This window comes from Petaurus breviceps, unplaced genomic scaffold, assembly GCF_028583685.1.
Source record: "Petaurus breviceps papuanus isolate PSGF00001 unplaced genomic scaffold, PetGlider_PUasm1.0 38, whole genome shotgun sequence".
Lineage (NCBI taxonomy): Eukaryota > Metazoa > Chordata > Mammalia > Diprotodontia > Petauridae > Petaurus > Petaurus breviceps.
In genome coordinates, this window is record NW_027186304.1 from 92,694,467 (window position 1) to 92,766,555 (window position 72,089).

At 36.3% G+C, this 72,089-nt stretch overlaps 2 long non-coding RNA genes across 2 annotated transcripts in view; both read left to right on the plus strand.

Moving 5' to 3' along the window:
* LOC138170677 (uncharacterized) overlaps window positions 1-437 on the plus strand; it is a 105,795-nt gene extending 105,358 nt beyond the window's left edge. The window contains exon 4 of the long non-coding RNA XR_011170713.1: window positions 296-437. This is a non-coding gene — a long non-coding RNA (uncharacterized lncRNA). The remainder of the gene's footprint in view (window positions 1-295) is intronic.
* Window positions 438-36,906: 36,469 nt separating this feature from the next.
* Window positions 36,907-38,219, plus strand: LOC138170185 (uncharacterized). Its single transcript, XR_011170557.1, has 2 exons — window positions 36,907-37,840; window positions 37,948-38,219. It is a non-coding gene; the product is annotated as an uncharacterized lncRNA (long non-coding RNA).
* Window positions 38,220-72,089: the final 33,870 nt, after the last annotated feature.

Here is a 72,089-nt window from a genome sequence, read left to right on the forward strand (position 1 = left end):
CAAGGGCTGTGTCCTTTCTCATAAGAAAGAATAAAGACCTTTTCTAATCTCAGACTCAGACTCTGAACTTTTTCATCCCACATAATACTGATATTACTAAAGATGACTGAATAGTCAAACTCTCAATTTCTCTGAATTGTGTTGATCTTAGAAGTTTTTTCTTTTAATTTATGAAATGGTATGATAATAATTGCTGTCTATTTTTTCCTCATAAGGATGTAGGATTGAAGTTTAATATGGAAATACACAAATGATTCATTTTTACCAAGTGAATATATTTTTCCTTATTTAAAAGGAATATTTGAAGCAGATGTTCTTCTAAATCTACTTGAAGATGTCGCCCTTAGTGCTATTGCTGGATCCAGAGCAGCCACTTTTTAAAGTTTATGCAAGACTGAATAAACTCAATAAATAGTTTTGTTGTTTTTTTTTTACAAGGTGTTTTTCCTGACATGCTACTTGTAGATGAAGATTCTGTGGAGAATCTGAGTACCCGGATGTCAGAAGCCTTTTCTTACAGTTTCTAGTGTCTTGATCATGTGTCCTTTAAAAAAATGAAAACCTATATTTTTAAACCCAACACTTTTAAAATAGAAAATTGCAGGATTCTTTCTTTTTTTAATTCTGTTTAAAAATTTCTCCCAATATTTCCCTTCAAGTCCTAAGCTAAATTGGCCTCAAAATTCCATCTCCCAATTCCATGCCTTTGCTCTGGCTGTCCTCCTGTTCCTGAAATATGCTCCCTTTCCACCTCCACATTCTACAGTCTTTAGCTTCTTTCAAGACTTGACTCAGATGCCACCTGAGTCAGGCATCTTTCCCTTATCTTTCCTGATTGTTAGGATTCTTTTCCTTCTCAAATGATCATGAATTTATTCATCTGTGTACATGTTGTGTGCCCAGAGTAGAGTGTAATCTCCTGGAGACTGGTGGCTATTTGTCTGTGTCTTTGTATCTCTAGTACATAGCATAGAGGCTGGCACACAGTAGGCTCTTCATAAATGCTTGTTCTTGCCAAAGTTTAATATAAATGCCTCTGGATAAAAAAAGACATGGACATTCCTATTTGTACTTCTCTCCCATTTTGCTTCCCATTCCGATGGGAACACTAATGAGTGTTGTAGAGGGTACATGGCCACTCTTAATCCTGTCCCACTGGCTCCTGGTGGGTGGGTATCCCTCTGCTGTTGCTCTATGACTAAATCCATACTCTGAAGTAGAGAAGAATATGGAAAGTTCTTATTCTGACTTTGAGCCTACCACTCCTGAGGTTCTCAGGCTAAAGAAAACTTCTTTTTTTTTGGGGGGGGTTAACAAGCTTACCCCAATCAGTCAAATATGCATCATTTACCCAGTTCAGGGGAGAAAGGTCAGCACCCCAAACCTCAGAACACACAGACAGAATCATCAAGACAGAGAAACAGATCAAGTAGACAGCTTTCAAACTGTTCAACCATCACCCAATCAACATCTGGGTCTCAACTTCTGGGTTTTTCAAAGCCGAGGGGGGCTCTCAACAACAGCCTCCCAGAATCCAGATCAAATCACAGAACACCTCTCAAAGTGAGCCCCAAAACAAAGCCACACATCAGGGCCCACATAGCCCCCTCCTGGCCCAGAGAATGCAACAACCCCACTGACTCACCGGCCAATCAAGAAGCATCCACCGAAAAACAAGCTTCCCATCCCAGGCTCCAGGTGCACTCCAGCCTAAGGGCAGAGAAGATCCCAAAAATTCACATTCCCATTACATTTGGCCCCAAGATCTTTCATGCCCATAGCATAGACAATTTACTTTTAAATGAGCACTAAATATCTCTTAGGTCACATTTTCAAGATACAGAGCTAAAGTTACCAAAGTGGCCACTGGGCCTTAAACAAACACAAAGTACTTTGCATTATCACCTCAATTCAAAACAAGAGTCCAAATAAAGCTCTCTTGGGGGGGGGGGAGAGGGTGTCCTTCCCCTCACACAGCTCCAGCCCGTGCTTCCAAGTACTGAGAGGGGGCTGGGCAACAAAACCAACAAGGTGAGGTCCTTGGGGGTCCAAGGTACTTCATCCCACCCACCATAGTCACAAGTCCATCCTCCCCCTGGGCCCCAAACTGTGGGATGCAGCAAGGAAACACATTCAGTGCCCCTGCTTTGCTGCTCAGTTCTTACCTTTTCCTGTGGCTGAATTCCAAACTTCTGGGTTCCTTCTCCTCCCGCAGGCAGCAGCCGCTCCTGGCTTCTGCCCAGGTCCTGATGCAGGCAGCTCACCATTCCTGCTCTCAGCTCAGCGAAGTCAGCATGCAGGCCATTCTTCTCTCCTGGTCCATGGCTCCACAGAGTCACAGCTACCACAACCAATCAACATCTGGGTTTCAACTTCTGGGTTTTTCAAAGCCGAGGGGGGGCTCTCAACAACAGCTTCCCAGAATCCAGATCAAATCACAGAACACTTCTCAAAGTGAGCTCCCCTAAAGAAAACTTCTTAAGCCCCAGAGGAACAAAACATAATCATTTCTATTGTACTAATATTTCATGGACCTCCTAAGCATGTGGCTACTATTCTCATTGGATAATAAGATACTGCATCCCCTTCTCATAAAACAGAGGGTCAGATATTGTGGTATAAGGAAAGAGCCAGTACACCTGGATTTGTGTCCCAGACCTGCCACTTACACAGTGACCTTGAACAGCTCGTAGAACCCCTTTGCATCACAGTTTCCCCCAAGACAAAAACAATCTGAGGATTTGTTGATAGGTCCTGTTGTCAGTTATGCAATCAACAACTTAAAAATAGGCAAGAAGTAGTAGTCTATTACATTTAGAACAGACTTGCTTACATAAAAATAAGCAGGTCCTGAGCAGGAATTTTAAGCTACATGTTATAGATTTCAGTTACCTAGGTAGGGTGGGTACAGTGGAATTTTGCAGAAAATAAAAAAGGAAGGCAATGATTTACCCATCAAAGAACAGATAGCAGAAGAGAAAGATCTGTATTAGATCAAACAGGAAACTCATCATTAAACACTGGCCTATAGCTAATGTTTCAAACTGGAATTTACAAACTCTCCAATTAACACTGGGGCTATAGCTTGATGTCTCAGCTTTATTTTGTAGTTTTTAGCTAGTTATGTGACCTACTTAAGTAAATGACTATAATAAAATTGAGCCAGAAATTTTATTATCACAGTCCCTGCTGTTGGTCATAGATCACATAATATGCTCATTTTGACCATGTTCTCATACATGCTATTCATCTCTCTAGATTCCTTAATATACAAGGTTGGTTTTTTGTTGTTGTTGCTTTTTTTTACTAAGCATTTCTACAGGCAGGTACAAGTATGGGGAAGCATAATCAAAATCAAAATAAAACTAAATCAATACAGTAATAATTGTTCATGTTCTATACCACTGTTTTTCATTATTTCCATGATCTAGCCTGTTCTTGGCAACCAAGCCCAAATATTCCATTCAGATATCCCATTGTGTTTTATCTCCTCCAGACCCTTCCTTAACATCCAAATTCAATTCAAGTACTGGACAAACATAAATGTGCAGCGTTCAGTTAGTGTCTATTTAAACAACAGATTACCTATTCAGTCATTTTTGAATGTAGCTGTCTACTGTATGAAGTTGTCTGCTTCTGAGAAACACTTTCCCATGGAAATTCTTTGTCAAAAAAGATTGTTTTTGACTGCTGTTCACAAATTGTCTACTTTGGTTTTGGTTAATTCAAACTCTGAGACGTATCCCAGAATCAACATATCGCATGTGTGTATGTATGTATGTATGCATGCATTCATGCACACACATGCATATGCACATGTGTATATATATAAAAATATGGGTATGTGTATGTGTGTATATGTATATATGTATGCATGTATACACATTTATACATATCTCCAGGCACAGTGATTTAATTCATTTGTGAAAATGTTAAATAGCATTTATTTTCTATTTTCATTTTTTAAAATGGCAAACCACTCCAATATCTTTGCCAAATTAAAAAAAAAAGCCCAAATAGGGTCACAAAGAGTCAGACACTAGTGAAAACAACTGAACAACAACAATAACAACACAACTTTATCACATCATATCTTTATCCTATCCCCTCTTTGAGAATACATGTTATTCTCATATCATTCAGAAAATATGTTACACTCTATGGACCAAATCTTGTACTTGAATATTTAACTATTTAATCAATGAGCAAGGAGATAGCAACTCTAAGAATTGATTTTCCCCTAGTCACCCAGATTAGGAAGCTGAAACAAGTGATGGTCACAGATTCAGAGGAGTAAAATCAAAGAATAGTATCCTTTATACTTGTACCCCACTCTAATAATTCAAAGGTGTTTCCTGATTGTAACAAAGAGATCCATTAAAAATATTTGCAGTTCTATTGCTATGATCCAAGGAATTTTCAAAAAGAGGAGGCAGGGCGAGATTGTAATAAAATCAGGACTGTTCCCTAAAGCCAAAGTTAAAATGACCCGTTGGAGGTATACCAGGGGAAAATTTCCTTAGTACTTTTTGCTTTCAGGCAAAAGTCAGAGATACCTTTTAGAACAGTTAATCATGTAATAGAATTTCCCATTATTACACAGGGTAACTTAGCTTGGCTCAGAATTAACAAGATGGGAAGCATTCCTGTTCAGAAAGGAAATAACACAATGGAGAAGCTGAGTCAAGAGGATATTGACATTACTTTTGCTAGGCTGTCTTCTCGACCCTCCTAGTCATCTACATTCATCACCAGCATTTTCCAGAAGACATCAACTCTGAGTACTTCTTAGCATTTTGCTGAATGGTGGAACACTGGCTTAACAAAATTTAAATCATTGTTGTTTTAGTTGTTTTTCAGTTATGTTCAACTCTTTGTGACCTCTTTTGTTTTGTTTTGCTTTTTTTGCAAAGATATTGGAGTGGTTTGACATTTCCTTCACCAGCTCATTTTACAGCTGAGGAAACAGGATTAAATAACTTTTTCAGGGTAACATAGCTAGTAAGGGTGTGAGGGCAGATTTGAACTCAGGAAGATGAGTTTTTCTAATTCTAGGCCCAACTCTCTATCCACTGTGCCACCTACCTGCTCTACATAACTTAAACAGTTATACCTGAATTCAAAACTCAGAGCATATCAGATTGCATAGCAACTTGCTGCACATCATGAGTGCATATTACCCACATAAAGACAAAAATATACTCTTCTAGCGGTCTTTCAAGGACAGAATTTTCATGTTACACTTGAATAATCCCATGTTGCAAAGTTCTGCTGTTTACAACTTAGAGTGGGATAACAGTTTTCATGTCTCAATAATAGTTGGCTAACAATAAATGCCTATTAATAAAAAAGTTATCTTCAATACTTATTAAGTACATACAAAAATTTTCATCATTTTACTTATCTTGTGTAAGCATATCCTGATGCACTAAGAAAAATGTATTGTAAAAATAAATTCACATTACGGAGTTTTATACATAAAGTGAGCAAATGACATTCCTCTCAAAACTCACAACAACAACAAAAACATTGGCCACTGTCAGCCTAGATGTATTAAAATATTTAGGTCACTCCTAAAGTAAACAAACAAAAAATCCTTTTAAACTGGTGACTGGTGCCTATTGATACTAAGCTGGCTCAAACATGTAACTGTAGTACATGTTATGCCAAGTGCAATTTTATAATTTTCATAATCAGTAATCAGATAAGATAAGCAAACAAGTTATTCTGCAGTATAATTCTGAGATGGAGGAATTGCTTACTCTCTCTTTAGGATAATGTCCCAAATTACTACTAGTCTTTCCAGAAGTATTATAATTCACAGAGCTGATCAGGTTTTATGATCTTTAACAACTTAATGGATCTGGCAAATCTCTTACAGAGAAGGAGACTTCCCAGGTAAATAAACCAGAATACATCCTTTTAAACATTACAAAAAATCTTTAATGAGGACACTCTGCTGAACAGATAAATGGTTAACTGTTCAAAATGATAAAATCACTGTATCTAGATCCAAAGAGGAGCTAACCAACAAATATATTATATTCTAGGTATCATATCTCAAATTAACAGCATTTCTTATACAACAGTTTCCCAAAATCACAATAAATTAAGAATTAATTTTAAGGAATTAAAAATAATACTAACATAAACCAATATCATGAATTTAAAAAATAGATCCCAAACAAAACACTTCCTGGCAAATGACACTGATCCAATTGAATGGATTTCTGATTATCTTACAGGGGAAAAAACATCATTCATTTCCCATAGTAGGTATTCTATAGTAGTTGTATTCAGATACCAATATAGGGAAATTAAAATCCAGTTGCCCTTATAGTCACAGAAGGCACTCTTACAGCCTATAAACATTTATCTTTATGTCAAAATTTAAATGTCTTCTCCATCAAGGTTTGTTTTACTTATAGAGGATCAAGTATTCTGTGTTCTAATAAGAAAAAAAATTTACTTTTAATGAGACATATCACAATTTTGTTTAGGATGAAATCAAATAAAATCAAATCTGGATTTATAGTTACAAATGGCATCATCACAAAATCTGAATTTACTCAAAGATCATCCACTGCCAGCACTTTTTAGTAATGAAATTTTACATGTATATTCCCCATATAAAGATTAGAATATATACTTCATTTAGCCCTTCAAGAACAGAATTTTACTATGTTCCTCTCAAATAATGCCATGTTGCAAATTTATTTCTATGTTATCTAATTGGTAAATGTTATAGCTGAATAGTTACAATTTTAAATTGTGCAACATGATTCCTGCAATTTTTTATATAGGCAAGAATATTTAAATAACTGAAATAAAATTCAGAGATCATAAGATACTTTAAAATTTTTACTAACAACCATTTCTCCAAATAGTATTCATAAATTTACAGGCATAGAAATCTTTCCATTATCCTCTTATTTCATTGAGATTAAAAACTTTCTTTCCCTTTCTTTCCATGGATTTTGATTAAAAACTTACCACCTCTTCTTCCACATTTAATTTTGCTACTTTTTCAATCCTTCATATCATTATATTTCCCAATCACATCCCAAACCTATCCTTCATTCCACTGAATCTCCCTTTTGCAAATTAATACAATACCAATTAATTGTAAATCCTTTACTGTTATCAAAATGTAAGTTTCTGTGAGTTTGGAGACCTTAGAAATCAAATAAGCAGCTACAGGGTTGTTTAAATAGACTCTGCATCTTATTCAACAAAACTATAATGCTTACACCTTTTTAAGAGATTTCTTCCCTCACTTGGGTGTTTTGATGGGACTCATTAGAGATATTTTCTCCAGGTACCTCATCTTTACAACTCCAGACGCCTCAAAAAAATCCCTCCCCCCCTTATTTAGGTTCTTAAGAGTTTAAAGAAACCAAGGCTGTTCTAATTCATTTTAAGTGACTGATTCTAATTTACCTAGGCTTAGAACTTAAATAAGTTCTGTTAAATCATTCACAGAAGAAACACAGTAGTAAGGTAGAATTCTTCTCTTGTTGTATTCTCTTTATGATTTAAACAAGCCTGTTTCTTTCCAAAGTAGAGAGAAGAGATAATCTTAAGCACCAGATAAGGTTTTAACATTTCAAAAAAAAGTTTTTAATTTTTTTTCTTTAGAGAATCCTCTAAGAGAATTTCTCCTAATTTCTTTAGAGACTGGCTTCAGTTTTGTTTAAGAACAAAAAATTTTGTCACTTCCTAGGGAAGAGAGTGACAGAGGGGTATTTCATAGGGGAAAAAAAAGGTTCCTTTATCCCCCAAACCCATCAAAATATTTCAGTGTATATAGTAGCATTCAAACCACATTTTCATCAATATTTTGGAGAATGCATGGTAAATATATTTTCCTTCAGTTTGCAAATTTAGTCTCTAGTTTGGAAAGCTACAGGTTTCTGCAAAGAGGGAATATCTTTCCCCCTGATTTCATTTTCATCTTCTTTTGCATTCCTGACCTGGGCAGAATGAGGAACACAAAAATGAGATTATATCAATCAATAAATTGATCAACATTTGTTAAGCCACTATCATATGTCAGGTACTATTTGAAATCAGAAAATTACCTATGTCTTTTCTTTCAAATTACCAAATGTAACTTAACTACTTCGATCAATACAATGATCCAAGAAGGACTCATGATAAAAAAAATGCTATCTACCTTCAAAGAGAGAACTGATGAAATCAAAATGCAAATTCAAATATAATTTGTTCATGTTCTTTATTTTTCTTGCAACATGGTTAATATGCAAATATATTTTACATGTGTAATTGCTATCATTAGTCCTTGCCTTCTCAATGGGTAGGGAAGGGCTGGGAGAAGGGAGAGAATTTGGAATGCAAAATATCTTAAAAATTAATGTTAAAAATAAAATAAATAAAAAACTTCTCTCTCACTGGACATTTAATCAAGGAGTTAATGGAAGTCCCTGTTTTTCAGGAAGGTGAGTTTAGCATTAGAAATGCAACAATTATAGACACTCAGAACACTTGATCTGAATATAAAGCTTCAACATTTAACTTCAACTTAAGCAATGCTTCAATTTAGAAAGTTCTTCCTTGAAGTCAAAGATGTCTACTTCCGGAAGAAAAACGGATTCAGACATTTTTGTAGAGTCAAAACTAGATTTTCAATAGACTGGGATCTTTTGAAAGGGATTTCATTAGCCAGATAATCCCAAGGAGCATCCCCTAGGGTGGGAGTAGGTTTGACCAAAGGTAATTGAGCTTCCAAATCTATAGGCAGTTTGTTATAGAGTAGAATTCCCAGAAGCAGACCAGTTACCAGAAGCTGGGGGGTCCCCAATGATTACTGATAACTCAAGGTGGAATTGAGATTTGTCAGATTTATATTATTAGTGATAAGGATGCTTTTCTGAGCACTTGTTTTATGTCAGACCACACAATAATTTTGATGGGAAGAGTAACCAAAGTGGTACAATAATTGTAATTGACAGACAATCAAATAAACAAGTATTTTTGTTTATTTGCTTGTGGAAAATAAGGCAAAAGAGAACAGGATTTGGACAAAACCTAGTCCTAGGCAAAGGTATTCACTCAGAAGAAAGAAAGGAGAGGAGCTCCTCCCAATCAGACCCTTAAGTTTCTCAGCCCAGTCCTTGTTTTCAATCATAGTAATATGCTCCTCAGAAAAATTGGGGTAGCTACTAGACTGACCACTCTAGAATCTAATAGTTTATTTATATAACTATATCGTTATATAAAGCTATATGATAGTTTTATTCATGCACAAGAGGTAGTCAGACAATACAGATAAGGACATAGAACACTAACGTATCTCTGCTAGGTTCAAATGCTTTAATAAAGAGAAGAATATTGAGTGAGAAATGCTGTATTTTATTTATAAGTCTGTAGATAGATTTCAGAAAAAAATCATGGGACATCTCAGGGAAAGCATCTACTTTGAAGCTTTATCCAAAAATTTGTAGTATACTAAAACCAGATGGTGGCTGCATCAGGAACAGTATTCAAGGGCAAAACTTAGTCTCCTGAAACACCAGAATTTCCGGTGAAAGTCATGACCGCTAGTTTTGTCTTTGTCCTTAGTCTCCTGTATTTTGGCCTGTTCTTGGGATAAAGCACAGGTTTGACCATGTTACTTCCCTACTCAATAAACTCCAATGACTCCCAATTGCCTCCAGGATCAAATATAAAATGCTCAATTTGACATTCAAAGCCCTCCAAAACCTAGTCACCTGCTACCTTTTCAGTCTTCTTACACCTTACTCCTCAACATGTACTCTTCAGTGCAGTGACATTGGCCTTCTGGCTGTTCTGCAGATGAGACATGCCATCTCTTCATTCTGGGCATTTTCTCTGATCGTCCCCCATGCCTGGAATGCTCTCCCTCCTGTGGCTACTAGCTTCCCTGGCTTCCTTTAAGTACCGCCTAAAATCTCATCTTTTATAAGAAGGCCTTTCCTAACCCCTTCCCTCTCATTTCCTATTTACCCTGTATATAGCTTGCTTTGTACACATTTGTTTGCATTGTGTTTCCCCCATCAGATTGTAAGCAACTTGAAGGCAGGGGCTATCTTTGCCTCTTTTTGCATTCCTAGTTACTTAGCGCAGTGCCTGGTACAAAGTGGGCACTTAATAAATATTTATTAATTGATTGTTAATTTGGGGGGGTATTAATGAGCCTAATGACTTCTAAGAGGATTCTGCCTCACATGGTGGTCTGGTCCCTCCCACTGGAGGTTTTTAAGAAAGACAATCTGTGAACAGATCCAACCATTCTGGAGAGCAATTTGGAACTATGCCCAAAGGGCTAGAAAAATGTGCATGCCCTTTAACCCAGTAATACCACTTCTAGGTACTGTATCCCAAAGAGATCATACGAGTGGGAAAAGGACCCGTATGTACACAAATATTTATAGCAGCTCTTTTTGTGGTGGCAAAGAATTGGAAATCAAAGGGATGCCCATCAGTTAGGCTAAACAAGTTGTGGTATATGAATGTAATGGAATACTATTGTGCTATAAGAAATGAGGAGCAGATGGACTTCATAATAAGCTAGAGAGACATATAAACTGGTGCTGAGTGAGGAGAGCATAACCAGGAGAACATTGTACACAATTACAGACACAAAGTATCTGTGATGACTGACTTTGATAGACTGGACTCATTTCAGCAATGCAAGGTTGTAAGACAACTCCAAAGGACTCATGATGGAAAAGGCTATCCACATCCAGAGAAAGAATTAAGGAGTATGAATGCAGATTGAAGCAAACTACTTGCTCTCTCTCTTTTTTCTTTTGTTTTGTTTCTTCCTCCTCGTTATTCATTCCATTGGTTATAATTTTTCTTTACAGCTTGACTAATGTTTAATGTAAAGGTATATGTAGAACCAATAATGGATTGCATGCTGCCATGGGGGGAGAAGGGGGAAGAAAATTTGCAACTCAAAAGCTTGTGGAACTGAATGTTGTAAACTAATAATAAATAAATAAATAAAAATAAATTTTAAAAAAGCGAAAAAAAGGAAAAAAAAGAAACAACAATAGAGGGGATTCTTGTTCAAGTACAGGTTGGGTGAGATGGCCTCTCATACACCTCCCAACTTTTGAAGCTATGGCAGTTGCACAAGAAAAATCAAAGAGAAACCTGGCGAAATAAAGCTGGCTGTTGCTAATTTGGTTTTTTTGTGTTAAAAAGTCGGAAGGCAGGACTGTCATGGAAAGAATACTTATCTGTGCATGATTATCATCCTTGCTGCTCAGGAGGCTAAAACTGAAATATTTTGTTTGAGCTTGAGAATTCTGAGTTTCAGTAGATTTGATTTCCTTACTAAGTCATGTACCAAAATGTAGCCACTTGGAATGGTGGGCCACTTGAGTGCTTTAGATGGGGTGAAGTGGCCCACATCAGAAAAAAAAAAACAGATAAAGTTACCAGGTCAAGTATATTGGAATAGGCTGCTATATTTCAGCCTGGGTGAAATAGGGAGATACAGTCTCAAAAGAAAAAAAAAAGATGAGATTTGAAGTCAGTGGATAAGAATTCCATTGGGCCGAATCAGTAGGTATATAACCTCGGGCAAGTCACCTTCAACCTCTAAATCTATTCATCATATGTAATTGTGGATACATGAAAGTTCTAATTCCTACCTCATACGATTGTTATATGAGGATTGAATCATATAATGTATGCAAAGTGCTTTTCAAATTCCTGTGTCCATGGCAGCTATTATTATTATTTTTAGAAACATTGTAGCATATTCTTTCTTGATGAAAGCTGGTTGAATTGAATTGCTTGAATAACTGTTCTCTAAGCAAAATTCTCCAGTAACACCAGCAATGAAAATGTCAAGATTCAGTATTGTTAATAACATACAATATTAGCTGCTGACATGAAAATTGCATCCCATTAGTTCTGAGACAGCGATGTCCCTTCTAACACCCCTTTCTCTGCAGTCAACCACTATCTAACAAACTGGTTTTTGCCTTGAATAACCACAGTAGACATCTCAACTAAGAAGTTTTTGGATGAATGGTTTAAAGTACCTTGGAAAATATGCCTAACTATTCCCTGGATGTGACTCTGGGTTCTTTGAGTGGTTTAAGAGCTCTGGGAGGTTCTACCCAGCTTGATCAGCTTTGAATAGTAGAGGCTCTGTACTTGTCATATGAGAACCAGCCTAGTCAAGTTTAGAAGGCTGACTACCAGGATAAATGTTTCTGCCCCAGCAACTCATTAAGACTGCTTATTGAGGCATAGAAATGAAACAGTATGGTGTAGGGAGCCCCTACAATGAGGAAATTGTGGAATTAGAAGCTGTAGGGTAGAGAGATAAGAGTGCTGAACCTGGAGTAAGAAGGCTTGAATTCCAGCTCCCCCACTATCTGACTGCAAGACTTTGGCAAGTCATTTTCCAATTTTTGGACTAGTTCCTTTTTGCTGACTCTGTGTTCCAGCTCAATTGGCCTTCTTATTGTTCACCAAAATTGACAATCATTTGCCTACATGCCTTTGCCCAGTCTGTACCCTGTGACTGGAATGCTCTCCCTTTTCACCTTTATCCCTTAGAATCCACTTTTTCAAGGCTCTTCATTCATGTGTCATCTCTTATGAGCATCATTTTCTGATCTTCTAAGTTAGTAGGTTTCTCTCCCCCTTCATTAAATTATTAACCTAGGGATGAGTACTAGGCTTATCTCATAAAGAAATCAAAGGAAAGGACCTATCTGCAAAAAAATTTAAAAACTCTATAAAACCCCCCAAAGAACTATAACCAAAAGGATGCCCATTAGTTGTGGAATGACGAAACAATTTATGGTATATGAATGTAATAGAATATTATTGTGCTGAAAGAAATGATGAAAGGGACAGTTTCAGAGACACCTGCGAAGACATGTATGAACTGATGTAGGATGGAGTTATCGTCACCAGAACAATTTATACAAAAATATGGTAAAGCAAAACAACTTTAAAAGAACTCTTTTTAAGAACTCAGATCAGTGCAATGACTAGCCCTAATTCTGAAGAGCCAATGATGAAGCAGGCTACCAGCCTTGAAGAGAGAGGTGATAGATTCCAGGTGCAGAATGTGCCATACACATTTTTTTAATTGGCATATTTTAAATAAATAAATATGCATATATATATTAAATGATATATCTTAAATTTAAAAATTTATTGTAAATTTGTGGGTTTTTTCCTACATTGAAATTTTGAAGATGCAATGTTGTATCCTGTAACTGTATAGTATCATAATTGTAAAGAAATCATTACATGTATGTATTCTTGCCAATGCACACTGAAATTCTTGACTATGTACGACATGTTTGTCTGCCAATACTTACTTGCTGAGACCTGTTGGCAGGTCTGATTGGTTGTGACTTGCATTTTGTGTGTTTATTTGGAAATAATGTAATTACTATGACTTTAACTCTGTTACACAACAGATGAAATATGTATGAATGGTTTTTCAAAATTTTCTTTTCTTCTTTCTTTATGCTTCCACCACCTCCTTATTTTTATCTGATGCCTCCCAGTTGCATCCAAGACTACTACCACCCCCCTGGATTATTACAGCACCTGCTTGGGGACAGTATCACCTATTTTAGGAACCTAAGGAATAGACAAAGAGGAAATAAAACTATCACTCTTTGCAGATGATATAATCTTATGTATAGAAAATGCTAGAGAATCAACTAAAAATTACTTGAAACTATTAACAGCTTTAGCAAAGTTGCATAATATAAAATAAACAAACATAAATCATCAGCATTTCTATATGCTACCAGCAAAGTCCAGCAGCAGGAGCTAGAAAGAAAAAATTCCATTTAAAATAACTATAGACAATATAAAATACTTGGAACTCTACTTGCCAAGACAAACCCAAGAACTATATGAACGGAACTATAAAACACTTTTCACATAAATAAAGGCAGATCTAAACAACTGGAAAAATATGAATTGCTTGTGGTAGGCCAAGATAATATAATAATAATTATAATTCTACCTAAATTAATCTATTTATTCAGTGCTATACCAATTCAAATACCAAAAAATTATTTTATAGAGCTAAAAAATAACAAAATTCATCTGAAAGAACAAAAAACTCAGGAATATCAAGGGGATAAATGAAAAAAAAAGTGAAAGAAAGTGGTCTAGTTGGACCAGATCTCAAACTATATTATAAAGTGATAATTATCAAAACAATCTGGTACTTGCTAAGAAATAGAGTGGTGGATCAGCAGAATAGATTACATACAAATTACATTATAATAAATGACCATAGAAATCTAGTATATGATAAACCCAAAGATCTAAGCTTTTGGAACAAAAAACACATTATTTGGCAAACCTTCTGGGGAAAATGGATAATGATATGGCAGAAACTAGGTATAGATCAACATCTCATACCATATACTAAGATTAGGTCAAAATGAGTACATAATTTATACATAAAGGGTGATATCATAAGCAAATTGAGAAATCATGGAATAGTTTATCTATGAGATTTATGGATAAGGTAAGGATTTAGGACCAAAGAAGATATAGAAAGCACTGCAAAATGTAAAATAGATAATTTTGATTATATAAAATTTAGAACTTTTTGCACAAACAGAATCAATGCAACCAAAATTTGAAGGAAAACAGAAAATTGGGAGAAAATTTGCAGCAAGTATCTCTGATAAAGACCTCATTTTTCAAATATATAGAGAACAGAGTCAAATTTATACAAGTCATTTTTTAATTGATAAATGGTCAAGGGATATGAACTGGCAGTTTTCAGGCAGAGAAATCAAAGCTATCTATAGTCATGTAAAAATGCTCTAAATCACTATTGATTAGAGAAATATAAATTAAAACACTTCTGAAGTACCATCTCATATTTATCAGATTGGCTAATATAACAACAAAGTTAAATGTTGGATGTTCAAGGGAATGTGGGAAAACTGGGACACTAATGCACTGTTGGTGGACTTGTGAACTTACCCAATCATTCTGGAAAGAAATTTGGATGCCCAAATATGCTCAGAGGGCTATAAAACTGAGCATACCCTTTGAGCCAACAATACCATTGTTAGGTCTATATCCCAAAGACATACAAAAAAAGGGAAAAGGACCTATTTGTACAAAAATACTTATAGCAGCTCTTTTTGTGGTGGCTAAGAATTGAAAATTGAAAACATGTGCATCAATTAGGGAATAGCTAAACAAGCTCTGGTATGCCATTGTAATAGAATATTATTGTGCTATTAGAAATGACAAATGGTATAATTTTAGAAAAACCTGGGAAGACTGACATAAACTGATGCATAGTGTAGTGAACAGAATCAGGAGAATGTTGTACACAGTAACAGCAATACTGTTAGAAGAATTGTGAATGACTTAGTTATTCTCAGCAATACAGCAATTCAAAACAATCCCAAAGGTCTAATGATGAAGCATACTATTCATCTCCAGAGAAAGATCTGATATTGATTGAATACATACTGAAACATACTATTTTCACTTTCTTTCCTTTTTTCCTTTTTATTCAAGTCTTCTTGTACAAAATGACTAATAGGGAAATGTTTTACATAATTGTACATGTATAACCTATATCTGATTGCTTACCCTCTCAGGAGGATTAATGGGAGGGAGGTGATAGAATTTGGAGCTCAAAACTTTAAATAAAAATGTTAAAGAATTGAAAAAAGTTGATTTGATGACCTGTAATGTGCTACATTAGGGGCAGCGAGGTGGCACAGTGGAAAGGGTGATGGGCTTGGAGTCATCAGGGGGACTCATCTTTGTGAGTTCAAATATGGCCTCAGATATTTACTAACTGTGTGACACTCAGCAAGTCACCTAACCTAGTTTGCCTCAGTTTCCTCATCTATAAAATGACCTGGAGAAGGAAATGACCAACTACTCCAGTATCTTTGCCAGGAAAACCCTAAACTGGTTCACAAAGAGTTGGACATGACTGAAAAATGACTAAACAGTAACAACCATTGGCCCAGGACATGTCACAATAGTGAGCGCCAAAGATGTCCTTTGCACAATATAGCCTAAGACCCAAGTGATCGTATCAATCCCAGAGAATCTCATGACAGAACTTGAAGAGACCTGGCCTTTTCTTTTCTTTTTTTTAGTGTTTTTTTATCACTTAAAAAAATTATCATTTTAAAATTTATTTTTAGTTTTCAAAATTCATTTCCACAAGCCTTCTGAATACCCGTCCTACCAATCTTCTCTCTTTTATATCCTCCCCCATGTCCCCTCTAACTTTCTAGTAGGGCAAGATGGATTTCTATACCCTAGTGACTGTATATCAGTTGCATGTAAACATTTTTTTTAACATTTGTTTTTAAAATTTTGATTTCCAGATTCTTTCCCTCCTTCCCTCCTCACACACCCCACTGGGAAGACAAGCAATTCAATATAGATTGTACATGTGTAGTTACACAAAATGTTTCCATAGTAGTCATATTGTGAAATACTGTATTTCCCTCCATCTGATCATGCCTTCCACTTATTCTATTTTCTACTTTCACCCTGTCCCTTTCCAAAAGTGTGTGCTTCTAACTACCCTATCCCCCAATCTGTCCTCCCTTCTATCATTTCTCCCTCTTATCCCCTTCCTCTCTACTTTCCGGTAGGGTAAAATACCCACTTGTGTGTATATATTTTCCCTCCTTAAGCTAAATTCAATGAGAGTAAGGTCGACCCTTTCACCTTCATGCTCTTCCCCTCCATTATAACAGTTTTTTCTTGCCTCTTTTATATGAGGTAACTTACCCTATTCTATCTCTCCCTTTCTCCTTCTGTAATGGTAATATAATTTGAATTTGAAGACCCCTTTTTGTATTGGCAAGTAAGCAGGTACTTAGCACCTTGTTTCAAGTTAATCAAAGGTAGCAGGTACTTAGCACTTAGTAGTTGATCAAGCCTGGTTGGGGAAACAGAAGGTATGAACTCCTGTCTCCTCTTACTTAACAGGAAGGGGTTGGATGAAACAGGAAGTTAATGCTGTGTGTATATAAGGAAAAGCCCTAGAAAGGGACAGTGAGAATTTCTTGGGACCAACATAGGAAGGTGTGATAGTAATGGCATTTAAAGATTCCCCCTGTATTGGCTTGGTTTTCAAATTGATTGTGTTAAAACCCAGAGCTTGTTAATCCCACCTGTGGGATGGACTTGTTGATGTGAAAAGAGAGTCCTGAACTGGGAGGAGCTGGTGACGTAGATTTGGAGAGACAAGAGGGAGGCAGAAGAACTTTTTGGAAGCAGCACCCACGTGGAGGCAGAGAGAGAGACTGAGAAGGATTGCTGGGGCTACTTTGAATCGCCCTGGACTTTTGAGACCTGCCCCCTGAGCTGCCAAGGACTGAGGAGACATGGCTGTTTTGCTGGTACTTTGTCTGTCTGTTTTGATGTTGTTTTGCCAGATTTGTCCACTGGTGAAAGACAGTTCTGTTGTTGAAGAAGTCCTGGAACCTGGCTTTTGGCTAAGAAGCCCTGAGACTGTCCTGCAGACAGAGAGTGAATACTATCCACTGGTGAAGGATAGTGCTGTTGTTGCAGGGGTCTGGAGACTGTCCTGCAGACAGAATGAATACTGTCCACTGGTGAAGGACAGTGCTGTTGTTGCAGGGGTCTGGAGACTGTCCTGCAGACAGAGTGAATACTGTCCACTGGTGAAGGACAGTGCTGTTGTTGCAGGGGTCTGGAAACCTTTCTGTTGGTTCAGAATCCCTGAAGAAGGATTTTCTGGTTGTATGTTTACAGAAATCCTGGGAGAGGGTTTTGCTAATGTTTTCAGGGGTTCTAGGACTGTTCTACAGACAGAGGATGAATTGATGAAGGGACTGGCAATGTATCTTGTGGCCTTGCTGGGCCTTGTCTCCCCAGGAACTAAGATTGCTGAGAACTTGCCTCATGTCAAGATGAAGAAAAGACCTCCATTTGGGTATTAAGTGCTGTGTTTAAACTTGATGTAACTCTGGGGTAGATTCAATTGAGATCCAGGGGTGGGGAACTTTTGACCTTTTGGTGCTCTGTGATTGACAAATGAAGGTACTTTACTTATGTTTGGAAACTAATCTCCATTTGAGAAGAGGGGCTTTGTGGTGGACTAAATGAAGGTATAGCCTAGGGGTGGAGAAGTATTTAGACCAGGAACTTTGTAATTGATTGAATGATTGGAAGGTCCTGGGGTGGGGTAGTCCTTGGAGATTATTTAATCACATTTAGTAAATGCTGTATTTGGAATGATGTCATGTTTTGATCTTCTCTGTTCTTGGTTTGTCACTGAATAAAATGGAGAGCACCTATGCTGGTATTTTGAACCTGGGAAGTTGCCTTTCCTTGGCATTACATTACAGAAGGCACAGCAGCTACAGAAGAGAAATGAGAATCAAGAACTGAGTCAGAATTTCCTGAGAAGTTGTGGTGGCAGAACTTCTTCTGAAGAGGAGCCCAGGAGGCTGAAGAGGAGCCCAGGGGCATACCCCCTCTAGCACCTCCACCCCCACCCCATAAGGTGATTCTGATTTTTTGAATGAGCTGCAGAAGACTGAGGAAGCATGACTGGGATGCTAAGACTTTGTTTGTGGCTTGGTTGAGGCTTGGATTCCTGGGAACAGAAATTGTGAAGGATTTGAGATGGACTGGACACTGTGAACTTCAGTGTGGAGCAGGAATTACATGGAGAGCTGGACAAGGAACTGGGAGCTGTCTGCCTTTGAATCCAGATGACTGTTTGGTGGATTCGGGTAGGAGTTGCCTGCCTCAAGTCAAGATGTAAAGACCTCTCTGTGGGTACTGAGTAGTGATGAACTTGTAGTTTACTAGTGATCTAGGGGTGGAGGGTTTGTGTATTTTTTAATGATTGTACTTAGTGATTAATGATACTTAGTAATTGATTGCTGACTGATTGAGTTAACTTATTGTGCCCCGTGAGTGGAAGACTTTGACTATTGTACTTTAAGATGATTGTTTTTTGTTAAAAACTTTGTGCCCACTATGGTGGAAACTATATGGCCATTTTAATGATAAGCTGTTATGAATACTATATTGTTATTTTCTGTGATAAGTTGTAGTATTGTGAATGCTGTACCTTGATTTTCTGTGAATGTTTTGCTTTGATTTGTTACTGAATAGAGTGTTCACTATACTGTGTAATCAGAACCTTAAAAGCTGTTCACAGTAGCATTCTTCTGGAAAGCTGCTGGTGCATGGCATTACACCTTCTCTCATATTCCTCTCTCACCTCTTAATTTTATTTTTTAGATACCATCCCTTGCTATTCAACTGATCCTGTGCTCTCTGTCTGTGTATACATGTACACACATATACACATACTCACATATGTATTTATATGACATGTACCCTCCTATACATACATATACATGTATGTACACATACATGTATACATGCATATATACATACATATTCCCTTCAGCTATCACAAGAAAAGTCTCATGAGTTACAATGATCATTTTTCCATGTAAGAATGTAAATAGTTCAACTTTAAAATTTCTTATGATTTATTTTTCTTGTTTACCTTCTCATGCTTCTCTTGCTTCTTATATTTGAAAGTCAAAATTTTCTGTTCACCTCTGGTTGTTTCATCAAGAATACTTGAAAGTCCACTATTTCATTGAATAACCATATTTTACCCTGAAGCATTACATTCAGTTTTGCTAGATGGGTGATTCTTGGTTTTAATCCTAGCTCCTTTGAGCTCTGGAATATCATATTCCAAGCCCTTTGATCCCTAAATGTAGAAGCTGTTAGATCTTGTGTTATCCTGATTGTGTTTCCACAATACTCAAATTGTTTCTTCTTGACAGTTTGTAATATTTTCTCCTTGACCTGGGATCTCTGGAATTTGGGTATGATATTCCTAGGAGTTTTCTTTTTGGGATCTTTTTCAAGAGGTGATCAGTGAATTCTTTCAATTTCTATTTTGCCCTCTGGTTCTAGAATAGCAGGGCAATTTTCCTTGAGAATTTCTTGAAGGATGATTTCTAGGCTCTTTTTTGATCATGGCTTTCAGGTAGTCCAATAATTTTTAAATGATCTCTCCTGGATTTATTTTCCAGGTCAGTGGTTTTTCCAATAAGATATTTCAGAATGCCTTCCATTTTTCATTTATTTGGATCTGTTTTATATTATCTTGATTTCTCATAAAGTCATTCTAATTTTGAAGGAATTATTCTCTTCAGTGAGTTTTTGAAATTCCTTTTCCATCTGGCAAATTCAGCTTTTTAAGGCATTCTTTTCCTCATTGGCTTTTTGGGCCTCTTTTGCCATTTGAGTTAGTCTACTTTTTAAGGTGTTATTTTCTTCAGTATTTTTTTGGGTCTCCTTTAACAGGCTGTTGACTGGCTTTTCATGATTTTCTTGCATCATTCTCATTTCTCTTCCCATTTTTTCCTCCACTTCTCTTACTTGATTTTCAAAATCCTTCTTGAGCTCCTTCTTGGCCTGTAACCAATTCATATTTTTCTTAGAAGTTTTTGATTCAGGAGTTTTGACTTCATTGACTTCTTCTGATTCAATGTTTTGATCCTTTTTGTCTCCAAAAAAGGATTCTATGGTCTGATTGCATTTCCTCTGCTTGCTCATCTTGTTAGCCATTTACTTGACTTTTGAACTCTTTGCCATGGTAGAGCTCTGCTTCCAGAGTGGAGAGACCTGTGTCCCAAATCGCTGGTGTTTTTGCAGATGTTGTCAGAGCTACGAGGAGGACACCCTCTCTACAGATACCCCATGCTATGGCACACTGGCCACACACCCCAGGACCACCACCTAAGACCACGATCTAGATCTAACCAGGTCAAATCAAGAGCCATTACCCTCTGAATGAGACCTGGCCATTTCAAACTGTCAACTCATTGTTCCTGTTGGATAGGACCACAATTATTTTTTATTAGTATGATTTCCAAACTGAGATTAAAAAAAAAGTATTGCTTTTGTTGGATAAAGTCCCAGGAAATAGGGGAAATTATCTAAGTAAGGTCAGAGAATATCCCCAAGTCTCCTTCATGTCCTGGTCTCACTCCCATCCCACTTCCAAGAATAATGTGATCACACATCATATTTCCATTAAAATTCAGTCAGCAAAGCAGACAGAAGCTTCACATTTCAAATTTAGCTGTCATTGGGAATATGCTAAAAGCTTTTTCTCAGGCAAACTGTCATTTCTGCCAAAGTCAGGCTTACAGATATGCTATGCTCTACAAACTCCTTTTAATTTGGCTCATAATGAAGTACATGTCACTAGCTAAGGCCTGGAGCTGATGCCACCTCATTTCTGCTACAAATATAGCAGTTCTTGCTGGGTTTTTCCTTATTGTTTTCCCCCTTGCCCCTCCTCAATAGCCTCTCTTTTTTAGTCTCCTCTAATATAAAATGCTGTGTCATTTTATTCCTGTTTTCTTTCTGACAAAATGGAAAGAATTGTATGCATTTCATGTAATAAGAAGGTTGTTGATAGATGTATAATTGTAGGTTCCTCTCTAATCAGAGAAAGTAATGAAATTGCCTTTATGTTTCTATGCCAAATGGACATTAATATGATAATAAAAGTTGCATTTAAAAAGTTTGGAGAAAATCATCAGAATCTCTGAGATTCTGTGGAGACTCCATAGCTCAGTAGCTCTATTTGTCCCATGGAACACTGACTGCCAAGATGCAACCTCTTGTCCCTCTGGGGAAGTTATCAAAACAAAGGGCAGTATAAATCCTGATTTTTTAATTCAAGAGGCTTATGGATATCGGACCTAGTCATTAAGAAGATTCACATCAGGTTCATGTAGGAGACTTTTTCCAATCCCCTTTCCCCACACCATTCCCTGTCCCCCTCCCCAACTATAAGGATCTCTCCCCCTAAGATTTCCTTGTATTTATTTTCTATATGTCCCCCAAGACACCTATATAGCCTCTGTTCTAGGTTAGTTATTCAGCTTACACTCACATTTGCAGTTTAGTTCCTTAGCAGGTGACTACTGTCTTATGTTTTAAGGCAATAATGTCAAACTCAAATAGAAATGGAAACCACTGATCCATGCATAAGGTTGCCTGTGTGTCACATATGTCTTATCTTTAAAATATGATGTTATTTATGTTTTACTATATTTTTATTCATTTTGTTAAACATGTCCTAATTATATTTTAATGAGGTTTGGGCCTACTGAAGAACATTGTGGGTCACATGTGTTTGACACCTCTGTTCCAGGGTACACAAAGGGTTCAAGGTGGGAAGGGGAGCAGGGAGTGGTGTGGGGAAAGGGGACTGGAAAAAGCCTCCTACACGAACTTGGTATGTATCTTCTTACTGACTAGGTCTATACTTACTGACTATAGCTCATTAGCTCCCACCAGTGTGTTTCACATTAACAAACAGGTAGTACAAACGACTACCTCTTAACAAAAAACATTTATTAAGATAGTATAGGAAGAACAGTAGCTATAAAACTCCCTTTCTATAAACCTAAGGTACATTCTTCCACAAATCCATACTGCTTCTGTGGGAAAAAATGAGAATGAACTTAGAGCATAACAATAGTGAGACACACATTAGGAACATCTATGGCCAAGGCTATTTCTACAGTGTTAAAGAGTCTCCAAATCTTTTCCCACCTAGTAGAGTCCTCACAAAGCTCAACTTTCTGTTGCCAAGTCGAGTTTTCTTATGGGTCCACAACATGTCTCTTCTCTACTTAGCATTTAGTATGGTGCTTGGGACATAGTAGGTATTTGATAAATACTCGTTAACTTGACTTATTAACAGAAACCCCTCTCTTTGAAGGTGCTTCTGGTTTTGAGTGAATTCTTTCTGTGTCTGTGTCTGAAGTTTGCATGTCTGTTTTTTTAACTATAGCTCAGATTCTTTCAGCCTGCCTCTCTAACTGCTGGATGAGGTATCTCATTCTGGATAAATAACTCCATTGTTAGATACCATAGTGGATAGGCATGAGGGGAGAGCAAAACCTGTCCCCTCTCTGAAGAGGTGAAAAATTGGGTTTATCCCCAACTAGTAAATTCTTTCTCAACTGACTTTAACTGATTGAACTGTATGTCTTTAGGGTTACCCTGGAGTATACCATACATTATTTGCCCAATGACCTTTCTGATTCACTCAAGGGACTCATGAACACCTCATGAAGTGGCATGTTGGATTTTCACAATTAGCTAATAACTCATTACAGAACCCTTTCTATGATAATATCATAGACTTTCAAGCACCAACTCATATATATGTATATATACATGCAAGCATATTATAGATGGTATATTATATGTAAGCAGTATACATTTATGTATATGCATGTACATATACATTTATAAACATATATGTGTATATACATGCATATCTAATAGTGCTTCTCTGGCTTCTGCTCCCCCCAAGTGCCAGGTGGTTTGAAGGAGTTCCTCCATCACTGACTAGAGACCCCCAGATTGTGACCCTCCAGTTTTAATATTTAAAGGGCACCACTTCCATTTAACCACTTAACAGTCAGATTAGCTTTTATATAGGAATATTTACTCAAAATATATAGAAAGAGTAATTCCTCCCCCTCCCCAATACTTGAATGCAATTCCCTCTATACCAATTCAGTCTCTGGAGAGGAGAGGGGGATTTTAGATTCATGGTGTAGCTGAGTTCCTACATAACTTTCCAATTAATTTCCAAGTTCAAAGCCACAAGATTCTTCCCATACCTTTGCATCCCATCACCCTGACTTCTTAGGGAGTCCTTTCTGGACTGGTTGCAAGATCTTCCTTGGAATCCCAGTTCCAATGTCCCCATGGCTCAAACTCTACATACAGTCAGGAGAATATATTTCTCATACCTAAAACTGAAAAGGGCAAATGAAAGATACCCAAATCCTAAGCCTATTTCTTAGGAAAACAGTGTGTAAGGGGGGTGATGGTGGTGGTTCTCAGGTCCTTTTTCCTAATGTACTACACAGTGTGCCTGATGTGAACAAATGAGGCATTCATCCCTGGACACCATGGGAAAGAGGGAGACTGTCCTCAGGTAGATTTAAAAACAAAAATAGTTTTAGCTATGCAGTCAATGGAAAGAGGCAGCTCCCAGCCATGTGGCTGGCCAACAGAGAGTAGCTACACATGAACCAGTCCTCTTAGAAACAGGTTCTTGGAATCTTTTACACAAGTGCATCCATCTTAGGATATCTGGACATGCCCAAAACTCATCATATATATACTCACACACATACACACATGTATATGCACACATATGTATATACACATAGGAATGAAAAACATGTATTTGTATATACACAAATACATTCATATGTATATATATATATGTAGATGTATATATATTCATGTGTATGTGTATGTGTATGTGTGTATAAGAATTAATAGAACCCCAGCTAGGGCAAAGCTCTCCTGATTCCATGTTAGTGTACTTTCTGCAATGTTCTTCCCACTAGATCACATTGTCAAATGCTGACTGTTAGGCCATTGATTAGTGAGTTCAAGTTTAGGTTAAGTTATAATACTCCATTTTCCAATCAATATTTGTCAGGTGGTAGAGTGGGGGTGAGTGAGAAGGGGTAAAATATAAAAGTTGTAGCCATAAAGAGATAAGGCTAATTTTCTTAGCTTAGTTGTGCTACATGTATGCATGTATACACATACACATACATATGTATACATACAAACATACAAGTCTCAGAAGGAACTATTATAAAGGGCAATCAGGAAAAGCTTTTTGTAGAAGATAGTATTTCAGTAGAGATTTGAAAGAATCCAGGCAACCTAGAATATGGAGAGGAGATGGGAGAGCATTCCAGGTATGGGTGGTAGCCAGTAAAAATGTACAGAGTCAGGAGATGGATAGTCTTTTTTGAGAAAGAATAATATGAATAGTTTCTTTGGATTGTAGAATATGTGGAGGAGAGTAAAATTTAAGAAGACTAGAAAAATAGTAGCCAGGTAAAAGTTAGGATTTTATAGTTGATCCAGGAGGTAATTGAGAGCCCCTTGATCTTATTGAATAGGAGAGTGACATGGTTCAGACCTGTGCTTTAGAAACATCAATTTGACACCTGAATGGAGGATGGACTGGAGCAGGGAGACTCTTGCGGAAGAGTACCCAATTAGCAGACTGTTGCAATATTCCAGATGTGAGGTGAAGAGGGCCTGCACCTGCATGGTGGCAATGTCATAGGAGAGAAGGGGGCATATGAGAGATGTTACAATGGTAAAATCAACAGGAATCAGTAACCAATTGGATGTGGGGGAGGGAGATGAGAGAGTGAAGACTCAAATCTGACACCTATGTTGCCAGCCTCGGTGCTTGGGAGGGTTGTGGTACTCTTAACAGTCATTGCAAACTTAGGAAGAGGGAAGAGTTTGGGAAGAAAAATAATTAGCACAGTTTGGGGAGTTGAGTTTACGATGTCCAAGAGGCAAGCGGAATGTGAGACGGGAGTCAGAAGAAAGGATAGGGCTGGCTAAATAGATTAGACAATGATCAGAATAGAAATATATGTTCCTGCTGTACCACTCTCCAATATAATTTCCTTTTAGAAATTTTTAGGATACTCTGAACAGGATGGAATCATAAACATCATTCAAAAGAGTTAAATCAGCCACAAAACAAAAAAAAACCCTTTTAAGTAATTGTGGTTTACAATAATTCTGACCTTACTAAGTTATAAATGAAGAGTTCCTACTAAAAGGAATACTTTTAAGATGGTTTGATTACATTCTTTGTATAGTCAAGTGTTTTTTTTTTGTTTTGTTTTGTTTGTTTAATGACATATCCTTTGGAAACATGGAAACAAAATTTGGTAAACATTTTTTTTTATGAAAAACTGAAACGAACTAGTGGGACTTAAAAAACGTAAGTGACATAATGAGATTCAACAGTTCTAAGTGACTGAGATTATGAAATCCCTATGTGGTAATGTGCTGATCAAATCATACTTTAGAGTCACTACATTTCCACTTTCTGATTTTAGCATTTCATGTTAATTAAAACATTCATGAAGATTGTGTTAAAATGTTAAGATTCTGCATGCTGCTGTCATTCCTCAGCATTAAGTGAATGTGTATTGTCTTTCATGGCAACCATTCTGAGGTATATCAGTCACTTAAATGGTTAAATTCTGGTGTGCTTGTTAAAAGGCCAATTTCATCACATTATTATTGTACCTTCTAGGTTTTTGTTTTTTACAATTTTCTAGGAACCTACTCACCAATCTATACATAAGAACCATATAACTACAACTACAAAACACTTTATAGGAATAAAGATGGGTAAATAATTGGGGAAATATTAATTGCTCATAGGTAGGTCAAGCTAATGTGAAAAAATGACAATGCCACCTAAATTGATTTACCTTTCAGCATCATATCAATCATGTTACCAAAGGACAACCCAAAAGATCTAGAAAAAATAATCAAATTCATTCAAAGACCCCAAAGAATTTCAAAGAAAATAATGACAAACAAATGGGAAAATAGGGGGACTAAAAGGAACAGATTTCAAACTTGACTGCAAAGCAGTAGTTTTCAAAACAATTTTGTGACTGGGTAAAAAATAAACTGAGTAGAGGCAGAGTAAGGTAGACAACATACAGAAGCAAATTAATCTAGTAGCCAGGCATTAGATAAATACAAAGAACCCAGCAATTGGAGTGAGGATTATTTGATAAAAACTGCTGGAAAAATTGCACAGAAGTTTTGTAGACATTAGATTTAGACCAATACCTCATCCCATATACCAAGATAAATTTCCAAATTGATATGTGACTTAGTTATAAAAAGTCACATTATTGATAATTTAGGGGAATGTGGAAGAAATTATCTTCAAATTTATGAATAGAGAAAGTGTCCATGACCAAACAAGAGATAAAAAGGATCACAGAAGTATAAATAAATGATTTTAACTGCATAAAGCATGTTTTGGACAAAGAAATCCATTATAGTTAAGATTAGAAGAGAAAGAGTTGGGATGGAGCCAAGATGGTGGAATAGAAGTAGTAACTTTTCTAAGCTCCTCTGGGAATCAGGTCAGGAGTCTGAAAGGATTTTGGAGTGTCAGAATCCACTGGGAGACAGAGCCTGCAGAATCCAGCCCAGTAAAGTGCCCATGAGGGTCCGGGCAGGGGGAGCGCAGGGCACGTGGGGGCTGCAGCAGCTCGGACTAGAGAGCAGACTACATCAGAGAGAGAGGGAGCCCCAGCCAGCAGACTCACCCACTCCAAGGGTGATTCACAGCCTTCTCACCAACATCTCACCACGGGAAGAGAGGATCCATTGGAGCTGGGTAAGAGAGGGCTTGGGGCCCTCAGCAGAGACAGCAGCTTCTTCTGGGGCTATCAGCCCCCATCCTGGAAGTTTAGAAACTGCTTGCCTGACTTTCCAGAGCCTAGGATAACAAAATGAACTCTGGCTGCTCCTATCCCCCCTCCATGACCTAGAAAACCCAGAGATAAATTCTACCAGAGTGAAATTCTGAGACAGTGGAAATAGCCTTGGTCTTGGGAGTCATTGAGAAGGTGTGTAACTGAGGCAGCAAGGAGTCTGAAGAGAAGAGGGGGAGGGGTCCCAACAAGCCCTAGCTCAGCTGACCAGCAAAAGCCTGCTGGAGCAGTAGCCCAGGGCCATAGAGGCAGAAATCTGGAGTGGCCAGACCACCCCTCCTCCAAAGATTACTCTGTGAGCATCAGCATAACTTAACAGAAACACTGAGAGCCCATGCCTTGGCCTCAATCTACACACCCAGAGGCTACAGCACACAAAGCCAAAAACTAGGCACCTAGCTCCCAGCCTGAGAAATTAGGAAATGGGAAGCTACAATGGGAAGGAAGGAAGCTGAGAAGTAGAAGGGGAAGACAAATAAATCCATTAGAGCTTATTATAGCGATGCAAGAACAACCAAATACAGAGGACAACATGGACTCTATACTTACACCTGAGACCACAGAAGGAAATATGAACTTGTCTCAAGCCTCAAAAGCACTCTTGGAGGAGCTCAAGAAAGATGCCTTATTAGGGAGGCAGAAGACAAATTTAAATCTAAAGTGACCAAATTGGGAAAAAGTTTCACTGAAGAAAATAAATCCTTAAAAAGTAAAATTAGTGAAGTAATTAGAGAAAATACCTCCATAAAAAAGCACCTTCAAAAACTAACCAAAGAGAATAATTCACTAAAACATAGAATCAGTCAAACTGAAGCTCAGGTCTCTATGATGCTCCAAGAGTCAATCAAACAAAATATGAAGATTGAAAAATTGGGAGAAAGTGTAAAATATCTCTCTGGAAAAGCAACTGACCTAGAGAACAGATCCAGAAGAGATAACTTAAGAATTATTGGTCTACCATAAAGCCATGATGAAAAAAGCAGCCTGGACAGCATCCTCCAAGAGATTGTCAAAGAAAACTGTCCTGAAGTCCTGGAATCAGAAGATAAAATAATTATCAAAAGAAGTCACTGGAATCCCCCTAAAAGAGATCCCAAATTGAAAACTCCAAGAAATATAGCAGCCAAATTCCAGAATTACAAGATTAAGGAGAAAATACTGCAAGCAGCCAAAAAGAAACACTTCAAATACTGTGGAACTACAGTAAGGATCACACAGGACTTAGCAGCTTCTACATTAAAAGATCAGAGGGATTGGAATTTGATATTTTGTAGGGCAAAAGAGCTAGGACTGCAATCCAGGATTAACTACCCAGCAAAACTGAGCATAATATTTCAGGCAAGGAGATGGTCATTTAATGAAATAAGGGACTTCCAGACTTTCCTGATGAAAAAGCCAGAGCTCAATGGAAAATTTGATCTCCAATTACAAGACTCAAAAAAGACATAAAAAGGTAAACAAGGAACACACACACTCACATATACACACATGCACACATGCACCCCCACACACACATGCACATAACTTGGGATGCAATAAGAGCAAAATATTCACATCCCTATAAGAGAAGTAGATAACTGTCAATATCAAAATTATATGATAATCATGACCCTTAAAACGGTTATACATGGAGAGAGGATGTGGGTATAAATGAACTAACCTGATGATAAAAAAAAAAATTATAAAGGGGGTCAAAAGGACTGCAATGGGATAAAAGGAAAGGATAAGACAGAAAAATGTAAATTATGCCATACGAAGAGGCATAAAAACACACTACAGTAGAGGGGAAGTAAAGAGGGAGAGGAACATCATTTGAACATTATTCTTACTGGTTCTGGTTCAAATAGGGATTGACATAATCAGTTAAGTTTAAGATTCTAATGTGAAAAGACATGAAAACTCATTGAATAGAGGGAAAGGATGGAGGGAGAGGAGCACTGTTTGAAATTTACTCTCATTGGTTTGGGGTCAAAGGGGAAATAACATACTCTCATAAGTATAAAAATCTATTGTGTCCTATAGGCAGTAGGAGGGTAGAGGAGGGATAAAAAGGGGGAATTAAAGGGGAGGGAAATAGTAGTGAAGGGAGAGGGTAGGTAAAGAAGGGAGCTTACTATGAGGGAACACTGAGGGAGGTGGTGGTCAAAAGGAAAACCCTCAAGGAGGGGAAGGGAGAAGGAAGAAACAAAACCACAAGCAGGGGAGGGAATAGGATGGAGGGGAAGGGACAGATAGTCATCATTACTGTGAATATGAATGGGATGAACTCTCCCATAAAACAGAGGCAGATAGCAGAATGGATTAAAAACCATAATCATACAATATGCTGTCTACAAGAAACACATTGGAAACAAAGGGATACCCACAGGGTAAAGTTAAAAGGCTGGAGTAGAATATATTATGCCTCAGCTAAAGTAAAAAAAAGCAGGGGTAGCAATCCTTATTTCAGATAAAGCAAAAGCAAAAATAGATCTAATTAAAAGAGATAAGGAAGGAAACTATATCCTGCTAAAAGGCACCATCAAGAATGAAGCAATATTATTACTTAACATATATGCACCCAAGTGGTATAATGTCCAAGTTCCTACAGGAGAAGTTAAGGGAATTAGAGGTAGAAATAAATAGCAAAACTATACCAGTGGGGGACCTTAATCTCCCTTTCTCTGAACTTGATAAATCTAACCTCAAAATAAACAAGAAAGAAGTTAAGGAGGCGAATAGAATTTTAGAGAGGCTACATATGATAGATCTCTGGAGAAAACTGAATGGGGATAAAAAGGAATATACTTTCCTCTCAGAGGTTCATGGCACATACTCAAAAATCGACCATGTTCTAGGGCATAAAAACCTCATAATTCTGTGCAGTAAGGCAGAAATATTAAATACATCCTTCTCAGATCATGATGCAATAAAAATTATATGCTATAAAGGCCATGGAAAGACAGACTAAAAACTAATTGGAAATGAAACAATTTAATCCTAAAGAATGAGGGGGTCAAACAAGAAATTATAGAAACAATCAGTAATTTCATTCAAGAGAATGATAATAATGAGACAACATACCAAAATTTGTGGGCTGCATTAAAGGCAGTTCTTAGGGGAAGTTTTATATCCCTGAGTGCATACCTGATTAAATTAGAGAAAAGGGAGGTCAATGAATTGGGCATGCAATTGAAAAACCTAGAAGAAGAACATATTCAAAATCCCCAAATAAATACTAAATTAGAGAAAATGAAAACCAAAGGAGAGATTAATAAACTTGAAATTAAGAAAACTATTGAATTAATAAATAAAACTAAGAGCTGGTTTTATGAAAAAAAAACAATAAAATTGATAGACCCTTAGTCAATATGATAAAAAAAAGAGAAAGAAGAAAACCAAATTATGAGTATCAAAAATGAAAAGGGTGACTCTACCTCCAATGAAGAGGAAATCAAAGCAATAATTAGGAATTATTTTTCCCAATTGTATGCATATAAATTTGACAAACTTAGGGAAAAGGATGAATATTTATAAAAATACAAGTTGCCCAGATTAACTGAAAAGGAAGTAAATTACTTAACCCTATCTCAGAAAAAGAAATTGAACAAGCCATCAACCAACTCCCTAGGAAAAAGTCTCTATGGCCACATGGATTTACTAGTGAATTCTACCAAAGTTTTGAAGAACAACTGATTCCAATACTCTACAAATTATTTGGGAAAATTAGTGAAGAAGGAGTCCTACCAAATTCTTTTTATGGAACGAATATGATACTGATACCTAAATCAGGAAGAGATAAAACAGAGAAAGAAAATTATAGACCAATCCCCCTCATGAATATAGATGCAAAAACTTTAAATAAAATATTAGCAAAAAGACTACAGCAACTTATCTAAAGAATAATACACTTTGATCAGGTAGGATTTATTCCAGGAATGCAAGGATGGTTTAATATTAGGAAAAACATCAGTATAATTGATCATATCAACAATAAAAGTAGCAGAAACCACATGATCATCTCAATAGATGCAGAAAAGGCTTTTGACAAAATACAACATCAATTCCTATTAAAACACTAGAAAGTATAGGGATAAATGGAGCCTTTCTTAAAATAATAGGTAGTATCTATTTAAAACCATCAGCAAATATTATGTGTAATGGGGATAAGCTACAAGCCTTGCCAATAAGATCAGGGGTGAAACAAGGGTGTCCACTATCACCCCTCTTATTCAATCTGGTACTAGAAATGTTAGCAGTAGCAATTAGAGAAGAAAAAAGAAATCAAAAGAAACAAATTAGGCAAAGAAGAGACCAAGCTATCTCTTTACAGATGATATGATGATATACTTAGAGAATCCAGTAAAAAAAAAACTACTTGAGACAATAAATAAATTTGGCAACGTTGCAGGATATAAAATAAACCCACATAAATCTTCTATAAATAAAAGTTCCTACATATTTCTAATGAAATTCAACAGCAAGAGATAGAAAGAGAAATCCCATTTAAAGTTAATGTAGGCATTATAAAATATTTGGAAATCTACCTACCAAAACAAACCCAGGACCTATGTGATCACAACTACAAAACACTTTTCACACAACTAAAGTCAGATGTAACTAATTGGAAAAACATCAATTTCTCATGGCTGGGTCAAGCTAATATGATAAAAATGACAATTTTACCTAAATTAAATTATATATTTAGTGCCATATCCATCAATTTACCAAAAAAACTACTTTATAGAGCTAGAAAAAATAGTAACAAAATTCATTTGGAAGAATAAATGGTCTAAAATATCAAGGGAATTAATGAAAAGAAATGCTAGGGAAGGTAGCCTAGCTATACCAGATTTCAATCTGTGTTATAAAGCAGCAGTCATCAAAACTACTTGGTACTGGGTGAGGAATAGAGTAGTGGATTAATGGAATAGATTAGGCACATGAGATTCTACAGTCAATGACTATAGTAATCTATTGTTTGATAAACCCCCAAACCCCTGTTTTGGGGATAAGAACTCACTATTTGACAAAAACTGCTGGGAAAACTGGAATATAGTTGGCAGAAACTGGGCATAGACCATTATCTAACACCATATACCAAAATCAAGTCTAAATGGGTGCATGATCTAGGTATAAAGGTTGATACTGTAAGCACTCTCAGAAAACAAGGAATAGTTTACCTGTCAGATTTGTGGAAAGGGAAAGACTTTATGACTAAACAAGAATTAGAGAGCATTATAAAATGCAAAATGGATAATTTTAATTACATTATATTGAAAAGCTTCTGTACAAACAAAGCCAATGTAACCAAGATTAAGAGGGAGGTGTGAAATTGGGAAAGAACTTTTACAACCTATGTCTCTGATAAAGGACTCATTTCTAAAATATACAGAGAATTGAGTCAAATTTATAAGAATACAAGTCATTCCTCAATTGATAAATGGTCAAAGGATATGGACAGGAAATTTTCAGAGAAAGAAATTAAAGATATTTATAAGCACATGAAGGAATGCTCTAAATCACTATTGATTAGAGAAATGCTAATCAAAACAACTCTGAGGTACCACATCTCACCAGTCAGATTGGCTAAGATGACAAAACAGGAAAATGACAAATGCTGGAGAGGATGTGGAAAAATTGAAACACTAATGCATTGCTGGTGGAGTTGTGAACTGATCCAACCTTTCTGGAGAGCAATCTGGAATTATGCCTAAAGGGCTATAAATAATTTCATACCCTTTAACCCAGCAATACCACTTCTGGGTTATATCCCAAAGAGATCATAGAAGTGGGAGATAGACCCACATGTACAAAAATATTTATAGCAGGTCTTTTTGCGGTAGCAAAGAATTGGAAATTTAAGGGGGTGACCATCAATTGGGGAATGACTGAACAAGTTGTGGTATATGCATGTTATGGAATACCATTGCACTATAAGAAATGAGGAACAGATGGACTTCATATTTACCTGGAGAGGCTTATGCGAACTGATCCTGAGTGAGAAGAGTAAAACCAGGAGAAATTTGTACACAGTTACAGACACAATGTATGTGTGATGACCAACTTTGATAGACTGGACTCTTCTCAGCAATGCAGTGATATAAGTCAATCCCAAAAGACTCATGATGGAGAGAGATGTCTACATCCAGAGAAAGAACTGTATTTGTATCCAGATTGAAGCAAAACTACCTGATCATTTTCCTTTTCTTGTTTGGTTTTGTTTCCTCTTTACCATTTTTCATTCCATCTGATACAATCCATCTTTGTAATCTGACTAATGTCTAATATGAAAGTATTTACAGATCCTATACTTGACTGTATGCCACCATGTGGGGAGGGGAGGGGAGGGGAGGGTACAGAATGTGAAAGTCAAGGAATTGTGGAATTGAATCTTGTAAACTAAAAGCAAACAAAGAAATTAATTAAAAAATAAAACAAAGAAGAGAAAGAGTAAACTGGGAAAACATCTTAGAATAAATCTGTCTTATATATAAGAAATTGACATAAATTCATATGAATAAGATCCATTTCATAATTGATAAATGTTTTAAGGATAGAAAAAGACAGTTCTTAAGAGAAGAAAGACAAACTATCTAGAAATTAAGAAAAAAACTGTTCTAAATCACTTAAAAATTAGAAAAATTCAAATAAAAGCAATTGTGCGGTTGCACATTACTACCATCAGATTAACAAGGTTATTAAAAAAAACAAAATGCCTGATGCTGGAAGGACTGTAGGCAAACTTCATTGCTGGTGGAAGTGTTAATTAGTCTTACTATTCTAGAAAGCAATTTGGAATTTTGCACAAAAAGTTACAAGCTATAACAATGCTAGGCCTATACACTATAAAGATCAAAGAGAGAAAAAAGGTATTTTATATACAAATGCTTCATAAAAGGGTTGCTTTTTGATGGTGGTGATAAAAACTGGACACTAAGGGGTACCCATCAATTAGGAAATGATTGAACTATTATGGTATATTAATATAATGTAATACTGTTGTGCTGTAAGAAATTAGGGGCAGGGGGAGACATTTCAAAAAGGTATGGAAAGACCTATGTGAACTCATTCAAAGTGAAGTAAAGCAGAATCAGAAGCACAATTTATATTATATCAAATTATGAAGTAAGCAATTTTGAAATATTTGAGAACTATGATCAACTAAATAATAAATCAGGCATTTTCATGACATAAAAATGATGAACTAAAATGCAAAATATGAAATATATTTCTGGACCAATGAATAAATTTATTTTGCTTAGCTGTGATTATGTGACATTGCTTTCCTTCCCTTCCTTTCCCTTCCCTTCCCTTCCTTCCTTTTTTCTTGGTTTGGGGGGATATTGGAGGAAGAAAACTATCTTCTTCTCTTTCACATTTTTGGCATTGATTGGGGAAAAGGCATGGGTAAATGAATGAAAATAATTTATTTAGCACTTTCTGTGTGTCAGATACTGTGCTAGTGCTGATGCCTACATATGGTAGGAGTGCAGGTAACCAGGATGGAATCCAGAATGCCAGAGAGAAGGGTAGAAGGCAGCTGAGAAGAAGGCCATAGTTGTATGCACATCAAATTTTCAGAGAATTCAAAACTCAAATGGATAACTAAAATACTGGATATCAGAGTCAGGATTCAAAAAGATCTTGGCAGGCTAGGACATCAGGCAGAATGAAATATGTTGAAATATAATAAAGTTTAATGATAATGTAGAGCATTTTATGGTAATTTCCCAGATCAATTTGATGAGCTTCCAAGGAAGTAAACCTTTGGGATTTGCTTGCATTTTTCTAGAGAGGGGTTAGATATGCTCATTTGATCCATGCTGGACTCAGTATGGATTGAGTAGTGATGAATTAGTTGGCTTACACTATTATTGGATGGACTCTTGTGGGTGATAGTACTCCTTTGTTCTGTAAAGGTAATCTTCACACTTTTTTTGTCCCTTTAATCTTTTCCCTTCTTTTAGAGGACAGACCCCATAACAAGAGAACTCAGAAAAGATCTGATCCCTTAGTATTTGGGGTGGGGTGGGGGAGGAGAGGAACATTAGAGTTGTCTGAGAGTACAATCCTAAATTCAGAATTTGTAAATTCAGCCCCAGAAAGGCAGTGGCCAAGTGGCAGAGATGCTCTCAGCCAAGTGACCCCTTCTAGAGGGAAACAATATGGTTTAAGTAGTGAAATTCCCTAAATTCCACTTTTAAAAATAATTGTTGAAAGTTCCTGAACTTTATTCTCCTGCAATGTGGAACCAGGTTTTGTGGGTAGCAGGATCTCAGAGAATTGAAGCTTCTAGAGGAAGCACAGCTCCTGGGAAGGGCCAAGGAATAAACTCACTAACAAACTTAAGTTCATAGATCTAAAAATTTTTAATTTTTTTTAAAAATTAAGGAATTAAACAAGCATTTCCATAATATAGCATAATAAAAAAAGATTGCAATGAAACTGCAAATCTATTATGTATAACTTACTATTCATTTTAAATATAATAGCTATCATAGTTATCATTTAATAGTTATAATTTAAATAGCTATCATTTACATTTTTTCTTACTCTCACCCCTACCCACTGAGATAGCTACCATTAGACTCAAATATGTATATACATACATACATATATATATGTAAATACACACATATCTGTGTGTGTGTGTGTGTGTGTGTGTGTAAAATTATTCTATACATACTTCCATTTATCAGTTCCTTCTCTGGATGCAGATAGTATCTTTTTTCATATGTCCTTCTGAATTAATTTGGGTATTTATAATAGTCAAAATGACTTATTCCCTCAGCCTTTTGGAGAGAGAAGAGGATCATACCAGGAGGGCCTTAGAGCTTAGAGTAGAAGTAATCAACTCACTAAAGCTATAATATATGGATGTAAAAGACATGGACTTTGTACTCTGGTATTGACATTGAGTCACTCAAATGGATCTTTGATCTCAATAATGTGGATATTTCTTCCAACAGTATAGAGCTCTACCTGACCAAGTCTTCCCATCCTGGGTGATTTTTTTTACCATAAATTTTACCTCAAAGAGTACACTCTGTGTGTGTGTGTGTGTGTGTGTGTATGTGATTTCTTCTGATGCCACAAGGAGAAAAGGTGGGGTAAGTGGACTGCCCATCAGTTATCCCTTCATCTTGCCATGTGACCATCCCATTTTAAAAATACATTCCTTTACTCATTATTTATAGTTTCATGTTTGTCATATGTTAAGCCTGTTCACATCCACAATTCACCTTTCCGTTGTCTTGAGAGTGATACTCACTCATTTTTTCAAAAGCTGTAGTCTACCATGACTCTCTTCCACATGTCAATACTAGTAAAATATTGTTATTAAAAATATGAACTTTTGTTTCTGGGAGAAGTTTGATGAGTTGAAAGGAAAGGTTTAATTTCCAGGGGGTGATACAACCCAATCCACCCCCAGCCCCTTGTTTGATTCTGGGATTAACTTGTCTATTTGCATTGTCTGTTTAAGATTCTTTACCTGCCTTTCTCTCTCTCTCAATCTCTCTCTCTCTCTCCTCTCTCTGTCTCTCTCTCTCTCTCTGTCTGTCTCTCTCTCTCTGTCTCTCTCTCTCTCTCTGTCTCTCTCTCTGTCTGTCTCTGTCTGTCTGTCTGTCTGTCTCTTTCTCTCTCTGTCTCTCTCTCTCTCTGTCTCTGTGATAGTAATGGCAATTAAAGATTCCCCTGTATTGGCTTGGTTTTCAAATTGATTGTATTAAAACCCAGAGTTTGTTAATCCCACCTGTGGGATGGGCTTGTTGATGTGAAAAGAGAGTCCTGAAGTGGGAGGAGCTGGTGATGTAGATTTGGAGAGACACAAGAGAGAGGTGGAAGATTTTTTTTTTGGAAGCAGCACCTCGTGGAGAGAGCGAGAGACTAAGAGGATTGCTGGTGGCCGCTTTGAATTGCCCTGGACTTTTGAGACCTGCCCCCTGAGCTGCCAAGGACTGAGGAGACATGGCTGTTTTGCTGGTACTTTGTCTGTCTGTTTTGATGTTATTTTGCCAGATTTGTCCACTGGTGAAAGACTGTCCTGTTGAAGAAGTCCTGGAACCTGGCATTTGGCTAAGAAGGCCTGAGACTGTCCTGCAGACAGAGAGTGAATACTGTCCACTGGTGAGGGACAGTACCGTTGTTGCAGGGGTCTGGAGACTGTCCGGCAGACAGAATGAACACTGTCCACTGGTGAAGGACAGTGCTGTTGTTGCAGGGGTCTGGGAGCCTTTCTGTTGGTACAGGAGCCCTGAAGAAGGATTTTCTTGTTGTATGTTTACAGAAATCCTGGGAGAGGGCTTTGCTAATGTGTTCAGGGGTTCTAGGACTGTTCTACAGACAGAGGATAAATTCATGAAGGGACTGGCAATGTATCTTATGGCCTTGCTAAGCCTTGTCTCTCCAGGAACTAAGATTGCTGAGAACTTGCCTCGTGTCAAGATGAAGAAAAGACCTCCATTTGGGTATTAAGTGCTGTGTTTAAACTTGATGTAACTCTGGGGTAGATTCAATTGTGATCCAGGGGTGGGGAACTTTTGACCTTATTGTGCTCTGTGATTGACAAGTGAAGGTATTTTACTTATGTTTGGAAACTAATCTCCATTTGAGAAGAGGGGCTTTGTGGTGGACTTAATTAAGGTATAGCCTAGGGGTGGAGAAGTATTTAGAATGGAGACTTTGTAATTGATTGAATGATTGGAAGGTCCTGGGGTGGGGTAGTCCTTGGAGATTATTTAATCACACTTAGTAAATGCTGTATTTTGAATGATGTCATGTTTTGATCTTCTCTGTTCTGGGTTTGTTACTGAATAAAATAGAGAGCACCTATGCTGGTATTTTGAACCTGGGAAGTTGCCTTTGCTTGATATTACATTACAGTCTCTCATCATTATCTCTGCTCTAAAGCCTGTCTAACTGCATGTCACAATCTAGAAATAGACATTCTTCAACTATTTGATTTTTCTTGTGTAAATAGTATAATCAAACTCAGATTGACTACAGATTTAGGAAACTTTGTGATGTTCTAGAGACTGAATGTCATCTATATCCAGGAATATAACTTGTGAAAACCTTCTTTTTCTGTATGAACAGCCTCATAAAGGATATTATAAATGCAATGTGGAGACAATCCTCATAAAATTTTACACAGATGGGAAGGTAGACATACAGATTGGTAAATTTTGCCTTTAATATTACTATAATTTTTGGCATTAATAAAATCTGTGATTTTCCCCATACTTTTGGTATCCTTCCCTTCTTCAGATACTCTGACTTGATCACACAATTCACTCACAGTTATGTTGTTTTCTGTATTCATCTCCTCTGTGTATTTTATCTAATCCAACTTCTTTTCCCATTTGTTGTTATTCTATCTCAGCCTCCTCTGTCAGCAAATTTGGGACTGTGATGTTTGAGTCTAAATGTGGTGGTTGAAGTGTCCTTTACAGTTTAATGAGTTCATTATTTAAAAAACAATCTTCTCAACTCTGACATTTAAAAAAATTTGTCATTCTATTTTTATTTTTAAGTGACTGTAGAATGACCTAGGATACTTGGTTCTCTCACTAAGCTTTCATTAAATTGTTTTTACCTTCCAATGTCTCAGCACATGTTATGATGCTCCAATTTTCCATCATTCTTCTTAATAACATTTTACAAATGACTCTATATTCTAAAGTCATGTTGACTTAAGTTATTCTGACAGCACAGGTCTGAGGGGGAGTTGCCTCTCTATCAACTCTGGGTGTTTTGCTTCTGATAGTAGTTTCAAGCTCTTAAATGTATCATATAAGGATGGATGCATATATGTTTCTCTATATTAAAGTTTAATTCCGTGGTGTGTTGGAGATAGTTTGTACTGGCCCCAGAAAGCTAATTACTAAATTTCCATTGCTAGAATTTACACTTTGGAAATTGGCAAATGTTACAAACTGGGGATTGATTTATTGCTTTGTTGATTGTCTAGACTTAAAAAAGCGATAGACAAAAATTGCTGATTAAAGTTAAAGTATGTTGTGCCTATCTATATCTATCTATATCAATTTTTTTTCTTTTTCTCTCAGGGAACCAATTGTTAGACATTTACCAGGACTCCTCTGGTTGGACTCAATATAATGTTGAGTGTTTTCCAAGATCATTTCTTTTGAAGAGAGCTCAAATATTGAGTAGTATCATATGTCTGCATTGCTTTAGGGGTCTTTTATGGGTTGAAAGTGTAACTCACTGAAATTTTGGGGATTGTTTATCTAACAATTCTAGAAGCACTTCCCTTTTCAGAGAAGTCCAAACCTTCTGGATATTATTATAAGTTTGGGTGCTTGCAACAGTGTGTGCCATAAAAGGGAAAGTTCCCATAATGTTGAGGGTTTCTCTGATAGCAACCCCAGGTTCATTCTGCTTTCAACATGGGTTGGAACCACGCAATGACGCTTTAGGTCTGGAGGGCTATAAAATCCTAGGGTGTAGTGACATTCACCAGAGAGAGATGTACTGATAATTTATGGGCTATTTAAGTGCTTTCTACATTTTCTTTGGGTTGGAATAAAAGCTGTCCTGTGTTTGATATGCATTGTTAGACTTGATTAAATGCAAGGGACCTGTGAAACCTTTTACTCACATCCATGTAGAAACACACATGAGATATATAGCAGCTTTAGTTTGATATTTCTATAGAAAACTCTGGGTGGGAGCAAAACAATCCAAGGAAATGTAATTTGGGGAGGGGGGAGAATGCTCCCAAGATTGTACTTGGTTGATTTAGGTCCGGAATTTGGAGAACTGGAATATATGTTATATAAAATCATATACTTAGGTTTGGACAATCAACCTCACAAGAGCAAGGAAGGGGAAACATGTTTAGCAAGTAGCTTATAAGACAAAATATCTGGAAAGTTCAGCTGATTATAAGTTCCATTTATCTTGGTAGTGTAATATGGCAGACATATAAACTAAGATAAATAGAAATTTCACTAAGAAAGGCATTTCTTCTAGGAATAAGGAGGTGACAGTCTCACTCTCTGTCCTTAGCCCTGGTTAGGGCACTTATGAAATGTTTTGTTTAATTCTGAAGGACATTGAGAAGTTGAAGAGTATCATCTTGTTCAGTAATTTTTCAGTCATTTCCAACTCTTTCTGACTACAATTGGGTTTTTCTTGGCAAAGATATTGGAGTGGTTTGTCTTTCTTTCTCTAGTTCATTTGACAGAGGAAGAAACTGAAGCAAACAAGGTTAAGTGACTTGCCCAGGGTCACACAGCCAGTAAGTGTCTGAGATCAGATTTGAACTCAGGAAAATGAATCTTCTTGAGTCCAGGCCTAGCATTCTATGCATTGTGCCACTTGGCAGCCCTTGAGAGTGTCTATAAGGAGATAAGAACGGTGATGAAGGATCTCAATTATATCATATGAGAATCAGCTAAAGGAAGTCAGGATGTTTGTCTTTGAGAAGACTTAGCAGGGCACACAACAGTTTTCTTTGAGTATCTGAAGTTTTGTCAAATGGAAGAGGGATTAGACTCGATCTATTTGTTCAAGGCTGAACTGGATTTGGAATCAGAACACCTGGTTTCTTTCCCCTCCCCCCCATCTTTGTTTATATATGTATATATATATATATATTAAATTTTATTTATTTTATTTTGAACTTAAGAAATAAGAAACCCAACCATTTCCATAGCATTTGAGAATAGAATAAAAGAGAATTTTACCTAATTCCCTTATTCCATGGGTGACTTGATATGTCATTTCATCCCTCTCAGCATTGGTTTCCTCATCTATAAAATGAGAGATCTGAACTAAGTGACCTCAAGGGTCTCTTCAAATCATAAATCTGAGATTCTATGAACCTGTCAAAAATGGAAAACTTAGGGTTGATAGATATATAAAATAGAAATGGGTGCCTTAGGACACCATAGGTTCACCTTCATTGATCACCTTTAAGTAAAGGCTGGGCAGATAAATACTTGTCACCCATCTTGGATTTGTATGACATATACACAAGGAGCTGGGTCCAAAACTGAATCTAAGGAAGACATTTGGGAAATTGTGCAATGCTTTTAACAATGACAAATTTCTCTCCAACAAAAATGAAAACAAAATATCTTTTAAAATAATATTCTTCTAGTAAAGCCCCATGATTATAGAGTATGAAGTATCACAATCTGTTATGAAAAAAATTTTCAGGTGATTGAAAAAGCAATGATATAGCTATCATTTTAAGTCCTTACAAAGTACCATCTCTTATAGGAAGCTTTCCCTAATCCCTTTAGATCTTTACATAATTAAAAATACTTTTTTAAGGTTTGCAAAGCACTTTACACATATTATATTATCATCAAAATAACCCAGAGATATAGGTGTTATTATCCCCATGTGTCAGATGAGGAAACTGAGGCAGACAGAAGACTTGACCAGGGTCACACAGCTAGTAGGTCCTGAGTCAAGATTTGGACTTACATGTTCCTGACTTCAGGTTTAGTGTTCTACCCACTACACCTCCTCCCCAGCTGCAGGGTTCTTCAATGGAAGAATACTGTATTGTGGGCATAAGTACACGACAATTTATTATCAGTGATGACTTGTTTGCTAGAAGTGGTATAAAGCAGAAAACCTAGGAAATACATGATTAGAAGAAAAGGTGGACTGGTCACATAGCAAGAATGAAGGGTAGAGGGCCTAGGTTCTATATCAATATCCACAAAGTGTTCCAAGATCTCTGAAAATGCTGAAAAATGCCTTGAAAATTGGTTGAATCCTCTATATGAGATGCTTCCCTTCTCCAAGCATAGATTAAGAGCTATACAAGGTGAGAAGGTATGGATGAGTATCACTTACAAGTATTGAAAGGGCACATTAATGAGATCACAGATCCATTGAAATATTTAACTATCATTTCTTTATTAATTTCATACCCACCCACTTCAAATTAAAAACAAACAACCCTACAGACATGGCTTTGTAGTGATGAGACAGATTTTTATGGGTGTAACCAGGTCCCTGACTTCCAGTCACATCTTACAATTTTCCATAGTGTTGATATTACTTCTCTGTACTTCCTTTGGTTGGAGCAGGGATAGGGAGTAACAAAGACAATAAATGAGTTGCCATGGAGATTTTGCCTCCTTGGATTATCTGTTTGAACCAAACCTGTGCATTGTTCAAGAAAAGAACACTTGATACTTCAGGGTTGTCATGGACAAAAGAGGTATACCTGGATAAAAGAGGCAAGTCTATAATAAAACTTATTTATATTGATAAATACATATATAGGCATATATAAGTATATTTTTGTATATATAAATATATTAAACAAGTAAACTAAAGTCTGTATTTTAATACATTTATTACCATCAATGTGATTTGTAGAAATAAAATCTGAAATAGTTTTAGGAACACCTCTTTCCCCATTTTTTGCTTACTTTCTGGTTATTGATCATATTTCACAAAGGTGAAGTTTCCAGATAAATGAGTTATGGATAAGTAAAGGGTTGTTACATCTGCCTTATATACTAAGCCTATATATTTTATATCACAGTCATCTGTAAGCCTCCTTATATGATTGGAAGGTACTTGAGGACAGGACTACTTATTGTTCTCTCTCTCTCTTTTAAAAAAATCTTCCTAATTGTCTAACGTTGTGCTTTGCACATAGTAGGTGTTTTACTGAATTATTCCAGGGGTAATGTGGTGAAGTGGTTTAAGCCCTGGGTATCCTAGGATTTTCAGAGACCTGGGTCTCCTGAAGTTGCCTTGCTACTTGTGTGATTGATCTTGGGCAAGCTCTTCTGGGTTTCACTTCCCTGTCAAAGAACAATAAATATCAATACTAGGAAATTATAATTGTTACAGTTTGCAAAGCACATTTATGTGTATTATTTCATTGATTTTTATACAACCCCATTGAAAGATATAGTTTAGATATTGTGACTATTGTGCCAATTTAATGAATGTGGAGAGTCTCAGAAATGTAATTTGCCTAAGGTAATACAGCTAGAAAAAGCAGACATTAGACTTGAACCCAAATTTTAAGCCTAATCTTTTCCTAGTGCACTATGACTGAAGACCCTTGCAGCTCGAAGATACTAGAATTCTAGTGTTATTTCCATTAGAAATAAAAATTTTCAACAAGTGTAGCCCATAATCTTAATCTATTGTCCTCCTACAGTGATGACCTGAGAGATTTTGGCACATCCTGTGTTTGAGTCCATGAGGAAAAAGCAGGGATGTTCATTTCTTTAATACCTTCAGGGCTTCTGTGTATCCTTTCCACTGCAGCATATTACTTCTGGAGCATTCAGATGAAACCAATTCAGCATCCTTATTCAAAGTCAGCAGAGTACCTTAGAAAGACCACAGGACTTCCAAATTAGGACACCTGGGCTAACGTCTAAACTAAGACCCTTAGTAGTTGTGTGGCCTGAGACAAATCAATGAATTTCTCAGAGCCTCATTTTCCTTATCTATAATGCTTGTGCACCATACTTCCAGAGCTATTGTGAGAAAGGTACTTAATAAAGTTTGTATGTGTATGTATTTGGCTCTCTATCTATCTACTAGGTGGCACAGTGGATAGAGTATGGTACTTGGAGTCAGGAAGACCTAAGTTCAAATGCTGCCTCAAATATTTACTATCTATGTAATCCTGAGTATGTCACTTAACCTCTCTCAGACTCAGCTACCTTATCAGCAAAATGGTGCTAATGGTAGTGCTTATCTCCTAGGGTCACTGTTAGACTCAAATAAGTTAATATTTGTAAAGTGCTTTGCAAACCTTAAAGAGCTGTACAAATGCTAACTATTATTACCATTTAGCCTTTATGGGCACCAGTTTCTCCATCTATAAAATATGTATGATACTTGCACTTTATATCTCAATGACATGTATGATATAATTGTAAATACTATGAAAATTTGAGTTAAAATAAATAAATAAGGAGGGCTTTCCCCCAGCTCCTTCACTTTGCAGTATAGCTAGGTCTTAATTAGTAGGAACAATAAATTCTGTGAAGTGGTCACATATAACAGCATTCACACTATTCAAAGTTATAATTACATAAAATATGGCAGTTGGTTCCAGTCCAATGGAAATATGCATTGTTAATTCGAATGGGCCACCACTTCATTCATGGGATTCATTATTCTCATTAATCAGCACATAACTGTAGAGGCCAGTGAGGCCACATAAGAAAGTATGAGTCTAGAAGAACAGAGTTTTTTTAGGGAGGTGAACAAATATTTTGTAGATAATTCTTTAAATATGACAGAATGAGTCAGTTTGAAAAAATTGGATAACATATCATATGAAGAATGGATTTAGTTTGGGTTTTGGTAAACTCAGTCCACAGATACATACATTGTTTGTTCCCTCTCCAAATATGCAGTCACTAACAGACATGGGCCTATTAAATATGTGTACATTCTAGATCAGCTATTGTCAACAGCATAAAAAATAGGTCTCTTTTCTTTTAGTAGTTGAGATGGACTGTATTTAGTTACAGGAGTCACTGGTTCTTCTCTTCTTTCTTATGACTAATACCAATACTAATATCAATATGACTAAGGGGTTCAGATTGTTGTGGGTCATCATTCCCCCCACAATCCTGATATACCTTATGTTGCCATTGGTTTCTCTGTTGGATTTTATTTATTAATTTATGGTAAATTCCATGGTTACATATTAATAGCTCTTTTGTTTGTTTTGTTTTCATTTAACAAGACGCCACCCTGAAAGAATTCTTCTAAATTATCATCTCATGCCAAAATTATACAGGTGATATATATTTTTTTAAAATTCCCATTGAGGGGCTAACCCAAACCTAGTGAGGTCATTCTGATTGTGGTCAATTGTGGGAATATACTTCAGATGCTTCCTTTACTTCCTGTTTGTAAGACCCAGCTAACCTTAGTTGGCCTTCTAGTGGACTCTAGAGTCTCATTTAGAGTTTGGTTATGGTCAGTGGTCTATTGAATGGTATTTATTTTCCACATGTTTTGCACAAATTTGGCAATTTATTCTGGCATGTGGTCTTTCCTGCCCTGAAAACAAAATTCTTTTATTATGACTCTTTTTTTTTTCTTTTCTCTCTTTCTTTCTCTTTCTTACTCTTCTAATGGGTACAGTTCTATAACCTCACTGGTAAGTCACTCTTTAGCTTTAGAGTTTCCAGAGCTTGGGAGAGACCTATTGTGCAACAGAAATCAACCTATTGTCATAAATCCTAGAGTTTCTTGTAGAATATGAGGCTTTTAGGGGAAAGGAAGTCTGATTACTGTTGTCAGTTGTAGGTGCCAATTATAGTCCTTTATCAAGGCTCCTCATTCAGTTCAAAACTCACCTGGGCATGATCTGCTACCTGAAAAGACTTGATACTTGAATCTCTCACAACATTTATTATATTAAGAATTTGCTAGTTGCCTATATCTTGGTATATGGGAAAGTATTCCATAGTGTCTCTGGACTCTTTTAAATTCAATAAGGAACTTATCTATTTGAAATGATTAGTTTTTTTATATTACATTAATATATACAACTTACTTGAAATATTCCTTGAAGTCCAAATTTATTAGAGAAATAGTATGGTATAGTGGTTAGAGAGCAAGCCTTGGAGTGAGGAAGATTTGGATTCAAGTTCTGCCTCTGACACATAGTGGCTGTGTGACCCTGGAGAAGTCATGCAACCTTTTAGTGCACAAGGCAACTCTATAAAACTCTAAGTTGCACAGAAGCTGTAACTTGTCTTGGTAGAGGGAGTTTCCTCATGTGAAAGTTCCCTATAGCAATGAAATCTCAGGTCCTGTCCCTCTCTTATTTAGTTCTATAAACAACTTTGGGGTTGCTTTAACTATATATGATCAACAGGACCAATATTACATGGAGGCATAGTATCTCCATAAAAGTGTCTACATGACATAATTTCAAGTACTTTTCATAGATACAGAAACAAGGAGATCTATATATCTATAGAAACATATGCCATATAGCTAAGAAAATCGATAGATGTGATTAGGAAAGATGAAGATAATGATCTTACCTATAGATTGAGCTGTGACTCTGATCCCCTCCCACCCTCCAGCTCATGTGCAATGGGCAAGTCAAAGGACTTTTAAACTGAGAAACTCAGTTTATATCTATAGCCTTTAGTATTTTTTTCCTCAATTGCCTCCACTTGTATAATGACTAAATGTAGTTCAATCATTTGGAGGTTATAACAAGAAGGCATAGGAATACCAGCCCTAGGCTAGAGTAAGGACCACGACAGGTAGATTCAGACTCTCAGATCAGAAAGTCTGTCCAACTAGAGCACACTAACTAGATAGCTAGGAGAGTTTCTGTTTGGTGTTCTCAAGAGTTTGGTACCTGTGATAAAGAATTTCCTGTTGGAAATGAAAGGCCTTCTAACCAAACTTTGAAAAGCAGAAGGCTGACTACTCTTTGAGAAAAAGTAAAAAAAAGAAAACAAAACCAAACAACCTCACTTTTTTTTAGCTATTTGGTCCTAGTTCTGAGTATAAGGGTGGGTACTTCTCTTAAAGAGCTGTGGGAGGCCTTGGGACTTTAAAAGAGAATGAATAAACTTTCTCTTCTTGTCATTAACAGGTTGTACATCCAGATGACTGGGAAGATTGTGGTGCCCTTAACAGTAATGGGGAAGTTCAGAAGGAGAACAATTGGGAAATGAGAAAGATAATGAGTTCTGTTTTGGACATGTTAAGCGTGAGATGGTTTTTGGAATATCCAGTTCAAAATGTCCACTACATAGTTGTTGATGATTCAGGACTAAAGCTCAGGAGAGAGAGTAGAAGTGAATATAAAGATCTATGAGTCATCTTCAAAGAGATGGTCATTTAAATTCATGGAAGTTGATGAGGTTTCCAAGTGAAAGAATATAGAGAAGGAAAGAGAAGATGGACAAGGCAGACCCTTAGGGGATATTTATGTTTTGTAGTTGTGAAAGGATGAAAAAACAGCAAAGAAGACAGAGAAGGAATGCTCATGCAGATGAGAGGAAGGGGACCAAGGGAAAGCAGTGTCACAAATACATTATTATTTGGATTTTAACCTGAAGAGAGGTCAGGAAAGCTGAGGACTGGGAAAAGGCTATTATATTTGGAAATTAGGAAGTCACTGATAACTTCGGATAAGACAGTTTCCATTGAAGGATGAGATTGTTAGCCAAATTGCAGAGGGCTTAGAAGAGAATGAAAGGAGGAGAGGCGTTTGGTATAGAAAGCTTTCTCCAGGAATTTAGTTTTAAATAAAGGAGAGATATGGGATGATAGCTAGTGGGAATCTACTAAAGGTTATTTTTTAAAGGGTTAGAAGAGACATGGTAATGTGTCTAAAATCAAGACAGGAATCAGTAGCTCGAAAAAAGAGAAGGAAAATGATTGTGGTGAAAATCTGTTAGAGAAGACAGGAAGAGATGGTATCATGGCTAGAACTAGAGGGACTGGGCTTGGCAATGAAAAGGATCATCAGAGACTGGAATAAAAGAAGAGATAATGGAGGATGATGTTAGGAGAATGTGATATAAAGAGAAGAGGAAGTTCAGTATAAATGGTTTCAATTTCCCAGCCTTCTCTGGGTGTAGTTTAGGATTAGAGTGCCAGAGCTGGTTATAGGAGTTAAGTAGATTGAGGAACTGGAAAATTAAGGTTCCGTAAGGGACATCAGCATGTATGTTGAAGTTCTTTGGTATGAGGAAAGGAATTGGGTTAGGAAGGAAGTCTGAACTAATTGAGAAGAAAGGGAGTATCTCCTGGAGGCAGCTCGGTTACTGTATTTAGGACCCCAAGATAATAAAAAAAGCTACAGGAAGGCCACCATTGAGTTGGATGGCTCCTTTGAGAAGGATTTATATAGTCCAACCCAGACAAGAATCTTGACTTTGGCACTTACTACCTGATAGACCCTGGTCAAATCATTGGATCTCTCTGAGTATCAGTTTCCTCATTTGTAAAATGAAATGTTTGTACTATGATCTCCAAGGTCTCTACCAGACTGGATCATAAGCAATGGAAGGCTTATGCTTTGCACTGGTGAATGAATGTGATGAAACCAAGGATAAATCCAATTACTTGAATTTAGTTAAGTTTGTGCTTTTATGGAAACTATAATATTATTTCTGAGAATGGAAAATATGTTAGGAGAATGCCTCCTAGTAACTTTATTTGTCTAGGTAGTTTGCTATGAGTGCACCAGATGAAGGGTATGAACTGGAGATGGATTATAAGGAAAGACTATTCATTATGCACATTCATTCATTCATACACATATATATATAAATATATATACATACATATATACACACATACAAGTATATGTACTATGTGTAGCATTTTGTGTCTATAAACCTCTTCACATACAATATGAGGTAATTACTACAAATGTAATTATTCCCATTATACAAAAGATGAAAACGGAGCTCAGAAAGGTAAAACAATGACTGTTAAATACTGATGAATGACAGAGCCAGGATTTACCTATTTAATATTAGATGCATTGCCCTTATCAGAGTACCCTAAGGATTGCTGCACTGGACCTTTCTACTTGACTTGTGTTTGAAACCTTTATGTGTTGATTCTTCTAATTAAAATGTCAGTTCCTTGAGATCAACTGATGTCTTCTTTTCCATTTCTATGCCTAGGATTTAGCACAGTGATGTAAATATAGTAAGTCCTAAATAAATGCTTTTTCATTCATTCGTTCATTTTATTCATCCTATGCCATATGACTCTAGTTTTACAACTATCAGTATTCCAGTGTGGTGTATCAAAAGTCTGAGAGACATAATTTCTGGGTAAATAATCATTTTATTAATTGTGGCTAGTAAATAATTAATAAAAGGATGGTCATTTTGCTTTCTCTTATAAACCAAAGAAGAATCATGGAGGCCTCTCAATGCTTATAAGTCCTTGGAAGAGAGGACAGGTGGAAATCAACTCTGACTGGTTAACAATTAATGAGATAATGAGTATTATGAAAGGTGGGCCTATGCTAATGAGGGGCTGGGTACATGAGTCTGATTATGTCTTTCATGGAATAAGAGAAATTCATCTCAAACCAAACTACTCCCACCGGCAATCTACCCTCCACCCAGTCAGTGAACAATGATGATGGGGTAAGAATTCCACCTAGATTAAATTCTATTTGTAAGGACTTCTAGTTGGATGAGGCAAGAAGCATGTACCGAGAAGATTTGGGCAACCTCATTTCTGAATGAGGAAATACAAAAGGGAAAATCTTAATCTCAATTAATAATTGCTATTAATATAAGGGAGAAATAATAATTTCCCTTGCCACCACAGCGTATTTCTATACAACTATTGATTTTTAAAAATATTACTTAAACATTTCTATTCCTTTGATATCATGGCAAAGGAATACAGCTCCTTCACAGAAATAGTAACTCACATTTCTACAGTGTATTGAGGTTTACAAAGCACTTTCCTCACAACAATCTGTGAGGCTGATAGGATTTATAGGTGAAGAAACTAAGACACAGAAAGTGGTGAGGTGACATAGTTAAGTAACTCCATGTTCATGGCTCTTTGCTATTATACCACTTTGTCCCTCTTTCTATCTTGTACTAGGAATTTTATATTGTCACTGAGCTAGCAAGCATTTATTAAGTGCTTTCTATGTGCAAATCATTATATTCAGCACTGGGAATACAGAGAAAGGCAAAAATAGTCCTCTCCTCACATAGTAAATAGCAAATGCCTTTAAAAAAAGTTGATAAGCAATAATATACAACTGAGGGATCTGTAACTTTAAAGAGTGTTTTAAGCATGGTATTAAACTCAGATGCCTTTGTGCTCAGTTATTGTAGAAAGTATCTTATGGAAGGGAAGAGAAAAGCCTAGAATAATATATTGGTCTCTTTGCTGCCACCTATCGCCTTACAAGGCAAGCTGTTCATATGTGGTATTTTTCTCTTGAAAAATCATGGTTTTCTTTTTTATCAGAATGTTTACTTAAAAATTAAAATCAATTGATTTTCACCATGAAATTTCTAATAGAAATATTGTTGCGTGTAGACAAACTCTAGAGAGCAAGATCTCTAATACTATATGCATAAATATGCAAAGACTTTAGGTTTCCTCCTACCAGGGATATCATTTGATTGGGATGTGGTCTATTCCAATGCTGCCAAAATGCAGTAAGACAGATGTATGCTGCAGTGGAGCAAACTTCAGTGGATACAACAAAGGGGGTGGAATGCACTGCTCTTTCTCTGGGTTTGCCATACTCACTTCATCTTGATTTCACACTAGCAGGTCTAGGTTCCCAGGGATAAGTACCAAAAGGTTACATTCCAACTCTCTCAGAATCCTATGAGTAATCCTGTTGAAAAGGAATATACTTCCCCTACTTTCCACTACAGCAATTAAATACTCATTCAGGATGGTTTCTGTCTCCACAACCAGCTAGTAATTATAATAATAATACTTTTGAATATTAAATATAGTCTAATAATAAATAATATCAATACTATATTTAATCTAAAATTTTAAATTGAACACATATGTAATAATAATCTAATTAAATACATATGTAATAATATGTGAATACACATATAAACCTAGACTACACTCTTTTATCAATTAACTCAATAGTTAAAGGGAAAAGTGGTGGACTTAGAGAAGTTTTTTGGTTTTCTTGGTAAAGAGAATGAAGTGGTTTGCCATTTCCTTCTCCAGTTCATTTTACAGAGGGAACTGAGGCAAGCAGGGTTTTGTGACTTGCCTGGAGTGACACAGCTGTTAAGTGTCTGAGGCCAGATTTGAACCCATGAAGATGAATCTTCTTTTCTCCAGGTCTGTTACTCCTGCCCTCCCCAACTCAATAGAGCAAATTTCAATTTACTGGTCCATTCAGGAGTATCTGTACCACCCTAAACTGCTTCTTTGCTAACATCTTTTTTAGCTTTTTGCCAGAGTAGAACTCTACTTCCAGGGAGGAGAACTTTGTCCTAAATTGCTGGGGTTTTTACAGCTGCCAGAGCTATTAGTTTGGTGCTCTCTCTGAAGCCTCCTTAGGCTCTGGCACCTGGTCACACACCCCAGGACCTCCACCCTAGACAGTGATCCAGATGCAAGCAGGTTAAAGCAAGAGCGGTTACCCCTCAGACTGGTCTCTTGATCCCCCTATGATCTGCAGGCCAGAAGCTCTGAAGCAGGCACATGGAGGTGGCTGCCTGGCCACAGCACCTCTGCCACTTCTCCCTCCAGGGGTGGAGGCCGGACCATACTCCCGGACCCTTGTTCCCAAAGTCCACACTGACCTCTCACTTTGTCTTTGACATTTATGGGTTGATAATTCTGGAAACCACCACAGCTGCTGGTGATCCACTCTCCTGAAGTCCCTCCAGCCAGAGCTCATTGGGAGCTGCCCTGAGGCTAAAACCACAAGCTCTGTCAGGGCTGGGCTCTGCTCCCAGCATGCTGTGATAAGCCCTTCCTGTCTGCCTGCTGGGCTGCCTTAAGCAGATTTGTTTCTCTCTGTCACTTTGTGGGTTCTGTAGCTCTAAAGTTTGTTTAAAGTAATTTTTTATAGGTATTTGAGGTGGTTATGGGGGGAGCACATAGAGTTTTCCTGCTTCTATGTCACCATCTTGGCTCCATCCCCCTTCTTTGCTAACATCTTGACTGTTCATCTTTACCACTCTTCAAATGGCGAAATCAGCTTCTCTTCTCTACTTGAACATATAGTCTTTACAAGCTCTTTCAATTAACCATAAATCTTTTTTTTTTTGGAGGGGGGAAGGCAGTGTAATCAGGATTAAGTGTCTTGCCCAAGGTCACATGGCTAGTAAGTGTTACATATCTAAGGCCAGATTTGAACGCAGGTCCTCCTGACTCCAGGGTCCGTGCTCTATTCATTGTGCTACCTAGCTGACCCAAACCATAATTCTTAAAGGCATGTTTAGAAAGTGTTTGCTCTTATGGGGCGGCTAGGTGGCACAGTGAATAGAGCACTGGCCCTGGAGTGAAGAGGACATGAGTTCAAATCTGGCCTCAGACACTTAACACTTAGTAGCCATGTGACTTTGGGCAAGTCACTTAACTCTAACTGCCCTGCCTTCTCCCCTCCAAAAAAGAAAAAGCAAAAAAAAAGTGTTTGCTCTTAATGTAAATAGCAGTTCTCCTTATGCCAGAGAACTACAAAGGTCATCAAACTGGCCACTCTTAAGCTATAGGGATCCAGTTGTTCATCTTCTCAGATGCTGCATTGTCCAATCAGAAAGAAGCTCACAGCATCATGACTCCTCACACCAGCCTTACCATGGTAGTTGTAGAACCTCCCTCTACTTTTCCTTTTCAAACCAGAGGTGGTGGAAGAGAACAAGTCTTCATGAAAAGCTTTATCACTTTTCAAATCTACATGGTGCTGAAACGTCCTAGCTGTTGCTGGAAGGCTTGGCCAAATGAAATCAGGTCACTCTAGCCAATCAATAAGCCTGCTCTTGGCTGACAAAACTCTGACTTAACAGCTCCTTCAGTCTCAGTTGCTGCATCTTCATCTCTTCTAAGATTCTTCTTCCTCTGTCCCTCCCCCACCATACCTATTGCTTGGCTGTCCAATGGCTTCAGTAAGAGCCTCCTGATTCTCAATGACTCACCTTTTACTTAAAAAGTTGCAATTCCCCAAAAATTCTCTTACGAAATTTATAGTCCTTTCAAAATTATACTGCATTCTCCAAATACTCATTTGGTTTTCCATTTTCTTAGTTTTCTCTCTTTAGTCATACTAATATATAATTAATGGAAGTGCTCATCTCATTTGTGGACTTCTGATGTCTCCCAACAGGTCCTTCATCTCTTTCATGTTTTTTACACTATTTCTTTGCAATGACATTTTTCTGTTTTTTAGTAAAGATCTTTTCCTACCTTTGTATATGACACTTAACTGTCTCTGCACACCAAAAGCATTGCTGCACATTGTTAACAAAGTTATCCAAATCTTCACATCTATACCACAGATCATTTTTTTCTCGCTATAGCATCTAAATCCTGTCTGAAAGACATTTTTTCATATATATATGTGTATATGAAAACTAAATTTTTTTATACTGATGTTAGGTATAAAAAATGTTTATCCATAAAGTGGCAACATCATACATCATTTGACATTCAATATTAATATCTTCCCTCACGCAAAAATACTGTCCCTTTTTAAGATAAAGTGATTCTTATGAACAGGACTTTAAAGGAACATTCTATTTTTTACATTTACAAAGGTTAAAAAATAAAGATTTCTGTTTCTAGCCCAAGTTCCAAAAGGAAATTTGAAAAAATAAAGCAAAATTAAAATTTACTAACTTAATGACAGAATTCTCATGGCTGGAAGTTATATGAGAAAGAAAAACAGTGCAATAAATTGAGATATTAAAACATTTCTAAATTGTATAGCAAATTGAATTATTTAAAAAATCCTATTTTGTACTTTTAAATATCAGCCACATTTGGACATAAAGAAATCCTGTTCCAGAGACTAGACACAGAATCTAAATGGGGAATTGAATGTGAATTTCAGAAGGAGGTAGAGTCCATAAAAACCCAACAATACTGAAGGAATGAGTAACCTTGGCTACAATATGTTCCCTATAAATGGTCTCACTAATGTGGCTCTCTAAATTTGTGCCCACTCTTCCCATGGTTTGATGTGTATTTGTGAATAGAACCCAGGTTTCTATGGAGGAACTTTTCTATAGTTATTGTTCTTACTATGTCATCTTCAAAAATGCTCTTACTATGAGTTAACTGTAACTATTAGATGACTATTAAAGGAAAGCACAATGGTAGTATGAATTACAGCTTTATCAGTGCAGACCCAGAGACAACCCCACAATCTGGGAGTATCAGCTGACCTCTGGGGACACAACTTGCTAGGACAAGTGAAATCTGGAGAAGTAGCACTTAAGAAGATAAAGTCAGAGCAGCTGGACTCAACCAGAAATAAGGCTGGGGGGGGGCATAAATTTAAAGATACTCAGGGATGAATGTCAAGACATCTCAAAAAGGGTAAGAGTTTAAAACAATTCAAAAGATCACAGATGGTGTTTCCAAAAAAAGGAAAAAAAAGTATATGACTCAACACATATTTTGCTCTCTCACCCTCAAAAAATATTTATGAGAATGATATGTAGTTTGTAATGGAAATGTGGAATCAGAACTCTAGGCCCACTAGGTTGTTGTTGTGCATGGCATGACTGCAAAAGGTTATGGGAAGGAAGATTGAAGGACTATGGGAAAGTGCTTTCCTGAGGGGAGACATTTTTGCCTTCATTAGAATAATGGGAATTCTTGCTTAATTTGCTATAATCAATTATACATTAATATTTTGTTATTTTCTCAGAATATTTACAAAAATACACTCAGCCATTGAGCCTCATCGATTCTACATTGTGTACATCAATAATCTCCCAATATCATATACCTACCTTTTTTTTTTTTGCTAACCTTATACCACTCTCAATTAGTGTTTTGCCTCTCAAAAGACAAAAAAATACCCAAGTTTCAGTTTTTCTTTAGCTTGCTTTAGCTTAGAGGTTTTTCAGGACACCAGGGTCCCATGTTTGTATTTGAATGTGTTGTTGTTGTTTTTTTATATCTGCAAGAAGTCACAAATGCATTGGCCAAACAAGAAAATTAAGAGTACTGAATTAGTTCTTTAATAGAAATTATAAGGTGGAAAAACGTAAGTTTTCATAGATGATGGCAGATTTTATCTGGCAAAAGTGTAGAGAACATAAAATCTCACTGTGTCTTTCATGTGTATTTTTTAAAAAGATTTTTACTTTATAGAATAAAATATAGTTTTGGTTATCTTCTTCAAGAGAGGTCCAACACACATACATTCAAATTATATAAGATCTAAAGACAGAGGTATGTTCAGGTTACAAGATGAACAAGAAGGAAGACTAAACACTTTCTCCCATCCTCACAATCTCTTCTTTTGACTCAATGCCTACAAACCAAAATTTGAGTAATCCTATTTTGGAGCAATGTGAGACTCAACAAGATTGTAGAACAGTGGGAGTAAAAAAGAAATAAAAAGGAAAGATTGGGTATGAGGATTTTTTTCAAAAAATTTAGGACTTCAATCTGAAGATTACATAAATGGCAGAAGGAACTTCTTATTGGCACCATGGTATCAGTTACAACAAAGACTCCCTCTTATCTCTTTATCATAGCTGTTTAGGTTTAGTCTAATGTGGTAGAAAACTGGTTCCTTGGCTCCTAAACTCTTCTTTCTTTGTACAACCCTTAGCTCCTGGGAAAGATGGTCACTTTATATAGGATAAGATCTTGGCCACCATAATGCACTCAACTTCTCTCAACAAATGGTGGATTTCATGGAAAATATATGAAAAATTTCCACGAAGAGTTTGTGGATCATGGGACATTTCCTAAGGCTCACATTGCTGCCTAATTTCATTTAGTCTCTTTCTGACTTCTTTTAAACCCCCAGGATACTCTAGCCATTTTTTTTTCTTCTGTGGTGGGTATATTGCATATCAAAATATCCTATTTAAGAGGAAAAATTGAGAGGATGAGGACACTGTCAATATACCAACATCTGAAATCTCAAAGAGGAATACAAATTGGTCTGAAGCTCAAATAGCCTTCTTGGAAGAGCTAAAGAAGGATTTTAAAAAGTCAAATAATAAAGGTAGAAGAAAAAGTGAAAAAAGAAATGAGAGGTATGCAAGAGAGAACAAACACCTGGAAAAAGGAAAAAAAATGAACTGAAGAAAACAATTTCTTAAAAAATACAATTGGCCAACTGGAAAAAAAATCACTGAAGAGAATAACTTAAAAAGTTGAATTAGCCAAATGGAAAAGGAGGTACAAAAGCTAACTAAAGAAAACAATTTGTTAAACATTAGAATTGGGCAAGTTGAAGCTAATGATTCTATGAGACATCAAGAATAAGTCAAATAAAATCAAAAGAATGGAAAAAAAAGAAGAAAATGTAAAATACCTAATTGAAAAAATGTAATTCAAGAATTATTGGTCTAGGGCAGCTAGGTGGCACAGTGAGTAGAGTACTGGCCCTGGAGTCAGGAGGACCTGAATTTGGATTCAGCCTCAGACACTTAACACACACAAACAAAAAACCTTGCCATGTGACCTTGGGCAAGTTACTTAAACCCAATTGCTCTCCAAAAAGAAAAAGAAAAAAAAGAATTATTGGTTTACCTGAAAACCATGATAAAAAAAGTGCTTAGACAGGATCTTTTAAGAAATTATAAAGGAAAACTGCCTGATACTCTACAAACAGAGGGTAAAATAGTCATATAAAGAATTTGCTGATCATTTCATGAAAGAGATCCCAAAATGAAAACTCCAAGGAATATCATAGCCAAATTCCAGGATTATCATTAAAAAGAAAATACTGTAAAAAGCCACAAAGAAACAATTTAAATATCGTGGAACCACAGTCAGGATTATGCAGGATTTCACAGCTTCTACATTAAAGGATGAGAGGACCTAGAGTATGATATTCCAGAAGGCAAAGGAGCTTGGATCAACAACTCATCAAAACTGAGCATAATCTTTCAGGGGAAAAGATGAACATTCAATGAAACCAGGAACTTTCAATATTTCCTGATGAAAAAAAAAATCAGAGATGAATAGAATATTCAATCTTTAAATACAAGTTGATTCAAGAGAAGCATAAAAAGGTAAACAGGAAAGAAAACAAACAAAAAAACCCAATGTTATTCAATAAGGGTAAACTATTTACATGCGTACATGGGAAGATGATACTTGTAACTCTTGAGAACTGTATATTTATTACAGCACTTAGAAGGAGTATACATAAACAGAGGATGTGGGCATAAACTGACTTTGATGTGAGAATAAGAAAAAAATTAATTAAGGTGTGAAAAAAAGAATTGTACTACGAGATGAGGAAAGGGAGAAGCAGAATAGGATGAATCACATCACATGAAGAGGTGTGAAGACCTATAAACAGTAAGAGGGAAAAAGGGAGGGGGTGAATATTGTTTGAAATTTACTCTCATCAGATTTGACTGAAAGAGGGGATAACATACATATTCAGTTGGTTATAGAAATCTATCTTACCATATAGGAAAGTAGGGGGAGAAAGGGGAATGAAAAGGAAGAAAGTGGATAGAAGGTAGGGCAGAAGGGAGGGAAGAAGTTGTAGGAGAAAGAAAAGGGAGAGGACCTGATAGAAGCAAGGGTAGATTGAGGGAGGTGGAGGTCACAAGCAAAACACTGGTGAGGAAGGGAGGCATGAAAGGAGAAAGAAAACTATAAGTGGGGGGAAATAGAATAGAGAGAAAGACATAGTTAGTAATCATAATTGTGAATGTAAATGTGATGAACTTTCCCATAAAATGGAAACATTTCACAGAGTGAATTAAAAACTATAATCCTACAATATATTGTTTACAAGGAACACATTTGAGAGATACACACAGAGTAAAGGTAAAAGGCTGGAGCAGAATATATTATGCTTCAGCTGAAGTCAAAACAAAACAAAACAGGGGTATCAATCCTGATCTCAGACAAAGCAAAAGCAAAACTAGATCTAATTGAAGGAGATAAAGAAGAAAACCACATCTTTCTAAAAGGTATCAGAGACAAAGAAATAATATCAGTACTAAACATATATGTAGCAAGTGGTATAGCATCCAGATTCTTAGAGAAGTTAAGGGAGTTACAGGAAGAAATACACAGCACAACTATATGAGAGGGGGACCTCAACCTCTCTCTTTCTTAACAAGATAAGTGTAACCACAAAATAAACAAGAAAGAAGTTAAGGAGGTGAATGGAATTTTAGAAAAGTTAGATATGGTAGACCTCTCTAGAAATTGAATGGGGATAGAAAGGAATATGCCTTTTTTTTCCTCAGCAATACATGGTACCTACACAAAAAATGAGAATGTATATGCATATGCATACATATATGCATAAAAATCTCACAATCCAATACAGAAAGGCAGAAATATCAAATGCATTGTTTTAAGATCACAATGCCATGAGAATTACATGTAATATAGGACCATGGAAAGATAGACTAAAAATTAATTGGAAACTAAATAATCTAAACCTAAAGAATGAGTGGGTCAAACAATAAATCATAGCAACAATAAATAATTTCACCCAAGAGAATGACAATAGTGAGACGAAATACCAAAACTTTATGGGAGGCAGCCAAAGCAGTTCTTGGTGGAAATTTTATATCTCTAAATACTGACATGAATAAAATAGAGATAGAGGAGATCAATGAATTGGACATACAACTAAATAAGCTAGAAAAAGAACAAATTAAAGACCCTCCTAGTAAGATGCTAAATTAGAAAAACTAAAAATCAAAAGAGAGACTAATAAAATTATAATTAAGAAAATTATTGAACTAATAAATAAAACTAAGACCTGTTTTCATGAGAAAAAAACCAACAAAATAATGAAACTTGGGTAATCTGATTAACAAAAGAAGAAAACCAAATTGCCAGCATCAAAAGTGAAAAGGGTGAATTCACTACCCTTGAAGAGGAAATTAAAACAATTATTAAGAGTTATTCTGTCCAACTGATTGCATTAAGTCTGGCAATCTAAGTGTAATGGATGAATATTTGCAAAAATACAAATTGTTCAGATTAACAGAAGGGGAAATAAAATACTTAAATATCCCCATTTAAGAAAAAGAAATGGAACATGCCACCAATGAACTCTCTAAGAAAAAATCTCAAGGCCTAGGAGAATTTTCAAGTGAAGTCTACCAAACATTTATGGAATAATTAATTCCAGTACTATATATACTCTTTGGAAAAATAGGTAAAGAAAGAGTCCAACCAAATTCTTTTCATGATGCAAATATGGTGTTCAAACACAAATTAGGAAAATCCAAAATAGAGAAAGAAAATTATAGATCATTTAAAATAAAATATTAGCCAAGAGATTACAACAATTTATCACCAAGGTCATACACTATGACCATGTGGGATTTATACCAGTAATGCAGGGTCAGTTCAATATTAGGAAAAAAAATGATCACGTCAATAACAAAATTAACAGAAATCATAAGATTATCTTCAAAGATGCAGAAAAAGCTTTTGACAAAATGCAGCACCTATTCCTATTAAAAACATGAAGTTTTCCTTAAAATGATAAGCAGTGTCTATGTAAAACCATCATATGTAATGGGGATAAACTAGAAGCATTCCCAATATTATTAGAGTTGAAACAAGGATGTCCATTATTATTGCTGCTATTCAATATTGTATTAGAAATGTTAGCTTTAGCAATAAGAGAAGAAAAAGAAATCAAAGGAATTAGAATAAGCAGTGAGGAAACAAAACTATCACTTTGCACATGTTATGATGGTATACTTAGAAAATCCTAAAGAATCAACAACAACAAAAAACTTGAAATAACAACTTTAGCAAAGTTACAGGATATAAAATAAACCCACATAAATCATAAAGCCTAGCAACAAGAGATGGAAAAAGAAATTTCATTTAAAATAACTGTAGACAATATAAAAAATTTGGGAGTCTACCTGCAAAGAGAAACTTAGGAGCTATATGAACATAATGACAAAACACATTTTACACAAAGTCAGATCTAAATAATTGAAAAATATCAGTTGCTCAAGGGAAGACTGAACTAATATAATAAAATGACAATTCTATCTAAATTAATTTACTTATTCAGTGCCATACCAATCAAAGTACCAAAAATTATTTTATAGAGCTAGAAAAAATAATTTAAAAAATTCATCTGAAAGAACAGTCAAGAATATCAAGGGAATTAATGAAAAGAAATGCAAGGTAAGGTTGGCCTGGCCATACCAGATTTTAAACTGTATTATAAAGCATCAATCATCAAAACTCTTTGGTATTGGATAAAAAATAGAATGGTGGATAAGTAAAATAGGTTAGGCACATAATATGTAGTAATCAATGACTATAGTAATCTGCTGTAAAACCCAAAGGCTCTAGCTTCTGGGATATGAATGCATTGTTTTTACAAAAACTGCTGGGAAAACTGGAAAATATAATGTCAGAAACTAGGCATAGAATAACATCTTACACCATATAATAAGAATAAGATCAAGGGGTGGCCAGGTAGCACAGCAAGTAAGAGCACCGGCCCCAGAGTTGGGATGACCTGGGATCGAATCCAGGCTCAGATACTTAGCACCCACCCAGAAATACCTGGCCATGTAACCTTGAGCAAGTTACTTAACCCCAATTGCTTAGGGGTGGCCAGGTGGCTCAGTGAGTAAGAGCACCTACCCCAAGGGATTGAATCCAGATCTGATACTTAGCACCATACCCAGAAATAACTGGCCGTGTAACCTTGAGCAAGTTACTTAACCCCAATTGCTTTTAAAAAAAAGAATAAGATCAAAATGGTTACATGATTTAAACACAAAGGATGATGCCATAAGCTATTTAGAAAAGCAAGGAATAATTTACCTGTCAGATCTATGGAGAAGGGAAGAATTTATGACCAAACAAGAGATAGAGAACACAATGAAATGCAAAATGTATAATTTTGATTGTATTAAATTTAAAAGTTTTTGCACAAGCAAAACCAATGCAACCAAGATTAGAAGGAAAGCAGAAATCTAGAAAACAATTTTACAGCCAGTGTCTCTGATAAAGGCCTCATTTTTAAACTATATAGAGAAATGAGTCAAATTTATAATAATACAATTTATTCACCAATTGATAAATGGTCAAAGAATATGAACAGGCAGCTTTTAAAAAGAATAAATTAAAGCTATCTTTAGTCATATGAAAAAATGTCTTAAATCATTATTGATTAGAGAAAGGCAAATCAAAACGACTCTCAGGTACCACATCATACTTATCAGATTGGCTAATGTGACAAAACAGGAAAATGATAAATGTCAGAGAAGATGTGGGAAAATTGGAACACATGCATTGTTGGTAGCATTGTGAACTGATCCAACCATTCTGCAGAACAATTTGAACTATGCCCAAAGGGCTATGAAGCTGTGCATATTCCCAAAGAATCATAAAAAAGGAAAAGGACCTACACATACAAAAATATTTATAGCAGCTCTTTTTGTAGTGACAAAGAATTGGAAATTGAGGGGATGCCCATCAATTGGGAATCAGCTGAACAAATTGTGTTCATGGAATGTATGTCATGGAATACTATTGTTCTATAATAAAATGGCAGCAGGCAGATTTCAGAAAAACCTGGAAAGACTTGCATGAACTAATGCTGAGTGAAGTGAGTAGAATCAGGAGAATATTGTACACAGTAACAGCAACATGGTATGATGACCAACTTTGAAGGACTTAGCTTTTCTCAGCAATACAATGATCCATAACAATTCCAAGACTCATTTTGGAAAATGGTATGAAAAAGAGCTATGGAGTCTGAATGCAGATCAAAACATACTATATATTTTTTTCTCTTTTTCCTTTCTTGTGCTCTTCCCCTTTGTTCTGATTCTTCTTTCACAGCATAATGAATGTGGAAATATGTTTAATATGATTGTACATGTATTACCTATATCAGATTGCTGACTGTCTTGGGGAGGGGAAGACAAGGGAGGGAAGGAGAAAAATATTTGAAAATAAAAATCTTACAAAAGTGGATTTTAAAAACTGTCTTTACGTATAATTGAAAAAATATCAAGTGGGAAAAGAAAAGAAAAAAAAGGCTCCCTGCCCTTTCCTTCTTTTATAAGGGAATCATTGGCATAGGCCTACTCATGCATGATCACTGCTCGGATTTTCCATTTGCTCTCTAAATTAAGATTCCTTCTAGGACCACTTCATTTAAAGCATTCCCCTTCATTTGCCACTCCCCCACCACATGTTTAAAGTTACCCATAAACAAGGTTCCTAAGCATACCCACCCAATTCTCATATGTTATTTCAGTCTTCATTAATTCAATCATATTGAATACAACACTAACTCTCCATCTATGATCTTTATGTAATGAACTCCATCTTCTGCACATGACATTATAAACATACAGCAGCTGCTCATATGCTGATGTGCCCCACCTCCCACGCCTTGAAAATTGGAAAGCCTCAAAGGAATGTTTTGACACTGCATAGTCAACAGATCTGTGGATATAAGGAACAGCTGTGGGCAGCTGCATGATCCCAACTGCCTTCCTTGCATTTCCACTACAGCAACCCTACTCTGAACAATGATTTAGTACATTTCATAGATCCCTTTGCACAGTTTCAAATACACTGTACAAATCCAATGTTTTTGGTCATATTTGAACTCTATGCCCATTATTATCCTGCTTCGTTAATCAATCAACATTTATTAGGCACCCACTATGTGCTAGGCACTGTGCTAAGCATTGAGGATATAAAAAGGTACAAAAGTCTTTCAAGGACCTCATAATCTAACATATCTGTACCTGCCTGGAAAGCCTTTTCACAATGACATACCACTGCATACAGAGATAATGCATGTAACGAAGGGAAGTCACAGCCATAAGTTGTCATCTGCAAAGTAACATCTCTAATCCAACTGGTCTCCTTTCTCTTGATTCATACATATAATCTTGCATCTCCTACATTACACAGTTTGCCTGGAATGCTCACTCTCCTCATTTCTGCTCTTTCAAACTTCTACACCAGTTCAAGATTTAGCTCAAGAACCATCTCCCAGGGAAGCTAGGTGGTGCAGTGAGTGAATAGAGCGCTGGCCTGAGGTCAGGAGGACCTGAGCTCAAATCTGGCCTCAGACACTTAACACTTACTAGCTGTGTGACCTTGGGCAAGTCACTTAACCCCAATTGCCCTGCCTTCCCCCCTCCAAAAGAAAAGAAAAAGAACTCTCCTACATAGAAATTTCTTCATACCCAGATGCTAGTGCCACTGCCCTATTACTTTTTATTTCCTTTTAATGTACTACACATATGCATGTGTTATAAGTGCCTCGAAGGGACCATTTTTCATTTTGTCTATTTATCCTCATCATGTAGTATAATATCTAGCACGTAGTAGGAGTTTAATAAGTGCTCAATTTATTGATTACCATAATTATCCTTAAAACATTGCACTTTGGCCTTTAAAAATAAAATGGCTTCTTCCCGCGTGAGAATCTTTTAATTAAAGATGCATTTTGTAAGTTCTCTTCCATCAACATACCAACAAGCATAGCCGGTCAATCTTTTGTATGGAACAATTCAAAATCAGAAGGGTTGGGCATGTTCTCTTCTTCCCCCAGCAGCACTAGAGAAATGATACCTGTCTTTGTTGCCTGAACATTTTCTTTTGCTCAGAAAGGATTCCAGGAAATTGGTGAGGCAGGATACTCCTCAGCAGGGTATATTTTCTATTGCAAAATGTGCTGTGTGCTCACTTTCACTTTTTCTCTACTTCGGCATTTCAGTGAGATTGGAAGTAGAGAGAAAGTAAATGCTTTGAATGCTTTTTCTTTTGTTCTTTTCTTAAATATTAGTACTCCATTAGCCACCCTGCAGGCCTGGATTGCCGTATCACACCCTTGAAATCAACCAACCATTCAATATTTAGTTAACATTAAATGTATACCTAAAGTACCACATATACTGTCTCCTAATATCTTTTCTTTATTTTTTTATTTTTGATTTTTTTTGGAGGGAAATTGGGGTTAAGTAACTTGCCCAAGGTCACACAGCTAGGTGTGTGTGTGTGTGTGTGTGTGTTAAGTGTCTGAGGCCAGATCCAAACTCTGGTCCTCTTGACTCCAAGGCCGGCCCTCTACTCACTGTGCCACCTAGCTACCCTTCCTAATATCTTTTCAACTGACATCTTATTCTTTCAATTCAGCATGAAATTATTAAGTGCTTACTATAAACAAAGCACGAAAAGCAGCATGGAGTAGTGGATAGAGAGCTGGCCTAAAAATGGGGAAGACCAAGATTCAAATCCTGCTTCTGCCACAAATTGACAGTGTAACCCTAGGCAAGTCCCTTAACCTTGGAGTTCTAGGCAACTTACTGAGGCTAAAAGTTGTTGGGAAGATGTTCACTTGCATAGGTAGAGAGATATTACATATTCAGGGGCTCTTTATTCCCATGAATTTGGAGGTCTAGTCTCAATTTCTGTGTAAAAAGCACCGAGGATAGAATGGTAAAAACAAAAGTCCCTCTCTTCAAGTCACTTACATTCCAAAATACCTTCTAGCTATTTAGAAGTGATGAGCGATAATATCCACCCTCTTCCTTCCTGCCAATTCAGCAGTAGTCAATATAATGTCAACAGATATTGTGACTAGACTGAGAATCCAGATTTTTCTTGCTAACAAGGGAGAATTATTTGACAAAAAGTGACCTGGCCTTCCAAAGGAGGCTGTACTTCCAGTGAAGCTCAGATTGGACCTAAAGTTTGGAAGGTAGAAGTAGGCTTTATTTTTCAGCTCTTGTGGAGAGCTGAGCAGCAAGCCACATAGACTCTAGAAAGAAAGGATGTAATTCCACACAACATTAGCATAGTCCTGAGCACTTAATAAATGCTCACTGGCTTGACTCACTAGGGAAGAGAGAGATCATCCTCTTGAAACTTTTGAACTCATATTCTGTACCAGATCAGCTTTTATTTACTGAGGCATTGACCATTCAAGTTGAATACTTCATCATTACATAGTCACTCATATTCCCTTAGTCACTATGGCCAGAAACTGACTTCCCAAAATTCCGAATTTCTTCTGTTGGATTGTCAGCTGGTAGGAAATATTGTGTATGTGCTATATAACCCTTCAAAAAGGGTAGATCATAACAATAAACTAGCATTTATATAGTTCTTTAAGATATGCAAAGTTGGGGTGGCTAGGTGGCTCAGTGAGTAAGAGCGCTGGCCCTGGAGTCGGGAGGACCTGGGATCGGTTCTGGCCTCAGATACTTAACACCCACACAGAAAAAACTGGCCGTGTAACCTTGGGCGAGTTACTTAACCCCAATTGCTTAAAAAAAAAAAAAAAAGATTTGCAAAGTGCTTTACAAATACAACAATACTGAGACGAAAGTGCTATTATTATTCTCATCTGAAACTGAGGTATATAAAAGTTAAATGATTTGTCCAGCCACCTGACTAGAAAGTGTCTGAGACCAGATTCAAACTTAGATTTTCCTGATTTCAAGTTAAATGTTATAATTACCACTCCACCAAATTTCCTCAATTTACAGATACGCTAAGACCTGAGTCCTTATTGCCTAGTCTCATATTACAAACCTATTTAGTTGTAGACTAGTATTCTATTCCATTTTTATATTTCCTTGTTTTTATATAGTTAAACGATAGCTTCTGTAATTTTTGCTTTATTTTGAAATTTGATATTTCCTAACCTTCTTCTTTCCCTCCTCATAATTTCTCCTGATATTCTGGTTCCTTTTTCCTACATGTGTATGTATGTATGTGTATATGACTTTATTCAACAGAGGCATAGTAGATTCTATTTCAACCCCTCATTTTTAACTCTTTATGAATCTTTATAATTTGAAGCATGTTTATAGTAAACTTCAAACATTTTTCTAACTGAGAAATTTATTAGGGTTATTTTGCTGCTTTCATATTCCTTTCAACTATTCTAGGAACATAATTTAACTTCCTATTAAATCCATTGTTGTGCATGTGATCTCTATAAATATTTCTAAGTTATTGACCTTCATCATTATCTTATGTCAAGGATACCTACCTGCAGTCAGTTCTTCATTTCATCTCACAATTTATTTACTAATCATATTTCTTCATTTGATTCCTTCTGCATTTATTATTAATGTATTGTCTTGGGGAAAAAAGTGTGATTAGTTGCTGTAATTTCATTAAATATTTTCCCTGTAATTTTTTTGTTTTAAACTTTATTTAGATGCATTTCGCATTGGTGCTCTTAGTGTGATCATTTTTTGAGCCAATTATTAATTAAAAAAAAGATTTTCTGGTGATTGCTCATTTTTGGCATTATTGCTTTTGATGAAGCTGTTGGGATCGTCCTTATGGACTCTCATTCTACCACCTTCATGGAAATTCCTTTCTCTTTCTTCATGCATGCTTCTGACACATAAACTATGGTAAAAATTCTGTATTTGAGTTAAAATTGCCTTTTTAATGAAATTATTTGATAGATTGGTATTATTTACTGAGTGTAAAGGAGAAATAGAATTTTCAAATTGTTCCAATAACTATACATACTTTGCTTTAAGAAAGTATTAGGCTAGATGTTTTCCCTATCCCTGAAGAATATGAAACAGAAGGTTTCTCAGTAGTATTTACAATAGCTTTATTTTTGGAGAACATTTCATAAGATTAGATAAGAGAGCATAAAACACTTATGGGAGACAAGTATATCAGCTGTAATGTGCTGTCTAATCATACACACAAAGACTGGAATGTGGACAGAAGAATTGGTCATTTAAAGGACAGAGTAGAGTGTCATGGAAGAATAGTGGGTATGAATATGATACATATACTCTCTTAGGCCCAGAAGATAAATGGGACTAAAGCTGTGTTCAAGGGAGGCAAGGTCTAGAGACTATGTAAGTTACCTGCACAAAAAGTGGAGGAAGAATTCATTATGTTTGCCTAGTAACTGTATCCACATAGCTAGTAGGTAGGGTAATGTGAGTTCCAAAAGGTATGTGGACAAATCCATTATTCCTCTACATAATTCACATTCTGTCATTTTATGAATACTCCTAATCCCATAAGGATATGACTGAAGGGAGGGCCTGGGCTGCAACAGATCTATTTCTTTTTAAAGTAAAATTTCCCTATAGTAATTAATCTATATTCTTGTTCCATGTGTTTTATATATAGCCACCTGTTTTCAAAGAGAATTTTATATATCTGTTTTATTGTGAATAACTTGCTATAGATACACTATAGCCAAATAAAAATACTCTGGGGTTTATAAGCTTAATTCTTTTGAGATTTGGGGAGACAATCTTGCTAATAGTCCTGGTAATGAATTAGAGTGCCCTAGTAGAATAAAAGCAGTCTGCTCATAGACCTTTTTTGAATATTAAGGTGTAGAAAAAGCACATGTATTGCCTGTCAACAGAAGTGGGGACCTGACTGAACCATTACTCTCTGTCATCTAGCATGAATTTTTTTTTTATCAGAGAATCTGTTACCTTAGAAAAAACAGAAAATTACTTGGTATGGGATAAATTTCTTTTCTCCTCCCACTTATTTGTGAAAATTCTTTTAAAAAAATTTTTGTTAAATAATTTATTTTTTAAATTATAAACTTAAATATTGGAACTTAAATACAAAGTTAGAAAGAAATAAAAGTATGTTATGTGCATAGCAGAACGTGAGAGGATTCAATATATGCAACAATAAATTTTCATTTCAAGAAAGCCTATATGATAAATAATATTAATTTGTTGAGAATTGTCCATCTTTTCTTCCTTGTGAGTTTTCTTTTGTTCTCTGCTGTGCACTTTTTTACTCTGTTCTTTTTTTTTTTTTTTAAAGCAATTGGGGTTAAGTAACTTGCTCAAGGTTACACGGCCAGTTATTTCTGGGTATGGTGCTAAGTATTTGAGCCTGGGATTTGATCTCCAGGTCATCCCAACACTGGAGCCGGTGCTCTTACTCGCTGAGCCACCTGGCCGCCCCTAAGCAATTTGGGTTAAGTAACTTGTTCAACGTTACACGGCCGGGTGTTTCAGGGTGGGTGCTGAGTGTCTGAGCCCGGATTCGATCCCCAGGTCATCCTGACACTGGGGCCAGTGCGCTTACTCACTGTGTTATCTGGCCGCCCCTACTCTGTTCTTTTTTCCCCTTTCCTCAATCCTGCTAAAAGGCCACAATAAAGTTTAGATACGTTTCTCCATAGCTATATATGCATACATACATTCATATATAGACATACATTCCCCAACCTATTCTACTCTTTATCTTTGTTCTTGTGCATATGCATATCTCTTGCTTCCTATCCCTCCTGCCTCTTCTACTTTATTTTGCCCACTATCTTGCCCTCCTATGACTTGCCTACTCCTCTCTGAGGATTCCTTCCCTATCCTCCCATTCTCATAAATATAAACACCCTTCTATACCCCTATTTACCTATTCTCTCACCCTCCCCTCTAAAGATCCCTTCTTTGTCCTCTCCCCCACCTCCCTATGCCCCAACCATTTTATTTCTTCTGAATTTAGAAGACTTCTATACTCTGATTTGTTTTGAACAACATTAAATGTCAATACAACCAGTTAAAATTATATTACAATTATTTACATTTAAATATGTGAAAGGAAAAAAAATGACATTTTCATTACTTCCTTCAAGTGTCTATAAGTAGATATATGTGTGCATTTAGATGTTTATTCAATCATTCCCATTAATGTTCCTTTTATATGGTTATAGTGTAGGTCCCCTCTCCCCCAATTTGGCTTTGTATTATTTCATCAAATGTTTGTACATTTATTTCTATTCTTCATGCTTATTACCTATATATAATTATAGGTATGGAAAATACACACATAATGGAAAAACACACATACCTATACATACATACATTTATAGATATATAGATATTGAAAAAAATGACCAAGTTTACTAAAGCACTTTGGTATTATTAAATATTTAAGTTACATTCAGTTTTTAAAAATTATTTCCTGATGTCTCATGGAGTCATTAACTTCTACTTGCCCAATTCTAATTTTAATGGAAGAATATTCTTTAATTAACTTTTTAACCTTTTTTCCTAACTGACCAATTTTGGCAAATTTAATTTTTTAAGGTATTCTTTTCTTTGGTAGTTTTTGGGCCTCTTTTACCAAGCCAAATATATTTTCACAATTTTTTCCCTTTGCTTTCATTTCTTTACCAATTTTTTCCCTGTACCCCTCTCATTTGATTTTGAAACTCACTTTTTAGCTCTTCTAAGAATTCTTGCTAGGCTTGTGTCCAATTCACATTTTTCTTTGAAGCTTTGCTTATAGCTGTTTTGACTTCTTTGTCTTTTTTTGAGTTTGTGTCTTGGGCTTCCATGTGACTATAGTAACTTTTTATGGTTAGGTTCTATTTTTGTTGTTTGCTCATTTTCCACCCTATTTCTTCATTTGAAACTTTATGTTAATGTTGGACTCTGCTCCTGGTTTGGTGTGGAGAAAGACTCTCAAGCTTCAGGATTTTTCACACTGTGGGTTTCAGAGCTTGTTCTGGAGGTTTGGAAGTATTTGGTGCTTTCCAGGTGGGGTGATCTGAGGAGAGGTGTGGTCACTCTTGATCTATACTCTAGTCCTTACCTAGAAAGGGCCCCTGATCCTTTGGAATTGTAATTTTTTAAATTTAAATTTATTTGTTTACTTTTAGTTTACAACATTCAGTTCCACAATCCCTTGAGTTTCAAATTTTCTCCCTCTCCCTTTCCCCTCTCCCCCATGGTGGTATGCAATCAAATACAGGATCTACAAATACCTTCAACATTAAACATTAGTGAAGTGGTAAAGAATTATTATAACCAATGGAGAGAGCAGTGAGAAAGAAGAACCCAAACCAAACCAAAACAATAGAGCAGGTAGTTTGCTTCAATCTGCATTCATACTCTGTAGTTCTTTCTCTGGATGTGGACATCTCTTTCCATCATGAGTCTTTTGGAGTTGTCTTATAACCTTGCATTGCTGAGAGGAGCCCAATCTATCAAAGTTAGATGTCACACATATGTTGTGTCTGTAATTGTGTACAAATTGTCTGATATTTGTGTACAAATTTCTCCTGGTTCTGCTTTTCTCACTCAATATCAGTTGGGATTGCAATTTATACTGCTTCCCAGGGTCCCCCCTCCCCTGGGACCAGAAATGATAATGTTCCTCAGGGTCCCTGATACCTTGGGGCTAGAAATGATACTGCCTCTCAGGATTCTCATTCACTCCTGACCAAAAGTGTTCTTTGCACTTGAATTATGACCCAGAAGTAGGTATAGGCAGTGTGCCAATTAGCATCTGGTCCTGCATGTAGTGGTAGCACAGGGGTAGTGTGTAATTTCTTTCTGATTAGTCATCAGGTCCCCTTACTATCTCTGGCATGAGAGATCCCTAAGCTGCTACTACTTCTGTCACCACCACCTACTTGTACTACTGATGTTTCATCCATCCGTGTGTCACAGATCACTCTTTTTGACCTTTCAAGTCATCTTGGGCTTGAAGAATGTCTTAGTCTGACCTTTTATTGTCTCTGCCACTTCAGAATTCAATTTGAGGTGTCATTTTAAAGTTGTTTGGAGGGGGATGTTGGGAGAACTTGACTAAAGGCTTCTCTACTTTTCCATCTTGGCTCTGCCCTTTCAGATAATAATTCCTTCAGGTTTTTAATTGTTTGTTTATTTGGCTTGATTTTTTTTTTTCAATTTTAAATAATACTGATATAAACATTTGATCAGATAGTTTTTGTTTTTCTTTTTTCATTACACTATTTAGGGTACAATAAAATGAATGAATTTATTTTTTTAAAAGTTCTGATTGTTTTTGCAAATTTTATAGAGTTTTCTGTTTCAAAAAATGTCATTATATTTTTAGTAGAGAGGTATACCTCTTTCTTTATAACATCACAACATAGTTTTTTGTGGGTTTTGATTACATCTTCTGACAATTTGGTAGGTATGAAGTAATATCCCAAAGTTGTTTTCATTTGCATCATTTTGAATACTAGTAAGATTGAACATTTTAAAAATATGTTAATTTTCCTTTCGAAAATTGTCTACTCATATTCTTTTACTATTTATGCATTGTAGACTATGGGTTACCTTTGTAACTTTTTAATGGCTATTTTAATGGAATATTTATTGGTCATATTTACCAAAAACACTTCTATAATTTCTTTTTATTTTTCCTTTGACTATAGTTTTGATGTATAGAAATATTTTATTTTGACATAATCAAGAACTTTTTTCTTGTTCCTAATAATTCCTTCTATTTATTTATTTTAAGCAATTGGGGTTAAGTAACTTGCTCAAGGTTACAAGGCCAGTTATTTTGTGTGGGTGACAAGTATCTGAGGCTGGAACCTATCCCAGGTCTCCTGATGCTGGGGCCGGCACTCTTACTCACTGCGCCACCTGACCACCCCCCTTCTATTTATTTTAACTAAAAATAGTCATCTTCTATCCACAATTAAAAATACATTACTCTTTTATTTTATTTTTTTAGTTTTTGTGTTTTATGAATTTTAACTGTATTCCACTAAGGCATAGAGTGAGAGATATGAGTATGTATTTACCCCAAAATACTTATTAAATAATAAATGATCTTCCCAGTTTTTATTTATTTAGGTTAATCAAACATTAATCACCTATTAGATAGTTATAGCTATAGATATTGAGTTAGGTTTTTGCTCTGTTTATTCCATCCCTTTGCCCTAATTTGACCAGTAACAGATGTTGTCAGTGACAAGTACTTTGTAATATGCTTTAAAGTCTGGTAATAAAAACCACTTTCATTTGTGTGTGTGTGTGTGTGTGTGTGTGTGTGTGTGTGTGTGCATGCGCACGCTTGTGAACTCCTTGAATGTCATAGCATTATGGATGGTACTGAACAGGAAGTCAGAAAGAATTGGATTTAAATCCTGCCTCTGTATAGATTAACTGTACCCAGGATTTAAAGATTACCTGCATGAAATTTTTCGCATTTAGTGGAAATTGATGATTCTCAGCTCCTTAGCTAGGAGGGATGGGATTGGTGTGGGCCTGGTGAAAGAGGAAGCCTTCTCTCACAAAAAGGGAAATATTCTCTAAGATT